At 41.6% G+C, this 72089-nt stretch overlaps 2 protein-coding genes across 4 annotated transcripts; one reads left to right on the top strand and one right to left on the bottom strand.

Annotated features, from left to right (window-relative positions):
• Nucleotides 1-12687: 12687 nt before the first annotated feature.
• Nucleotides 12688-46995, top strand: axin1 (axin 1). Of its 3 annotated transcripts, none has more exons than XM_083779677.1 (11): nt 12688-12826; nt 16036-17013; nt 25854-25994; nt 26942-27038; nt 30960-31097; nt 34022-34674; nt 35182-35352; nt 35658-35909; nt 36605-36712; nt 40050-40199; nt 40908-46995. In XM_083779677.1, exons 2-11 carry the CDS (start codon nt 16115-16117, stop codon nt 41032-41034), a joined length of 2736 nt encoding a protein of 911 aa, XP_083635803.1. In that variant the 5' UTR covers nt 12688-12826; nt 16036-16114; the 3' UTR covers nt 41035-46995. The 3 variants fall into 3 exon arrangements, with proteins under 3 accessions (XP_083635803.1, XP_083635802.1, XP_083635804.1); XM_083779676.1 differs by having other exon boundaries at nt 35179-35352; XM_083779678.1 differs by lacking the exon at nt 36605-36712 and having other exon boundaries at nt 35179-35352.
• Nucleotides 46996-62499: 15504 nt separating this feature from the next.
• Nucleotides 62500-65510, bottom strand: galr2b (galanin receptor 2b; the record flags this gene model as incomplete). The annotated part of the gene is made up of 2 exons (XM_083779001.1): nt 62500-63265; nt 65131-65510. 2 exons carry the CDS (start codon nt 65508-65510, stop codon nt 62500-62502), a joined length of 1146 nt encoding a protein of 381 aa, XP_083635127.1.
• Nucleotides 65511-72089: the final 6579 nt, after the last annotated feature.

The raw sequence follows: 72089 nt of genomic DNA, 5'->3' as shown, positions 1-72089 counted from the left end.
CTTATTCAGACTTTTCCAGTAGCTATAGCTGAACCAATTTCTTTGACAGCCAGGTTAACACCCACGAACCATCGTGTGCAGACAACAAACACAGTCCTGTGAAGACAGCTATCCCCGCTTTCATTCGCTTGGGATGAAAGCCAGTTTTTGGAAAACCATCTGTCCTGCAGTGTTTGAAGTTTTGAAAACTAGAGCCAATCAAATTGCAGGGCATCATCTCTAGTTTTCGGAAGGCGATTCCTCCATTGGGTACCTGCTGAAACGCAGGTTGACATTTATTGACACACCTTGTAGTATAGCAGCTTGTGGAAGTGCAACATTTGTTAACCACTTTCAACCGTGGAGTCTCTATTTTTAGCATGTCATTATTATAGGCAAACAGTTTTCCTGATAATGTCACAATTAAAATTACCTTTGGTTGGCACTTAGTTGTGCACACCAATCTAGTTAGTACGTCAGATCGGGGTTGAGTAGGTTACCAAGGTTATGTTACCCGACTGACATCAGCCAAAGTGGCGAATTAAAGTTCAGGTGAAATTGCATTTTGAGACCATGTTGTGACGTATTCCCTAGTGACAGGGTGTGTCAGCCAATCACAGCGATAATGGCGGTGGGGGCATCTCCACTTCATCACTTCATCACCTGAAGTGAGAAATAGGATCTCTCACTTCAGATGTTTTCACTTTTCAGATACATATTAGTGTATAAAGTTGAGAACAAGGTTTGATTGAACCGTCTTTGTTATTCAACAGTCTAGCACAAATGAATCAGCTCCATATGTGGTAGACAGACATTGAGCTATGGGATTGACAGGTGCCAGGTCGTATGATTGGTTGAAATTGGTTCGGAACTGTCAATATAAGGGCTGAGAGAACATATATGACCCCAATATTTCTTTAATTACAGCTGGCATTTAAAGAAGATCTAAAACAGCCATTCCCTATAGTGGAGGACCATGATGTTGACTTGTATCTTGTCCCCACCTTTTCAGGTGTGATTGTTACATTGGATCTATGCCATAACAAACTAGTTTCAAGAAGCAACGATTGCTATGAGGGGAAAAAACCAACAGAGCTGTTCGAGAGACGGATACGGCAGACTGCATTTTTGCTCGTTACGGTGATGCAGACAGGTACCCACACTCCCACAACATTTGCCAGCTTTCTGACATGATAACTAACTGGTTAAAACTATGTTCTCCACCTAAGGTTCCTATAGCTATCACACCATACCTAGACATGGAATACTGACTGTACTGATTGTTAATAATCAATAGCTTGGCATTCAGACATGACACGACTATAGGCCATGTCAATGTAAAGCCAGATTATTAAAACAATTTTCACTGGCCTAAAAAAAGATGTTCAGTGTCACACTCAGTCACTCACAACACAAGACTATGTGCCTGGCAGTAGTGCATTGTGAATGACATCTGTAGTGACAGCTCACCTGAATAGCCAGGCGCACAGTCAACAGCACCAATCATTGTTGGCTGACTGCAGTAGCATGTGTTTGATGCAACTTATATTTGCAACTTAAGGACGGGTAGGATCAACATATGGAAAGTCAGAACAGGTAAGCTCCATGGAGATCTAAGGGTTTGAGGTCAGATGCAGAGATGCTGGCCGGCTCCATATATGCAGATCTAGGTGATGATCTAGGTGATCTTCTCCATGTGTGGCTATTGTTATGGCTGATAAAATACCCAATATATCATTCAGCCGGAAGGCTAGCTAAGCCTGGGAGACAAATAAACTGTAATGACGTGCAAACTATAAAGATTCATAGCCAAACAAGAAGCTCAAGTTTAAAATGGCTTTACTTATAGATCAGTGCACCAAATAGCAAAGAATCTAATTTAAACAGTAGCAAAAATACCAAATATGAACAAATCAAAATAAAGTGCAAATGTGGTCAACAAATTGTATCACTCCCGGCTCACCCTGCTTCCAAGTTCAAACAACCTTAAGGTGAGCTGGTAAGGACCTACATTTGTAAGTCATGGTGGCCACCCACAGAGGCGCTACCACCAATGATGAAGCGCCAATGCGGTGTCTACACCCATCACAAACAAAGTGATCTTCATATATGGAGATGGCCATATATCGTGTCACAACGCACTGACTGACTGACTGACTGACGGCCGCAATTAAACACAATAAAATAAAACAAAGAACATATTGTTGCACATGACGGTGTGTCCATCATTTTCTTAATGTAACATTCTTTTCAGTTGTCAGTCCTCAATTTATGAATGGATCTGAATTAAACTTTGTGAAAAATGGCTTTTTGTTACAGTATTTTGCATTGAACAACTGATTGTTGCATCAATTGGCAAAATAGGGCGTGTCCTATCACAAAAGGGTGCATAATGGCAAGGTTTGTCATTAGGCAAGGAGGAAGATAATGGATTGGTGGTGACTCAATTCTGAGGGCCACACCACTTCTGTTTTTTGGAATTTCTCTGAAGGGGATCTTGTTGTGGCTGATACGGCAAGTGAGAGAGTTTAAGATGTTCTGTAAGAAATATGGGGCATTACAAATATTACAAGAGAAAGTCCTTTGCACCAGAAGCCTAGGCAGTGGTGAAACATGATGATTGAGAAATGGCTTGTTTCAAGTCTATAAAAGGAGTATTGCATAAAAGGATTATTGTCTGAGTTTAGCACCATTAATGTTTTTCTTTTTTTCATTAACGTTCTGGGCATTAAAAGGGGGCCATTAAGAGAAAAGATAAATGGGACGTAGATTTTCTCTCAGACACACACACGCACACGCACACGCACACGCACACGCACACGCACACACACACACACACACACACACACACACACACACACACACACACACACACACACACACACACACACACACACACAATAATGGATGTATTTGAGCACAACTGTTAAAGTATTTTTAAACAATCTAATGAAATTGTTTCAGAATGTTAGCATCAAGGGAAATGAAAGTGGCAGCCAACACCATGGGTCCTTGCTGGAGAAATGAGGAGAAAAGATTCTCATTGTGAGAAGGGTATGGTGGATCTGACCCTGGCTACAACAAGACAAGCCAGTGTGAAATCAGTTTGAAAGGTAAGCAGCTGATAAAGCTACACAACAAAAGCAATATCATCTCTCCCTCTCTCCCTCCCCAAATTTTCTTTTCACCCCTCTATCTCCTCTCATTAGCCAGAGTGGGTTTCCCACAACGTTGTATGCTAAATATGTTGGAATTGAAAGGGAAAAAAGCAGATTGATTCAGGTCCAGTAGAGCAGATCATTGAAAAAATACTTTTTATCTTAAGGATGCAATTTCAGTTAAGTTAATTTTCATTTAGGAATAGTAGCCTAATTGTTTTGATTTTGTATTTTCTTTTCTTTTTTTCTCCCCATATGATACCTTTAAGTCTCAATGCCCTGTGATCAAGTAATTATCTAGACTCAGCCTATAATGTTTACCCAGCAATTATGAGCATATCACTCATGCCTGTTGGGTCTGTTACCATAGTTACAATACGATTCTGCGGACAATCATCTGGTCCTTAGTTCCTCCAATAGGCTTGCAGGGCTGAAGCTGCAATATAAAGTAAAGATGCTCATCTTTCAGCAACACACTAGTAAGAAACAGAAACAGGTTCATGAGTATGAGAAAGTATTGCATATTGGCAAGAAGGGGACGGCGCCCAGTCATGGCGGAACACAGAAATGAGATCCGACGACCCACACAGCAGGAGAGGCAGGTGAGAGCATCTACCATTTTGAAACTCAACTCCTCTTATTGTTCATTGAAAGTGTTTGGCGGAACAAAACCGTGACAGTAAACAAGATACGCCTTAGCATTGAGTCTCTGAATATAAAAGGGACCAAGATTAACAAAAAGATATCAGTTTAGATAAAATGCATTTGTTGGTTGAAAGCGAACTGAAAGCTTGCGCTCATTATACTTAAAACAAAAAGACCTGCAGAGCCTACTCTGGTTAAAAGGGGTTTCGATTGGTGTAATGAAAGAATTTCAGTTGAACTCTTGTTGTTGTTCCTTTATAATACACTACAACGTGAGAAATAACACACTACATCAGTCCAAGTTTCGCAGAAGCTAATAGCATTGTATTTATTGCAGCTATTCCTCATACCAAATTGGCCTTAATCGAGCGGAGTCCTCCAAATCTTATTACACGGAACATCTGAGGGGAAGATATATTCAGCCGCCATCATAGATGAGCTTTGAGGCCAGCCTCATTCAGATCAAAGGCTTGGGGGTTAAAATGGACTTTTTGTTTGCTATCCATATGATTTTGAGTAAAGTAAATGTGGGCTGTAAATCTGTGGCTTAGAAAAGGACAACAGCCAATGCAGCATGTTCGCGCTGCCCCCCTGCTGGGCGGCCCATGAGCTTGTCGATATGGCGGTTTGATGTTGGTTGGAAAATAAGAACCCCCCCTCTCATAACCAACACAGAGAGGGCTGGAACAGAGAGACAGGAACAGAGAAAAGAGGGTAGAAAGGGAAGAACCATCGACAGATGGACTCCGTTGTGATTAAAGATGGCGGCAGTTCATACTGCAGACTGCGAAGGACTATACTCGGTGGGAGTTGTCTGCAATTCAGCGCAACAAAACCAAGAACCACACAGCAAGGTAAATCCAAATGGCCTTATTAGGTACCGTATGATGTCTACTTGATGGAATCATTGAGGATGGAGACTGCCGTTGCCACAAACTTTGAATCATGTTGTTTATAATTTGATTATTTATGTGATGAGGTGTTTTTCGTTTTTCATTTTGACGACATACTGCCTCGGTTATGACCTCCCTCTTATCAAAAGTGAAGCACGTCAATTTATTTGACTGCTTGATGTGCAGCCCTTGACATTAATGGAGATCACAATAGGTCTCCATGCTTAATTTTGAGTGAATTTCTTAGTCATCCTTTCTTGTAAGATGAGGTACTTTCGCCATTCGGTGCATGGCTACAGTAACATGTCATTGCCGTTATGTGTCATCACAGTAAACAATGCTTTGCCTTTAGAATAAGGTTTCCCATGTTACTATATAAACCAGAAGATCCAGAAATATAAACTTAAGTCTGCAAATTGTTAAATCCTCTGTGCCTAATCCATTCCTAGGCTTGTTCGTCATGATATATTCAGCCAGGACAAAGGATATCAGCAGGACTCCAGAATACATTTTCTGACAATCTTTTGATATTGCTCTTTGAAATCTTTTGAGAATGGAGGTTAAAAAGCATATAACCTGAACATGTGAAATACAATATCTCTTTTCTTTTTTAAATCGTCCGTTTTGGCTGTTTCTTTGTTTTGTTTTAAAGTATTTCATTGATAGGTCTAACTGTGATTTTTCTGTTGTATTATTCCCTTGTTATGGAAGATAATTTGTTCTGGGGGGATTTTTTTATTTTGCAATTTCTTTCACTTTATTTTTGTTTTAGCAAAACCATTTTGCAGAACAGAACTCTCTATTGTGTGCAGTCAGAAAAGGAGCATTCATTTAAATGTCCTAATGGGCTTTTGTTCATTGTAGAGTCCTCAACAAAGATAAGCCTAGTTCAACCAAGGCCTACAAGGGGGTGTAAATCCACACTGACAGGTGTAACAAAGGAGAAGTGTGAAATATAATATCACATATAGTGTTGTTGTTCTTTCAATCAATAGCATTTGTTAAATACAAGCCAAACTTTTAAAATGTTTCTTTTGAAATAATACATTATCTGACTGTGGATTATGCTTCTTTCATTGATAACCAAGAATAACATAACTAAAACACTAGACTACATTATAATTATTTCACTATTTCGACAATCTTCTTATTAGGTGATAATACTGTTTTTCTTTACAGTACCATACCAGGCTAACTTGGGAGCTGTAATGCACAACCATGGCAAATGTGTGACTGTGTGGCTGACACATTCATACGACAACATACCGGTAGCCTATAAATTAGGCTTTTACTGTCCTACAGTTTCCAGGCAGCTGCATGAATGAGTGAATTGCTCAAGGGCATCACAGTGGTAGTTGTGCACTTCAGGAGGGAGAGGAGAGCTCATTAGCCATTCTCACTCCACTAAGGTCTTCCCAGTTTGTCTTGGGGCCTTTCGGTCACAAACCCATTTCTCAAGCCTTTAGGCTACTGCCAGTCCACATTATAGCAACTTTCTTCCCAAGACATTCCTGATATCTACTTTTACGAACGAACGCACGCACGCATGCAAATGTTAGCCTATTAGTGAGGGGAGAAGTTTGGGACTTATGTATATGTGTTTTTTTTATGTGTGTGTGTGTGTGTGTGTGTGTGTGTGTGTGTGTGTGTGTGTGTGTGTGTGTGTGTGTGTGTGTGTGTGTGTGTGTGTGTGTGTGTGTGTGTGTGTGTGTGTGTGTGTGTGTTTCATAAAAGAATAAACATAAATTAAAGCTCTGCCCATGACATGCACTTCTCATTAGTGGATGCAGGAAATAAAAAGTGAAAGTGATGCACAACATGAATTATTTACAGTATTTGGGACAACAGCAGAGAGAGAGAGAGAAAAGAAAGCGGTAGCCGGTGGTGAAGAGATTGAAGTCGCACACGCACAGTAGTTCATGTACATGTTACCATGTAAAAATAATATACAAAAAATCTACCAGTGCAGTGCATTTAGCTGCAGGCTAAAAGAGCATAGTTGAAATGTTATGCTTATTGGTGTGGGTTGAGCTTCCTTCCAGAGCATGAAATACTGTTTTGGGGGCATATTCTTTTTTTCTTCATATTAATTAGAGATTGATTAATACAAATGTTTTATCTGGAACTTGGTGGGATACAATATGGCTAAGCACATTGTTCAATAATAATAAAAATATCAAATGTTTCATCTCATGGAGGAGTGCTTCTCACGGAGATGGTGCAAATCAATGCCCAACGATGCTCACATTTCCTTATAAACAGTCCACGTCGGCCTTTGCAAGTTGCTTAAAACGTACAGTTTCTGAGTTCTGTCTGTTTGGATGCTGCTGCTGGCTACTAGTATGCTGTGAGTGACAACCTGCTTGTGAACTCTTCACCTTCTGACTTGTCACTTGGGTTTCAGCCACAGAGGCTGCATGCAGTCAGGATGACTCAACTCCCTGTATTGCAGCGTTTGTCTTGCATGGGTGACCATGACCTTCTCATTCAAACTGCTAATAGGATGCTGCAGCGTGATCTTGTGTCACTAGTAATGCGGCTCATTGTTTGCTGTAGCCTAGTAGCTGATCTTCTAATCTTAACCCATTCTGACCTGAGATCAGATTCTAAAAATGTCTTCTACATCCTGACAGTTTTCTGAAAAAGCTATGTTTCTATGTCAGTCGTTCTTCGATGTTTCAAAAATAGCAGACCTACAAGTTCGTAGCGCGCCACTCGGTGGCGCGCTATGAGCTTGTAGATCTGCTATTTTTCAATAGCTAAAGCATTACATGATGCTAACACCAAAAGGGGTTCCCGCCCAAAATGGGTTTTAAAGTCCTCTGAAAATAGACAATGAAAATATATATTCTGTTGACAGGCCTATAGTTTTTAGTTTTCGGGAAAAACAATGGTATATTTTACAGTTACTGTACAGTTGCTACACACATCACTGGTCACGAATGAGATCACATGAATGCAGGAATTCGCATGAATTGCAATGTGATGTGTTGTGATCTTGTAGACTTGTAGATTTGACAAGATGTGGTGTAGATTCTACACCAAATTTCTTTGCTGAAAACAGCAAAGACAATTGTGCAGCAAACTGCACAATTTCCACCGAATGTTCGCCCAGAACAAGAATGCTAGGGTTCATGTGGTTAAATCACACCACAGGGTTCCAATCATACAGATTGACATTGTTTCGCGGCGTGTAGTTCCATGGTTCCCCAGGGGGGCAGGTCTAATAATAATGCACTGAAATATGACGCTTGACACTAAACCAATATTTCTCGTGCTTCCTTCTTAAGGACCAAATGGATGGAAAAGACACATTTTCATGGCAGCATTCTCCGTTGGCATGGACCTCCCATTTCAGAGAGCTGAAAGGAATATTATCATCATTGCAGTCTGACTTTTTACGCGACCCTGCAATGGAAACCTCAATACATGGAAGGACTGGAGGATGCATGAGGCAGAAGGTCATAATCAAGGTAAATTCTGGCATGCATTATCTACAATAATAATAATAATAATAAATTGGCCATCATTTGCTACGACATTAGACTAATAGAGCGTCGATGTCCCGCCCCCTTTCATGACGACGACAGGCCTGGAAGAGAATTACCCATAAACTTTTCCCCATTGACGTTTCAAAAAGTATTCTGGTTGTGACAAATCATGACAATAAACAACGTTTTGGGCCGATCAAAAAAATAGAAAGAAGAAAAAAAGGCCAGGGTACAACACTTCCTACTTTTTCCTAATTATTTGGCCCAAAACATTGTGTTTATTGTCATGATTTGTCACAACAAGAGTTGGCTTTGTCCGAGGCATGGGAAAAAAATAATGGGGAATTCTCTTCCGGGCCTGTCGTTGTCATGAAAGGGGGCGGGACTGCGACACTATATGCAGGGCCTCTGGAGTGAGTGCATGTGCAAATCGTCAAAGTTGCCCACCCCTGCTCTAGATGGAGGTCAGGGGTTGACACCATGGTTGACACTAAGGTCTCAGAGGCACTTGCCAAAAAGTTAATCGTCCATTATAAAACAATATGTACATTTTGGTACAATGTTTACTTTCATGGAGCTGTGCGATAAAAAATAATGTATACCTCAAATTTTAAGCTAAATAACTTACCATACATAGAGCTATGACTATATGGGTTCACACAATATGTGTAGCAACAGTTAAAACGGCACATTATAGGTAAACAGTGCTCTTACATTCCACAGACAGAAGACATTATAGGGCTGTATTTTGCGTGTCTTAAGTACCAGGTCTTATTCCCTAACTTGAGTAAACTAAAGACCTGGAGGCGTGATCAATGCCATTTGGCTATTCTGAGTGGCCAAAGAGCATTGATCACGCCTCCAGGTCTTTAGTTTACTCAAGTTAGGGAATAAGCCCTAATGTGTTTAGACTATAGACTGGTGCTCGGCTGTAGAGCACAGAGTCGGTAACGTTGGAAGTTGAAGACCCATGCCCCACCCGGCTATGCAATACCTGTTGTACCTGTGTCAGAGTACTTATTCCACCCATCCGTCTGTGTCCCTTTTCTGCCTATATATGGAGATTTCTGTATCTGTCTCTCTGTGTCCCTTATATGGAGTTCTGTGTCAGGCATGTCCAGTTATGGAGTGTTGTGATGTCAGAACAGGCCAGCTCCATATATGGAGCATGGGCAGGGGCCCTGTCCAGAGCCCGGGCAGAGGCCTTTTGTGGCAGTTCTGGACAACAGTGGGTCCGACCGACTCGACACTGGGCATTGCACTCCCTGTGGGGGGGTTGAATGCGTGTGTCAGATTTTAACGTCGGTGGGGCTAATGGTTATTGAGTTACGTGCATTATAGCCGTATTGTACAGACAGACGTACAGAGACATGGTAAATATAGATATAGCTTGTGTTGTGTTTATAACGGTTGTGTCCACTCTCAAACAAGCACTTGCCTGTCCGGGCAACCTGAAAGCAGACTCCACCTGCCGAAAGTTTTATTTACCTCATTTATCAATCGAGTGTAAAATCTGCCTCCAATTCGAGCCTAGGTTTTGGAGTACACTCACGTCGCTCTCATACACACACAAACGCACGCACACGCAACTTGCAAGCCCAACTGGTGTGTTGTATCTTAAATAAATAAAGAACGAACACCTGCATGAATTAAATAATAGCTGTAGGCCTACCCTACACATGTTTCCCTCTCGCCTCGCTTGTCTGGCTGTCATGTCCACACACGCACGCACCAAGGCTACATGACACAGTCATCACAGTTGCATATCGCCATGAATGGAATACATTTTTAGGCTACTATATAATTTTTACCCATTCGTGTGCAGTGCGTTAAAGCAGTCATGTGTAGCCTAGGTATAGGCGAAGGCGATCAGTGAAACTGCTCAGTGCTGTGAGTGCATGCTGTGGGTGGGTGATTGTCGTGATGCCTGCAGCCCTGCACCGCACGTTAATGAGAGATAACCTCGCTGGCAAGGCAGTCATAAATAATCAACGTTTATGTGGAGTGATTGATGAATGAATCATGAACATATGGATGAAGGCTGCTGTGTGCTGGTATGTGCTGGTGTCGCTGTTTAAACAGCGCCCGCCGTGGCCCTGCCCCGTCTCGCTCATCGTGACCCAGATGACCATATCTGCCGTTTATCTGAATGACTGTTAAAGCACTTATTTAAATGTGTGAATGATTAAGCCCCTTACACTTATAGCCTACAATTGCAAATAGGCAAGCTAGGCCTACGCTTGTCATTGTCACTTGGAAATAAAGGCGTGTAGTTTATTTGTGCCTAAATATATATTTTTTATATCACAGTTATATTATAGGGCCTATAATATCCCTGTGATATAAAAAAATATATATAAAGTAATAATAATAATATAGGCATCTGATGTCACGCTGCGCTCCCGAATCATCTCACAAGTGCACTCGCACATATATGTTTAACAAGGCCAGTAAAGCACTGTTTGATTAAGCAAACTTGTACATTGTAAACATATTGTTTTTAATTGCTTGTATGTAAAGTTGGAAATCTCTCTTTTTCTTTTTAATACAGTTTTATGTTAACATTTTAGGAGTGAATACATATGTTTAGATGCCTGTGACAGCCTGTCAGCTGATCAAACAATGCTGCTCCGCTTTTCTACGACAGAAAAACAAACAAACAAGGACAAAGCCTACGACACCTGACGTATTTTTTGTCCTGGCACACATTCAAGTTCAGTGTTTTTCGGAAATGATAAATGCCGACAATTGCGGTAATTCCGGCGTGCGCCCATATTTTGTCAAGGCCTGCATGGAGTTTATTTGTTTTCACTCCTCTGCATGGTTATTGGATATAATATCATATTATGGTAAGAAAAGCACTAGTACGGAATTCTCCTTTAAACACCAAAGAGGAAATAATCAATCCATGACAGAGACTCTTGTTTGTTCCGTTTGTTAGCATAGTATAAAGCTGTACTGGTTACTGTAGGCTATATATATGGTATCCATATCTGAATTGCCATCGGGTCCCCCCAACAAAGATGTCTGTGAACACGGAAGTAGGGCACTTATATGAATATGTGTACTTTCATATTTATATAGCCTAGAATAGATCATGTGTCAAACTGATGAGGCTTGTGTTTAACAGGGTCTGTGTGTGTGTGTGTGTGTGTGTGTGTGTGTGTGTGTGTGTGTGTGTGTGTGTGTGTGTGTGTGTGTGTGTGTGTGTGTGTGTGTGTGTGTGTGTGTGTGTGTGTGTGTGTGTGTGTGTGTGTGTGTGTATTGTATGTTTCCAGTCTGAAGTACAGTATGTGGGAAATGGGCATTAAAAAGAGAGCCCAGGGGAAATTCTTGACTGGGCTTTTTGTATATAAAAGTTCCTTCTCTTCTCATGTTGTTAGTGATGCGTTAGATCTCAAGCCCTTACTCTATGACTAAAGTGGACCATTTACTGGCTTGGTACTCATTTTTCATTCATTCATCTAACTAATTTTGATAAGTCAATGAAAGGAATATATCATATGATAAAATGTTAGTATAGACACTAGAATACCAGATTAAAAGGAGGCATTTCAGTTGTTGATATAGGCTTATTGCATATTTGCACACACACACACACACACACACACACACACGCGCATGTGCGTGTGTGTGGCCCTTACATTACTACCATGCTACTACACCGTTGAGTATAAGCCTATATCCATTAATGCAATGTGATGCATGCAGGTATATGCTGCTTAGGCTTGAAGAAATTGTTAGGCTATCTTTTTTAATAATTTTAATATAATAAAACATAATTGGGTCCAAGAACTCGGTACCGTTATCTTGGTTTAGCCATATGATTTCCCTGATTTTATTAAACCGCCAAAAATTACCTTATTTGTAATTATTTCGATTTTTTTTTAAGTGAATGTTACAGTCAGTCGATATGATAGTCTATTATTTTCCAAGGGCTCCAATCTCTAAGCCTGATCTAATCAAAATCATTCATATGTTTGTTTTATTAAAACCACAAAAGCCAATATAGATCCACAAATTATATACATAATTTCTAATTTACCACATGATCGACCGTTATAATGAACAGGCACAGCAACCGTACCATAGTCATTACATTGGGATATCGTCTTAGACTATAGTATAACACAATGTGTAGCCCATTGTGTTCCTGACAACAGCATGCAATGCATTGCTGGCTGTATGATTCAATGTCACGCCGTTTGCTCACAAACTGGCCCGAGAGGACGCGTGAAACTATTTTCCACTGTAATTACACAATGAGGACACGGGGCTAAATTGGGTAACAGCGTCGCCAGAGCCCTATATGCACGTATACACGTTCATTTGGCGGACCACTGTGCCGTCACCTGTGTGTGCGTTTCTCGACCCCATAAATCAGAAAAATAAAAGTACAAGGATATATATTTTCCTTCCCTTTCCTTCTTTCAAAGACCAGGCAATGTGTGCTGTGAACACGCGAGGCGCTGTGCATCATCTGCTCCACAGCCCTCTGCTAGTACACAGACAGTGAGAGCAGCCATGGAAAGGTGGAGAACGGACTGTTTTCTTTGTTATTTTTAAACTCTTTGCAAATCGCACCTATGACACTATTCATAGTGACCCGTGTCGGTTCGTATTCCCGATGCACCCGAAAGCGGCAAGAAGATTTTCACAGGTGAAGTATAGATCACTTTTTTTTCCTCCTTCCCCAGCTCAGGGATTGGGATTGCGGTAGTCGGGAGATATGTGCCATCGTTTTTTTTTTTTTTTTTGCTGTAAGTCAAATCCGAAATCGTAGTGTGATCTTTCTCTCTCCCTGCGCCTCGTAACGGAGGGCAAAATGTGCGTTAAAAGTGCTAGTTGTTCATTGAGTTACACCACGGCCATACGCGCGGATAATAGGAGGGAACGATTAGGTAAATAGTGTTTCAAAGTTGTGCACTTGTCGGTCGGCTGCTGAAGGGCCTGGCTGTGGCTGGGCTGGCTGACTGTGTGTGTGTGTGTGTGTGTGTGTGTGTGTGTGTGTGTGTGTGTGTACGGAGTTTGTTTCTGGCTCCCCTCCCCCACCCGTATACCGCCGCCAGTCCGCTGCTCTGCTCTGCTCATTCTGGAGAGGCCAAGACATGAATGTGATGTGAGAGAGGCTCACTTCAAAGGAGACACGGCTGTAGTGTACTTACAGCCTGCTAGTGCTCTCTCTCTCACACACACACACACACAGGTCGCCTGCGAAACACAACCACTGTCTGATCATGCACAATAAACAATAGACACACACAGCTGTAGATATACAGTCCGAGGAGGCATGCTGGCATGGATCGCTGTTGTTGTCCCCGGGCAGTTTCTATCTAGTGTCATTTTCAGTTATACTTCAAGGCTGGTAGTGAGTCGGCCAGGGCTTCCCATGTTATTCGCGTGGTCTGGTCAGTACAGTACAGTAGCCTACTACATTTTATTTTAGCCGTGCAAAGAATGTTGAATCGGAAATCCATGCAGTGTAAGCTAGTGCTATCTCAACCGGAGGGATTATCCCATAGCATTTTGACTGCAACGGGGGGCGTGGGGGTGGATCTGGAAATGGGAAGGGAGGGGGATCAAAACGGTCCAATTCAAGGGCAAACTGATTCTCAGAACTCTCTCAACTGGGCAATGCAGTGGCACGTGTGCATGTGTCCGTCCGTGCGTTATATTGTTGGGAAAAGGTAACGGTATTAGTAGGTTTAATTAATTAGGAAATAAATGTATGTACCTGTATTGGACAATGGCGTAAGTGGGCGTGGCCTAAATTAGAAGTGACTTTAAACTTGAAATTATTTCTACATTGGGGCCGCACAGTTAATTTCAAAATGTAAAGAAAAAATAATTATTAAGTGATTGATGTAGTAGTGTAAAAATATACAGCATTTGCCCCATATCAGTCCCTATGCTCATTCTGTAACTCCGCCTCCGAGATGAGGTCACAGTTACCATTCCACTGCATTTCAGAACCAGCGCATGGTTTCCACTAGGAACGTTGCTTACCCTTTTCTGCATATCGTATCCAAAAAGTGGTTGCACACCGGCCGCGTTTTTCGGAAAACCGATGGAGAAACGCAGCTTAAAAATCCGAATTTGCGCTCGGTGTGTGGAGACCTTTAAGGTTCGATAATGAGCTAAACAAATTTTACTTTATTAGCGGACAAGAAAATCCAAGTTACGGGTTGAAACGAGCCACTTCCATGTTCTTTAAGGTAGTTGTGCGCATTAGCGCCTCCCCTGGTCGAATGTGGAATTAGATAGATTTTCCAACTGACTTCAGTCTGTCGACATTCGACCAGGGGAGGCGCTAATGCTTGGATGTTCTTGTCCACAAATAAAGTAAAATTAGTTCAGCTCATTATCGAACCTTTTTTTGGATACACTGTGCAGAAAAGGGTAAGCAACGTTCCTAGTGGAAACCATGCGCCTGTTCTGAAACGCAGTGGAATGCATTGGTAACTGTGTGTGACTTCCTCTCAGAGCTACAGAATGAGCGTAGGGACTGAGTGCACATGTGGGGCTAGTCACAGCATCAATGATCACACTATTCCTAGTTCAGTGTTGTTGGGTTGAGGACCGAAGCTTTATTGTATTTGAAGGTCACCACTCCATTGATTTCCTGTCACTTTCCACTGTCTCGTTATAATAAAGCAAAAAAAAAGCCAATTCTATAAGAATAGGTTGTTCTTCAAAACTTGCGATAAACCGGAATTTATTTATGTAGTATTTTGTATTATTTATTTTCAAATGTCTGATAGGGATCTCATCCTTATGAGCCCGTAGACTGCCCCACTGGCTGTGACATTACATACATTTCACGTATTCTATATAGACAGCCATAGATCACTATACCCTCCTCTGTCGGTGAGTTATCGCGGCGGTATTAAACGTTACAGCGCTGCGTGCGTGTGTAGTGCACTCGCCCAATAGCCTAATCAATTGCTGCTATTGTCACCCAGTTTAGTTAAAAATCTCTCCACTTTTCTATGAGCTTCAACTGGACAACATTCTCCTACCCGAACTGAACATATGAAAACTTCCTTGCACCTGTCAATTGTGTGCCCCATATAGGTAGGACTATGTGGTGCTCACTGTTGTGATTTGGGTAAGGTCTCTAGAAGTCTCCATCTAAACCAAGGGGTGGTGGGTGAGGATCCATCGAGTCGCAGGCGCGGACTAGAACATATGCCAACACAACGGACAACGGAGTATTACACATATCTTCTGGAGTTTATTACACACACAGAGAAATATATACAGTAAGAACAGTGGATCTATGACGTCCCTAGCAGATTATGGAAACAAAGACAACAAAATGAGCCGATACGGTAGTGAACAATCATTGTGTCATGGTTATCAATATGCTTATGCAGATAAATGTTTTGTCACTGAGTCAGGCAGCTGAGGTCATAAATCATAACACTCACCGGTTGTATGTGTTAATTGGCGCAGCTGGCGTCATAAGGTTCAACCTAATTATTACACGTTATATTACATATCAGATTTATTGTGATGCAGACTGAGAGTGAGGTGAATGTTGCTCCTGGGGTGTATTTTCCAGCAGCTTGTTGCTTGTTAGTTCTCCAGAATTGTGTAGCTTACTTTACAAGGTCTCATGTGTTGATGCTGTCTGGTACCTCATATTAATAATACATACATTTCAGTGTTTTACTAAGATCTTGCAGTAATCAGTTAATTCACACTATCGGGTAGTATTACTCTACTTTTAACATGGTTTATGACAGTATTATTGTAACCCTGTATTGTTACGCACTACGGTACATTGAAAACAAGCTAAGAGTTGGGCTGCATTTGGATGACTTAATGAAGCTGCATCTCATTGTGTATTTCCCCCCCCCTTTGCAGGAGACATTTTTTCGCAGTGGCATAAGTAGAGGTCTGGATCTAATTGTTGTGCGGTGTGGGCTCCACGGGGACGTGGCGTATGGACGCTGTGACTATGAGCGTAAGCGACAAGGGGGGCTACCTAGTGGACCACCTGGGAGGCAGCTTTACTGAGGATGCCCCCAGACCCCCAGTCCCCGGGGAGGAAGGTGTGTTGGTGTGCAGCGATGGACGCCAGTACGGCAACGGTGTCTATTCCTCAAAGAACGAGATCCTCAAATGTGAGGCCTCTGTTGCTACGCCCAGGCGGCCTGACTTGGACCTGGGCTATGAGCCAGAGGGCAGTGCTTCCCCTACGCCACCCTACTTGAAGTGGGCAGAATCTCTGCACTCACTTCTGGACGATCAGGATGGCATCCATCTGTTTAGGACGTTCCTCAAGCAAGAGGAGTGTGCAGACATGTTAGATTTCTGGTTTGCATGCAGCGGATTCCGCAAACTCGAGGCCAATGAGGGCAACGAGGAGAAGAAGTTGAAACTGGCAAAAGCAATTTATAAGAAATATATCTTGGACAACAATGGAATTGTCTCCAGACAGATCAAGCCACCCACAAAGTGCTTCATTAAAGACTGTGTGATGAAGCTACACATTGATCCGGCCATGTTTGACCAGGCTCAGACTGAGATTCAGACTATGATAGAGGAGAACACCTACCCTTTATTTCTCAAGTCTGACATATATTTGGAATACACCAGGACTGGCGGAGAGAGCCCTAAGTTGTACAGTGATCAGAGCTCTGTTTCTGGGAATGGAAAAATTCTGTCGGGGTATCTACCGACATTAAATGAAGATGAGGAGTGGAAGTGCGACCAAGAGCTGGAGGAACTGCCCGAGTGCGATCCGACGCCTAGCAACAGGCTCACACAGAAGTTACTAATGGAGACGACGCCACAGCGCATTGCCAACACGAAGAGATTCCCGGACACTCCAGAGTACAGGTAAATCCTCCCAGCCATCTAAAAGCATTCACTTCAGCCTCTAACTACCCAGCTACTCTTCAAGCGCTGAATTAGATATGAGCACACACACACACACGCACGCACACACGCACGCACACACGCACACACACGCTCGCACCTACAGCCCTTTCCTACCTCTCAGTATGAGTGCTGCCTGAAGTTTGAGATGAAAAGAGCCTGGATGTAGCACAACGGACAGCTTAAGCAACACAGGAGGAAATTCTTAAGTATCTGTGCTGGCTGTGTATCTGTGAGAAAGTGTCAGAGGTTACAGGAACCTCCTTTGCTTGCTTTTATGTGTATGTGTAGCCTACTGTAGTATGCAATATGCATACTTGCATAGGTGCATACTATACACATATCTTTCTGTAGGTGACCATGGTTTTTGAAGGTGATTTTCTTTATAAATCAGAAAAGGAAGGAAAGGTGGAAGACAATCTTGCCTTGATTTAATGGTGCTATGCACTGCCTATAAATGCAGATCATACATTGTAGTAAACCTTTAAACATATAAGAGATATAAACTATATAACATGAATGATCTCCCTTGAAATGTTATGAACAATTGGCATGAAGCACAACAAAATATTTTCAAATCTATAGCAATTCATTCATCCATTTCTGGAAACGCCTTTCTTATTCAATACCACTGGTAGTCTTCTGTTGGATCATTGGATGGCATTGGCTAGTGTGCATCAGTGTATGGGTTGTGTGTTATGCTTGATATCAGAGAGTGAAGAGTATGCTGTTCAAAGTGTCAAGAGTTTTTATTGATTAGAACAAAGCGGAGATCCGGGCACACTTAATGTTTCTAGCCCTGATGAAGACCGTATAGGTCGAAACATGTTGGTTGAATAAAGTTTTCCTCCTTTTTAACATTAAGTGTGCCCGGATCTCTGCGTTGTTCTATATCCCGATTGATCCCAGGAGTACCTTTTTACTATTTTTACATTTCTTATACCTGCACACCTCCTGAGCACCTGGTTGCTTCCTTGCCTCAGTTTTTATTGATTGTGCATCTATTACTGAGATATCTACCTCAGCTGTGAGTGTGAGCAACGCATTGGTGCAAAATATTGTATGTATTATTTGTATTGAACCATTCACTAGACTAGCAAACCGTAACTCGTCTACTAGGACACTCCAAATCCGAGACTCAACATGCTGGCATCGGCCGGGCTCTATAATAGATTACTCACGAGGCAACATCGAAAGAAAGCAATCCAGGCAGCCAGGTAGTATAGCAGGGAAAGCCAGAGGCAGAAATGCTCTAGTTGACCTATAGGTTATGAGTGTGATGGTCAATAAGTCATGAATGAAACTGTCGTTTCAACAAAGATACCCACTACACACACACACACACACACACACAAATGTTATGTGACATTGACTTCATCACCAACACATCCCCCCCTCCCCCCTCCAGTGTGTCATTCAGACGATTCAGTACAAGTAGGTGAAAAAAAGTGGGCAGGAATATGAAATGAAGGGTATGAAAGGGACTCGGCTGCCCTCAGGGCTACCTCATTCTGCTGATTCAGCTAGGGCCAAGGAGACCACTGCACTGCTGCAGCGATGGGGATGCTGTGTTTATTGCCACAGATATCACACTGTTGACTTAAGTGAAGTGTGCATTGGTTTTAGGGGCTTCTCAAAAGAGCCCTAAAAATAATTGAAAACATGCAACGTCTCAATTATGATTTTGTCTTCCAGCGATCTAACAGAGATAAAATGTTTATTGTGTGGCGTTCCGTTTCACAGCGACGCTTTCGTTGTGTCTTTCTTGTGCGATCAATCCAGAACAACACACCTTTCCTTCACAACGGTGCACTTTGTTGCCCCTCCCCATCCATCCATCTTCAACCGCTTATCCGTAGTCGGTTCGCGGGGGCAACTCATTTAGTCTGCTTGTATTCGCGACCTTATTCTTTCGGTCATGACCCACACTTCATGACCATAGGTGAGAGTAGGAACGAAGATTGCTCGGTAGACAGAGAGCTTTGTCTTCTGGCTCAACTCTCTTTTCATCACAAAACAGTGCGATACAGCGACTGCAATACCGCCCCTGCCGCTCTGATTGTCCGGCTGATTCCTGTTGCCCCTCCCCGATAGCCCAAACTCTCTTTCAGTTAGTGGCATGTCTAGTTCAACTCGAGCCAAGATGACGGAAAGAGAGCCTTTGGTCAACAAGAAAGGTAAAACCAATTCAACGGTTTGGAAACTCTCGAGTGTTGAGTCCGCCAAGGAACAAAAGGAAACATTGTGTAAGATTTATTAAACTGTAGTTTCTGTATCACAAGGCACTACGATCAATTTGTTGAATCATCACAATTTTTTAATACAAAGGAGTCTATAACCTGTTTGGTTATAAAGGAGTAAACAACTGAGGAAAGTTCAAGAAAATCCACTGTTGATGAATAAGCATGTTTCCAGAGTCATGGGTAATCATGTTAAGTAATTGAATATAATAATCTATAAACAGAATGTATAAATATAAATGTACTAGAAATGGAAAAGCATTTAGTTTTTCCTTGCCATGTCAATAACACATGACAGCACCAAATTGTACTGAGCTGTGATTTATGTGAACATACACCCATAATCTCTTGGAAAGATGCTGCTCTGACTTATGTTGGCTGTAAATTGGGCTATTCTCTGACAATAGACAGTAGGAGTAGGCTGATTTATCAATCCAACAATGACTCTTTATTGGGCCCTTATCTTCCCTGCCAATTTCCCAAAAAGGACTATTGGTACAGAATACGTTTTTCTTTTTCTTAATTGAATTTCCAATGATTTTGGAGTGTATTTGAAAACCGTTTCAAATTGTATTCGTCTAGACCGGCGGATGGTTTGTTGTCAGCCTATGTTTGAATGGTGGTGGTGTCCTACAGCAGTGTTTCCCAAATCTTTTAGCCCATGACCCAAAAGAGAAATTAGACGAAAATAGGCGATCTACAAGCTCACAACGCGTCACTTCGTGCCGCGCTGTGAGCTTGTAGATCGGCTACTTTCACTACTTCTAAATAATTCATGGAATGTCAGATTTTTGTGTAATGCGGTCAGTCGGTGGACCACTGCGGCCCTTGGAGGCCGCCCTCAATATGACTCAGACATAACCATGTATAGAGTTCACTATGACTCAGACAAAAATAAAGTACTCGTATGGGTACTTGGTATCGGCGAGTACAAAAAATTAAGTACTCTGTCTGAAAAAAATGGTATCGGGACAACTCTAATATAGAGTTCCCACTGCAGCTACGTAAATACATGCTGACTTTGAGGCCCGAGCCTCTCTACTTTGACGAAGTTTGCGATCATTCATATAGTGCAGGGGTACTCAACTGGCGGACCGCGGTCCGCGACCGGACCGCGGACCACCTCTTTGTGGACCACCCAAAAAAAAAAAAGTTTTTATTTTTTTATTTTTTTTATTAATAATATAAATAACATCAGATGGTACATTTCTCATGTGAAATTGCTGCAAAGGCCCCCAAAATGTCCCCCACGGGCCCCCAAAATTCTGGCGCGCGCTGTGCGCGCACGCAGTGTGGCCTGCCAGGGCGTATTACTCCCGGCCTGATTTGGAGTTCCACTCCGGGCCTGCACTCTGCACCCCATTATTGGTTGGGTGGAAGGCGATCTGATTTGTATAAGCTTGGCTTGACCATACTAAACGGGCATAGAGCCCCGTTCTCCGATGGACGCCGCGCATGGGACCGGACCTCGGTCTTATTCAAAAAAATATTTGTGGACCTTCAACATTTCTAGTTGAGGACCCCTGATATAGTGTGTTTCATTCACTTGCCAACTCCACCTGGCATTCCAATGCATTCCATCAAAGCTCCAGTTTGCCTATCAGTACCTAATGTTCTCTCTCTTTCTTTACCTATAGCCTTTTTACAGGTCACTACCAGAATAAAACCGGTGCCGTCTGTTCCTCTGTGAATTTATAGTTTATATACTTGTAAACAGTCCTGTAGGCCTATTAATGAGCACCGTTTTGTCTACCTTGATGGAATCAAGATGTAAACAATGGGCTTTAATGGCGCAAGGAAATGACATCACGCAAAAACTGTGCAACATACTATGACGTGGGCAGCCGAAGACTAACTTTTTATTTTTTAACAATCTTTGCTGTGGACGGAGTTTACCAGGGGGAGAAAAATGCGTGAACGAAACTCCCAAACTCACAAAAAAACACACACACACACACACACACACACACACACACACACACACACACACACACACCCTCACACACACACACACACACACACACACACACACACACACACACACCAGTGTACGTATGGAAAGGGCCACAGATCTGTTCAAAGACAATACGCTTCTTACTTAGCCATGCCATGGTTAATATACCGTAACCACACAGGTGTTATATTCAATAGTCAGATTGTGTGATTTGATAACCAAAATAAACTAAAAGTAAATACTCCAACTGCTATAAATCATTCCTGACAACTGTTGTGACATGATACTGTCATACTGCTGTCATTTGCTGCCTGTGCAAAAAATAATCCCTCTCTCAAAGTGCATGCACAGATTCTTTAGTTCACCAAATAAATTTCAGCTGTGATGGAATGGAACTGGAAGATGTTAAATTATTTTGATTTAACTTTGGCATAGAGGTGGGTAAAGATTTTGCATTTAAAATAGCTCAAGTATTTTAGTGCTTTTCTCTTAATTAATATTATTATTTTTTTACGCACAGACACTGTTCACCAAGACCATTGCCATGGTGCAGTGGAGTTATTCTATCCCAAGAAGTTGACCTACTTTTTGCACAACAGTCAGAAAAACCTTGACTTTAAGATGCAGCAATTCTTTTCCTTCCCTCCCAGAAAAGCAGGTATCAGGGACAACTTAGCTTTCAAGTTTTTGCTTTGCTAATTTCCAGACTATTTAATAATAGGGACTTTCAACGGCTTTCATGTTACTTAATTCAGCCCTCTCATGATGAGTTTGCCTCTTGCCATTTTGAGCGTTATATGTGACAGCATTTAAGACACGGATTTCTCTCTGGCTGCCAAAATCTATATAACTGCACCTCACTTATCAATGTACTACTCCCTTAATGGCCCTGGACATGATGAAATGTAATTAGTAAACGCAGCACACTTGAGGCTATTTTTAAATGATTATTTCATCAATCAAGCATCGGGTTGGAATTGCAGAAAGTCACACTTAATTTTTTTATTGCCTTTCAGGCGTTACTCTTTGGGCTTTTATTAAACTAAATTCGACATTAGTCGTATCTGAGACAGACAACTGCGGACATTATATAGTCTTTCAGATCACTTTTAAAAGATTAGATGAGGTAATAGCATATGGCCTGTTGTTTGGGGGGGGGGGGGTAGACATTTCCCCTGCCTTAGGGCTCAAATGTGCGTGGTTTGGTTGACTCGACAATTAGTTAGCATTATTAGTGGCTTACTGGGTTGAGCAATCTGGCTACATCATACAGTCTTTGCTTATTCACAGATGAGTGCAGACACTTTTAAGTGTTCATCCCATTCATGGCCTAAATGAACTCCCACAAAGTTCACTGAGGGAGACGGGGGGGCTCTCGATATTTGCCCACATACCCCCTTGTACTTTACGTCTAATCTATATAGAGCATTAACCAATTCTTCCGCTAGAGGGCAGCGGCAACACTTTGTGTAGCCTGTCTGTACAACCAAGCGAGTAGCACATTTGTCATTGCTATCATCGATCAACGCTGCCATCATTTTTTAGAAACAGTGCCATCCTTCTGCTTTCCTTTCCTTATTCTCATCGGGTTCACCACACAGCGGATCATCCGTTTCCATCTGGTTCTGTTTTTTGTGTCTTCCTCTGCGACTCCTGCCACCATGCAGGTGTCCTCTCTCGGGAGAGTCTTTTTTGCAGAGCCTGGGTGTCGATGGTCGCTGAGGGGGCGCTCGTTTTACAGGTTAGTTTTAGCTTTAGGCATAGTTTTACTGAGGTTAGGGTTAGATTTAAGGCTTATGCTGTAAAACAAGCGTCCCATCAGCCATCAGTGCCCGTTGAAATCCAGGCTCTGCAAAAAAGGTAGTCCCGTCCTCTCTCACCCAGTGCCCGCCAAGTGGTCTTCTAAATACCTAATTAGCGCCCACGCTGGGCAAGACAGACCCGTTATAAGATTTTTTTTTTTGCGGCTTACGCCTTTTTTTATTGATTTTTTTTTTTTAAGGGACAGACAGTAGGCTGACAGGAAACGGGAGAGAGATGGGGGGATGACATGCAGTAAAGGCCGTGTCGGGCTCGGGAGTCGAACCCGCGGCACACTGCGACTGGATTACCAGTCAGGTGCCCAGACCGTTACGCCACGGCCTGGGCAAGACAGACCCGTTGAGTGTCTTGTGGTAGTATTGTAATTTGTCGGAAGTACCGCCCAAGGCTTTACAGATTTACATTCCCCATGCATGAAACCGGTGTTGTGATTGGTCCGGTCTGGTGCCAAAGGGTGCATTGGTTATTTCACGCAACGCCAGTATTTTTACACATGCACGCATGAGTACGGTACAGCACGGATGTGCACGTGCATCCACACGTGCACACTTGAACGTGTCCCCCTCGATTCATGAGCCAATTACCCAAATGGTTATACTTTGAATAACAGGTTTACAAGTGAGTGTGAAAATGCATCCTCACTCCTCACATACACGGTAAGCAACACAGCATTTTGGCTTCAGTACCCACTACTGGCAGTATCCTATCTACTACACACAACAATGCCTCGGCCATCTGTCGAAGAAGAGAAAGATACTTGTTCAAAGCAAACTTGTAGTTTCAGCTCCTATAATTCAAGGCATTCCTTGAGCAGATTTACAAAGACTGTCTGAAACTAAGCTAGAAACTGTCTGGCTAATGAAAAGCAGTCAGAAATTCAGAAGCAAAGGTTTTGTTTTGAACTCAGTACCTCCTGCATTAACCACTTGAACCCTCTAGCATCCATATTCTGGGGGGAATATTAGACAAAAATAGATCTACAAGCAAACAATACACCCCAAACTGTTCCCCCCCCCCCCCCAAAAGGGCACATTGCTGTCCAGAGGGCAAGGGCAGGTGGTGCTCTAGCACCCCCTAGTGTCTATCTGTGCACGCCTCTGGGTGTAGTCCGAAGAAAGTGGTCATTGCGAACGCAGTGAGCCACTTACTATGACAGCAAGGGCTGAATGTCTGTCTGTCTGTGTGTCTGTCCCGCTGTTACACCACCCGCCCGCCACCAGAGGGCGCAGCTGTAGCACACACACACACACACAGGGCGCAGCTGTAGCACACACACACACACACACACACACACACAACCACACACACACGAGCTGCGTTCGCTTCACGCGTTTGCGCGTCTTACTTGTAGTACAGAGCCAACCGTTGTCCGGATTACTAAGTCTAGAGAGTTTTAGTGGTTAAACATGTGAACTCTAGCTTCAATATTCTGGGCATATCATAATAGGTAAATGTAGGCAAACATTTGGCGAAAATCTCCAAGCTCTTACAGAGCTTGTAGGTCGGCTATTTCCGCTATTGACGTGCAACAAAGTATATAAGGTGCGTATATTCAGTACATGGTTAATGTTACTATGCCGTGAAAGAGCAACATGTTGTGAAGAGACTAGAGGTGAGGTGAAGAAGACACCTCCCATGATCTATAATTCATGTACAGGGAGAAGCTTAAAGAAATGCAACTATGGATCCTATAGAGTCTACCACTGTCCCTAGAGTGCAATGTTTTGTATATTACTCCTACAGATTTTGTTTAAACACGGCGCAAATTGGTACACATTATCTCTATAGTCATGTGTTCAGGACGCATCTGTCCGATTTTTGAGGGGCGATATAGCCCCTCCCTATGTCCAGCTTTTGGTGTATGCTAACACAAACTTTGTGCTACACAATCATTATATCCCTTTGACAATGAATGGACAATTTTTTGTGTTCGTGTAAACAAACATTGCGTAACATAAACATTGAAGACGAAGGTGAGGAGGGCAAATTCTGATTGGCCGGAATGAGATGATTATGTACGATGATAAAATCGCCCCTCACTTCACACGGGTGTGATTCTTGTTCATATTCCATCTTGATTGGCTAAGATTGTAACATTTGCAGTAGTGTTCCGTTTTGAACAAAATGCCTCATGAACGCAGGGTCTGATTGCCGTGAAACTTTGCACGCACATTGGTGCTATAACAGCTGTGCTCTGATCCTGTTTTTTACCTATAACTGGAGCAATCAGTGTGAAAGTTTGCACGCACACTCCCTAGAGGCCAAGGCAAAACCTCTTCCCTGCAATTTACACATCTGCCTGCCTTTTATCTTAAGTTTGCAGGAGTGGCTCGTTTTTACCAAAATGCCTCAAATCATGAATGGAGCGTCCAATTACAATGAAGTGTTGCAAGCACATTCCCACTAGGAAGAGGAAAACATGTCACCCTTTTCACATTGGCCTATTATAGTGCCACCAGCAGGCTGATTTGTGCAACATTTCTTTATTACTCCTACAGATTCTGTCCAAACATCACGCAAATCGGTGAAACATTATTTCTATAGTCATGTCATCAAGACCTGTGCTCCAAGGAGAACATTTGTAGAGTTTTTTCATTAATTCAATTTATTTATCATCATATCACCTAATTCGCCTTGGCCATAGTAGTGTGTTGCTATGTTGTTAACGCTCTTCTTCACTCGGAGTCAAATGAACACTGGATTTTACCGTGCTTGTTGGTCCTCAATGGGTTTCTGTGTGTGTGTGCGTGTGTGTGTGTGTGCGTGCGTGCGTGTTTGTTTTGCAGGCATGCACCATGGAGGGAGCCCGTCAACCCATACTATGTCAACAGCGGCTTCGCTATAGCGCCGGCCACCAGTGCCAACGACAGTGAGCAGCAGAGCATGTCCAGTGATGCAGACACACTCTCCCTTACCGACAGCAGTGTGTACGTATATCGACCGATGTGTTTCCTTTTCCACACACACACTGCACAAAACATCGGTACTATCTTCAATAGTATAACGCCAGATTCATAATATTTTTTAATCGTTATCCTCATTCATCATATAGTGGAAGAATGGCCTCCTCTCACAACATAAAGAGATATACAGTATATGGTCGTCATTCAGAAAGCAGAAGCCGCTTTGTATTGATGTCTCAGTCGAGCTTACAATGTTTAACATTCCTTTCAGGTTTTTCTTTTGTCTCGGTTCTTCATTAGGAACAAAGAAAGCAGAGCTTCTTTGTCTCTTCTTGTACATAAATGTGTAGCCCCCCCCCCCCCCCCCCCCCCCCCCCGTTTGATATGAAAAGCAAAAGAAAAAAAAATCATCAGGATTTACTTAGCTGGCAGAACTTCAATTTCAGTTGAGAGCGAGCAGACCAAAAATGTTCTGGCAGAGGGAAGATAACAAATCTGTTTTCCAAGTTCAGGGATGGCATTGGGGAATCGTACCGAACGGAACATCAAAGCCTTGCACAACTGCACAAAAACCGCCACACGAAAAAAAAGAAAAGGAAAAACGTGTTTGAAGTGGAATGGATTAGAGGCCATTATCAGCTAATTGCTCCAGAGCTTCTAGCACAGGAGAATCACACCCAGCATGACCACTGCCATTTGACTGTGTTGTCATCACGGCATCCACAATCTGCCAGACCACTGATGTTGCAGGGGGACAAGAATAATAACGTTGTTTATTCGTGAGTTATGTTTTATGAAAATGTCTGTTCCAGAGATGGGGTACCACCCTACAGATACTTATGTTTTATAAAAATGTCTGTTCCAGAGATGGGGTACCACCCTACAGATACTTATGTTTTATAAAAATGTCTGTTCCAGAGATGGGGTACCACCCTACAGATACTTATGTTTTATGAAAATGTCTGTTCCAGAGATGGGGTACCACCCTACAGATACCGCAAACAGCATCGCCGGGAGATGCACGAAAGTGCCAAAGCTAATGGGCGAGTCTCTCTACCTCATATACCGGTAAGTTATTTTGGGTTATTTCCCTCTTCTCTCTCGCTCTCTCTGTCTCTCTCTCTCTCTGTCTCGCTCTCTCTGTCTCTCTCTGTCTCTCTCTCTCTGTCTCTCTCTGTCTCTCTGTCTCTCTCTCTCTCTCTCTCTCTCTCTCTCTCTCTCTCTCTCTCTCGTTATTTCCCTCTTCTTTCAGTATTTCTTCTTCTACATCTCGCTCTCTCACCCTATATCTCTCTCTCTGCCCTTCTCCTTTCCCTTATTTTTTCCACACTTTCCACCATTGCAGAAGTGTGTGTTTAAGCCCTTCGTGTCTCAGGGCCTGTGATGGAGTGTAAGAATAGCTGATGGTGAAAGAGAGGGCTGTCTAAACGCCGCTTGATGCTTTTCTAAGCTGTGTGTGCTGAAGCCTAGCAGAAGAAATGAGTGTTCCTCCATGACAGGCCGTCCCCCCCCCTCCAATGCCTTCCGCTGCAGCTTGCTGTCTGTCTTGCAGGGAGAGCTCCCAACCCTAATTGGGGCCTTGGAGTCAGGAGTCAAATTAAAATGACACACTTTGCATATCATTAGGATGCATGGATTGAATGTCTGTTACAGTAAAATCTCTGAAGCGTCACCCTGCCCCTTTCTTGCCCCAGCAAATGAACCATGACTTAAGCTCAGTCACTTGCAACAATATAAATGGTATAAAATCTGTACTTGACTTGACATCGTTGCTGTGTTTTGGCAGGCTGTTAATTTTCCCTCTTGTGACTTGTGACTTGTGACTGGTATGAAATGAGCAACAAATACTCAAAGGGTGAAATACAGTTTGTCAGAAGGTTTTTAAAAGGACCATACTGGCCAAAATTCCATTCATTTCAGTACAGAATGAAAATAAATTTGAGCCTTCAAACTTGCTACTTGCTAGGTAGTGAAGAATATGGGATTACATAATTATACAATGTTCTTGTGTTCTCCTGCCTTTTGCAATTTGCATAGCCTACTACAGTAGACCTATTTTTGGTGATTAGCACCTACGAGGGTGTCGGCCTGCAGGGTGATATATCCTGGAGCCGAATTCCGGTGGCTAGCCTATGTATAAAATAAATAAAAAATGGTAAATGGTGCATTTATATAGCGCCTTTATCCAAAGCGCTTTACATAGATTGTGCATTACATTCACCCATTCATACACCGATTGCGGCGGAAGCCATGCAAGGTACCAACCAGCACATCGGGAGCAATTTGGGGTTCAGTGTCTTGCCCAAGGACACTTCGACATGTAGACAGGAGGAGCCGGGATTCGAACCGCCGACCCATGGATCATTGGACGACCTGCTCTACCTCCTGAGCCACAGTCGCCCACCAACAAAGGAGTTTGTTGACCTGAAGGAACAGACTGGTTGATCAAACACTTGCCACTAATAATATGCAAACAAATGTCGACACCCCACGCCAATGTAGAGTGCTTAAAGTAGTGACTCAGAATACAATCATTTGTCAGTCGGGGCGCAAGCCTACATGGAGAGACGTCAGCCACTTTACTGGCTGGCGTGAGCTTATGCTGTGCTTTACTGCTGTGCTGTACTTCGTTGAAATAAACATCATGGAACTTCATCTCGTCTCATGTCTGCCGTGCACATTTCTCCTCTGTATGGTATGAAATATACTTCAGATGGTGCCTGAAACCGGTCATGGTGGTGTGTTTTTTCACGTCAGATGAAACAGAACCAGTGGCTTTTTTTCCGTCTAATTCGGTGGAGGGGAGTTTTTGTGGACGGCGACGAAGAAGTTCCAGCGGACCCGACCGTGATCTCGTCTACGCTGCGGGGATGATGACGACGACCACCGCGAGGAGTGTTGCGCAACGGGGACCGATACCAGCCGCCGGACGGTGGTGGGCTGCGGAGCGGTCGATGGGGCGGCGACAGCCACACGGAGGCCTTGATCATCACGTCGGCGCGGGGACGGCAATCACGGGCGGCGAGCTGTGAGATGCAGCACGGCGCAGCAGTGGCCGATTGACCGACCTAAGCTGAGGGCCTTCACAGAAAGGGGTCTGTGATGACGATGTTTGCTTTTCTTTTCGTCCCATCTCTGTTGTAAACAGAGTTGGGAGGGGGGAGAGAAGAGATGATGACGAGGACAGCGAAAACAGCATTGAACTTTTTCTCACCTTGATCCGTGCAGCAGAACGAACATTTCGAGGTAGGCTAGAAAGAGCAGCATACAGAAGAAGTTTCCTTTGTTCGTACAGAGAAAAGATGGACTTTCCTTCTCTCTGTTTAACAAATTGTGCGTCGCGTTTGTTTTTCAACATGAAATAATATAGGCCTCATGTTGGTGTGTTTGTCATATAATTAGATAAGTTGAGTCATATAGCCTAATTATGAGTCAATGAGGTATTTTCCTATAGAGATATGAAGAGATATGTGTTATTATGGTCAAACTCTGGCGCGTCAATGCTTTCTTTTTGGGTATCACCACGGGTGATTTGGTCAGGGTAAGTCCGGAGTGACTTGGCTGATATTGTGTATTTACTGTGTATTGGCATTGGAATAGCAGAGTTTATAGTAAAACATGTAGTTATTGCATATCAAAAAAGTGCTCTTATGTAACAATAGGAGCTGAAAGCGGCAAGTCTTGTTTAAATGTCAGTTAACTGTGCTAGTCATTTTCCATTATTCATATATGTATGGATGTCTGTGTTTGAAAAACCATGTTGGGGAATTCTGTACTGTAATGCTGTTATTTTTGGTTTCTTGAATGTATTGTCAAGCTGGGGGTCAAGGGGGGTCTAAGATAATTATGGTTCCATATTTTTATGTGACCATCTGTGATGGTCAAGGGGGGATATGAAGAATATGGGATTACATAATTATACAATGTTCTTGTGTTCTCCTGCCTTTTGCAATTTGCATAGCCTACTACAGTAGACCTATTTTTGGTGATTAGCACCTACGAGGGTGTCGGCCTGCAGGGTGATATATCCTGGAGCCGAATTCCGGTGGCTAGCCTATGTATAACAAAGGAGTTTGTTGACCTGAAGGAACAGACTGGTTGATCAAACACTTGCCACTAATAATATGCAAACAAATGTCGACACCCCACGCCAATGTAGAGTGCTTAAAGTAGTGACTCAGAATACAATCATTTGTCAGTCGGGGCGCAAGCCTACATGGGGAGACGTCAGCCACTTTACTGGCTGGCGTGAGCTTATGCTGTGCTTTACTGCTGTGCTGTACTTCGTTGAAATAAACATCATGGAACTTCATCTCGTCTCATGTCTGCCGTGCACATTTCTCCTCTGTATGGTATGAAATATACTTCAGTAGTAAATAGGTAATTCAACCTAATGCATTGATGTGTCCCGTCAGTACGTAGTTATGTTATTGCAAAGTTTTAACCCATTTTGGGCGGGAACCCCTTTTGGTGTTTTAAAGCATTATGGTATACTTTAGCTATTGAAAAATAGCAGATCTACAAGCCTGTAGGTCTGCTATTTTTGAAAAATGTGCCTCAAATCTTTGAATATATATTATTACAGAGTGAACATTTTAACTAAAATCTTTGCTTCCGGGGAGTCCCTGGAACAACATATTTTCAGATGGGGGTCGGTGGCTAATTACATATATTCTTTGTCCGACATTCAAAGATACAACATTTCGGCCACAACTGGCCTTCATCATTGTCACCTGATGAAGGCCAGTTATGGCCGAAACATTGTGTCTTTGAATGTCGGTATTTTAAATAAATAAAATACTGTGGAGCTGAGTTTCTCCCTCTTCTACACTGTATGTCCGGCACCGGCGAGGGACTGGATGTGCGCAACCCACTTGTTTTAATTTACTGCCTCTGTGCTCAGAAGATGGCGACGGTAACACAATCAGTGACCATGCCTTGGGAGCACATGATGATGTGGGACTTAACAGTATGTCTCTCCCCACGCAGCGCACAAACCGGATACCAAAGGATGTACACGTGGAGCCGGAGAAGTTTGCAGCAGATCTCATCAGCAGGCTGGAAGGAGTGCTGCGGGAGAGGGAGGCGCAGGAGAAACTAGAGGAGCGGCTGAAGAGAGTACGACTGGTATGCAACTATATATGAACTAATCTCTGAACCATCTTTTGATGATCTCAAAGCCCTTCGGGGGCTACGTTTATATCTTATGCACAGGAATGGGAAGTGTTTTTGGGTGATCCTTTAAATGCTACCCTGTTCGCACCGGGGAAAAAAATGCTGAAGCTATATTTTCATATTATTGAATAATGAACTAGAACTTTTTTAAATCCCCCCCCCCCCAGAAATGCTGAAGCAATATTTTCACATTATTGAATAATTGTGAATGAATTGAATAATTTATGTAGGTTATTATTCCATGTATGGGAGTGACAGCTTTGACACTCATGAAGTAGATAATTTGTGACGTAAAATTAAAACCTCACTTAAAACATACACACACATTTCGTAACAGAAAATAATGTATTGCAATATGGTTTGCTTTATGTGCTCTTCAAATGTTAAATATTTATATTAAAACTACAATGGGATAAAAACAGATTCATGATTCTCTGACCATGAATAACTTTAACTTTAATTCATCAGACCTATAATTAAATTAAATTAACTAGGTCAGCAGTAAAAGTGGCACATGGCTTTATGCATCCTTTGGAGAATTCCATACTTGGTCTTTTGTTGACGTCGCTTTTTCCCCCAGTATCATTCTGAACACCTGCACACTGGAGCCACTTGTGAGGCCGAAGCAGTGAAATGCCTTTTTGATGTCAGTTGGACAGTGATGAAACTGCTTGCCTGCATCGTTTAATGAAATCTCCGTCAGTGCAGCTAGCCAAGTATTAAGTCTCAAGGGGGATAATTTATGTGTTTTGGGCCCTGCAGGCAGAGAAGTTGCCATCACAGACAGAACTTGAGGTGTCTTCTGTTGAGAGTTGGGAGCGAGTGAGAAATGGCGTTGTCTTCGTCGACCCTATGTTGCCGTCTTGGCTCAGACTATTCACCCTGCTTTCGTATAGTTAACATTTGTATTTCTTATTGGGTGAAGAGTAGAAGGGGCAAATGAGAGCACACCAACTTGGTGCAAACACAACAAGGTAATGGCATGCAAATCTCTGCTAGATCCCCCCGTCAGAAAGTCCCGAGTACCAAACCACCCAGGAATCTGCTACCTGTAGAGCATCAAAGCCTTGCTCATAAATTGTCCAACGTGGTGTGCCAAGGGTTTCCATGTTGAAATGCCATCAAAAGCATTTGGAAAAGAGGCAGCAGAGAAGCCAAGCAGGGCTGAAATGTGCCTTTAGAGATGAAGTTGTAATAGCTCCATGAGTGCGTTCATGCTAACACAGATGTCCACACCCGGGACAGCGATATGCACACACATAGGAGTCACTGTCACTGGAAATGTGCGTCAATTGAGAAGCTGCAGATTATGTCTATACACAAAATGATCATTTAACTGTGAGAGTGGATAAAAAGCAAGGCTTTTGCACACCTACATGGCGACAGGTTCGTAGGAGAAGGACAACCAAGTGCCCGACGTACTGAAAAAGCAACGTTTCGGTCTATTTGACCTTCATCAGGCTATCTTTGGTGTGGTGCGTCGTGGTTGCGCATCCTCCTTCCAAAACACGGAAGACAGTTGACTGGCCTCAAGTAGCCTACCCCCTGCTATATTATTATTATATCACAAGTTCACAACCTAATGTTATATAATTATTAATTTATGATTAAATACAAGGTTAGGATTATGCCTTTTTCATGAAAAGATTTTGGACGAATCCTTCTTTTTACTGCTGTTTGGAAAATCCTGGTGTGACGCATGGGTTATAGATTCACAGTCGGGGATTCCCTTAAGTTCTCGCGTACCGGTGGTATATGTCCCACGGACCGGACCGGCACCGGTCCACGTACCGGTGGTTGGGAACCTCTGTTCTAAAGCATGATTTATAGGAAAATCCACTTCATGGTTTCTCAGTTGGAAATCTGTTGCTGAGCAACACAGTTGACACAAAGAATTGTCACCCAACCCAACCCCACCACCCACCCACCCACCCCCCCCCACACACACACACACACACACACACACACACACACACACACACACACATACACATACACATACACATACACACACACACACACACACACACACACACACACACACACACACACACACACACACACACACACACACAATAACAATGAAACCACAACTGTACCCCCCCCTGTACACACACTCTCTCTACTAAGGGAAAACGAAAAGATGTCCTCACTCAGTTCAAAATGGATATAGTGACTATTATTTCTAGCTGAAACATCACAAAGGTACGTATGTCATGCTGCATACATTACATACAGTACATGGCAGCAACTGCACATTTGACTGACCACCCTATGCATGTTCTACCTCATCATCTCGGCAGTAATATTAAAGAATCCCATAGCAACTCATTAGCATGTTGGTTCAAATCTGCCATCTGCAGGTTGGAATGACTATAACACATTACACGGTTATGTGTCCTTATTTTAAACAAAACGAGTAAAAAAAAATAAAAATACCGTAAGCTTATCCCCAAAACCTTTCGGGTGACTGTTGTGTACCGTATATAATTCTGATGTTAAAAAAGGATCCCTTGTATGCCTTAATTAATAATACCTTATAATTGCCCTCTAAATTAAATAAATAAATAATAAATATTTAGTTGATCTTTCACTCAATAGGGACAGCAATGTGTGGTCCAGCCCTATGGAACGTACAGAATGCTGACTAAAAAACAACAACAACTTCCTATACGGTTCATACAAAACAAGAATGACACGCGTATCATTACCAGCCAGGTGAAACAAGCGCTCTCCGTTGTGCATCTGTCCTCCCTTTTCTTAATGATTTTGTATTGTATTCCTTTGCGCTCGGTGAGCAAATCCGTGCAAGTGGATAGGAGGGGAATTCTGGTGCCGTCTCTATTATTCATAACTCTATGTCTATCCCTCGACAGGAGGAGGAAAGCGACGATCTCGACGTCTCCGCGGCCACTTCGTCGTCGTCCAATCACAGGCTTCCGCCCGGCGCGGCCTATCCGCAGCATTACAGCTCGCGCTACGCCGACGTAGGCTACAACAACGGCCTGCCGCAGAGAGACGTCGGCTACAACAACGGCCCGCCGCAGAGAGACGTCGGCTACAACAACGGCCCGCCGCAGAGAGACGCTCACGAGGAGAACCCCGAGAGCATCCTGGACGACCACGTCCAGCGCGTCATGAAGACGCCCGGTTGCCAGTCGCCAGGCACGGGCCGCCATTCCCCCAAGTCCCGCTCCCCGGATGGCTTCCCGACCGGAGGCAAAGCGCCGACCGGAAACGGAGTGCCTCTGTCGTCTTCCTCGTCGGGCCAGGGCAAACATCCCGGCGCGGCCAGGCACGGGCCGAAGGGAGACACCGGCAGCCACCTCTACCACCACAAGCACGTGCACCACATCCATCACACGGGGGGAGGAGGGGGGAAGCCCAAAGAGCAGGTGGAGGCAGAGGCGGCCATGCGTGTGCACGGCGCCTTCCCCTGGGGCGCGGAGCACGGCCATTATGGCTCGCAGTCTCGGAATTATGCGGACGGCCTAATGCGCGCCAACCCGGCGGACCCCGCCGGTCACAGGTATGGACCCGACACGGACACTGTGTACTGTTTTTCTTTTTTCCAAATCATCTCCAATCCTAGCGTCCCTGTCCCATTTTGGGGCGGGAACCCCTTTTGGTGTTTTAAACATTATGTTATAATTTAGCTATTGAAAAATAGCAGATCTACAAGCTCATAGCGCGCCACTCGGTGGCGCGCTATGAGCTTGTAGGTCTGCTATTTTTGAAAAATCTTTGAAATGTGCCTCAAATCTTTCAGAAAATTGTCATGATTTAGAAAACCTTTTTTTTAATGTCGACGTCAGGCCTGAATGGGCTATTCTGAGCAAAAATAATATTCTTTTGGTTAAAAAAATAGATGAACATTCAGCGGAAATAGCAGATTTACAAGCACAGCACAACCTGTTGTGCACTTGTATATGGTCTACTTTCACTTGTATATGGTCTACTTTCACTTGTATATGGTCTACTTTCTACTTGTATATAGTCTACTTTCGGGAACTTATTTTCATTGTCCATCTAGCAGCAAAGGTGGCACGGCATGTAAGAGAACGTTCAAGAAAGGCGAGGAGTCGACTGCGCGGCCTGGCGAAACGCCGCTGCCTCCGGAGGAGATGGAGAGGAACCAGAAGATCCTTCTGTGGATGATGGAGGGAGAGAAAGAGAGCGGGCGCCTGCATAAGAAGAGTCCATACGGGTAAGTGAACCGTAAAACTGCCCCGCTTGAGACCTGAGGTCGATTCTACAAAATGTGAAAGAGCTCGTCTACAAAATGTCGAAGTCTCGTTTATCGTGGGATGTGGATGGAGCTTGCGATAGACGAGAGCTCACGCTTTACGGCTGAAACACAGCCACGGGGTTACTATCGACACGGGGTTACTACTGTTGGCATTATGAAGAGATGATTTATTCCAGGTCTTAAGGTCTTAATGGGGTTTTGTAATACTGCTGCGTCGTTTGAAAAAAAAAAAAAAAAAAACGTTTTTATCGTTTGTCTTCAAGGAGCACCACGGGGTCCAAGAAGACCGCGGGGGGCCATGACACGTCTCGGCTCAGCTCGGTGGAGAGGCCGGGAGGAGTGCACCCGTGGGTCAGCGCCCAGCTACGGAACAACGTGCAGCCGTCGCATCCCTTCATCCAGGACCCCACCATGCCCCCCAACCCAGCCCCCAACCCCCTCACCCAGCTGGAGGAGGCGCGGCGACGGCTTGAAGAGGAGAAGAAGAAGTCTGGAACCTTGCAACCCAAGCAAAGGTGAGTTTTTTTTTTTCCCCGGGCCAAGACGCCGACATATTCCATAAACTAAAAGCGTCAAGGTTCACGCGCAACGTGTTTCCTTCCAGCCGGCTATCGGCCGGCCGCCGATGTTTTTCCAGCACGAGTTGTTTTACTTTAACAAGGGATGATTCCGAATCAGCTTTATTGTCACCTCACAGTTTTACAAGTTAAAAAAGAAGTGGGTGAAATTCGTTTATGTGCATAGTTCCCATCATGCAATTTTTCCAAGAAAAACAAATAAAGGGAGGAGGAGAGACTGGGAGGGGGGGGGGGTGGGGTAGGGAGATCAAGGCAGGAAAGAAGAGAGTTTGACCGTGTGTAAGAGAAGTCTACAAACACAAAGGGGTGGGAAGTTTGACACCGTCTAATTGGCATCGAATGTCCTTCATTTCCATTTTCTCTTTGGTCGATAAGCTGGATATAATCGCAGGACTTTAATATCAGAGTGCATGTAAGCCAGGCGTTAACTTACACTGTATGATGTGTATGTTAGATCTAGCCTGCGGAACTAACGTCCCCTCCACGCACGCACGCGCGCACGCGCACGCGCACGCGCACGCGCACGCGCACGCACACGCACACGCACACGCACACGCACACACACACACACACACACACACACACACACAGCAGTCCATGTGTCTAACTGCTGGGATTGTCCGGTCCCTCAGGTATGTGATGGAGGTGATCCAGAGGGGTCGCACTGCCCTAAGGCCTGCACTATTCCCTCCGCTCAGCGTGGTGCCCGCCGTCTCTGACAGTGAGCTCTCCGAGTCTGAGTACGTCCTACCAGCCCCCCCTCCTCCCCCCTCCTCCCCTCCTCCCTCCCACTAGTCCCATCCCATAGACATGTCAAAGGTCACCCCCATCTTACCTCCCATGCCCATCGCTGGCAGTGTAGAATGCGAGCCCCGATCTCACCCCAACCACAGTGAACATAATTATAACACGGATTGGCAATTCCGTACATACCGCTGTCTGCTAGAAAAACCCCAAATCTGTACATATTAAGGCCTATTCATAGTCTGGATTTTCGGTGGTGAGGTGACCACCGCTCCAGTGGTGAGCTGACCACCGGAGCTGAAATAACATTGAGCGGTGGTGAGTAAAAACAGAGAGAAGGGCTGGAGCGGTGGCGGTGGTTTGCTCTTCACCGCGGCTCGTGACGTCATGTTGTAGTTCGGTGGTCACCTAACCACCGAAAATCCAGACTATGTATGCGCCTTTACACTACTATACTGTTTTGGCCGCGACGGAGGCGTGGCTTTCATTCACCCCATTATCTCAGTCAGGGCAAATGCGCTCCCCACAACATTATTGTACGATTCTGTGATACTGGGTTGCAACTCGGTCAAGTTTGCCCCTCCGTCGTTGTCAATGGGGAGGATTTCAGTTTAATGTGTACGGATTTGGGGGTTTTCCTAGTAGTGTATGTACAAAATTCAATCTGTGTTATTTCACCGTGTTTGGGTGAGATCGGGATGAGAATGCTGTGTGTGCGTGTTTGTGTGTATGGGCTAACGGACACTGCTGTGTGCATTTATGTATTTGTAGACCCACCAGGTTATTTAGTGAATTTAATGTGCTTTGTTACTTGGAAGTAGCCTGCATTCCCCTTGTAGAGTCCTAGGCAGTATCCCTGTTTTTTTGTTTTTTTTAATAATGCAATTAATTGTTGTGTTTGTTATGTCTGAATGTGTGGGGGGGGATTAGATTCAATGCTTGATGTCTTTAACACCTCAACCCCGTGGCTCGTCCATTACATGTTGAATCATTACCCATTGCAAAGGAAAGGATTTTTTTTTTTTTTAGCCATTCTGTAATCAATGTCAAAGAAATGAATTTATTTATTTATTTCATCTCGCTTAGAGTGATTATTATGATTTTTATTATTGTTGTTGTTGTTTTCAGTAGATGGTACCAGAGTGTACTGTACTGGCTGATGGAGACATGGTGCAGTCTAGGGACAGGGCTAGTTTTTTGATGCCGTCTTTCAGAGCACGGTGTCTCTTTGATGTTCCCATGCCTCTTCTCTTCATAAGGGTAGTCCAGGGGATGCAGGGGAACAAGGGAGCTGTATTGAGAGGAGCAGATGAAAGGCAGATAGCCTTGCATTGCCCGTGGATATATCGGCCCATTAGACCCAGGGGGACTGGGATTGAGTACTTTGTATGCCTCTTGAACACTGCAATCGGCCCCGTGTTGGCTTCGGTTAATGTAGCCCTCGAGGAACACCACGGTTGCTTTTGAAAAACGGGAGGCACCATTAACTCAATAACCTGAACTCTGTGGAGTTGTGAAAATATCATACAAAAACTTGTGGGTTTGTGAATAGTTGATTCTTACAAAAATTTTGGTGCCTTGTTGTTTGTTGTCGAGGTACGGCTGTGTACCGTAGGTGAAAGTAATAGGTGTTAGGGCAGGGCGATATGACTTCAAACCAATTGAGCACGATTATTTCATACTTTTGTCTCAATAACGATCAATGAACCTTTAAAAAAAAAAGGAAAAGGCAAAAGTAGCAAATCTACAAACTCACAACACGTTGCAGATTGCACGTTGCCGATATTTTCACTTCGTTGTACACCACCATTGTACATCAAATAATTATAAAGGGTCAAGTGGTTAATCAGACTAATCAATTTAGTTGATTATAAAAACAATCAGATTGTTCACTGTTCAGCAATATAATTATTTTGTGTTGATTCCACAGATTTATAGCAAAATATATAAACTCTTGATTATTTGGTTATAAGTTGGTTATTAGTTCTGTATCGGTTTCAATATATTTCCGGTTAATTGCCCAACCTTAGTAGGTGTTCATAATAATAGGACATATCCCCCTCTCAGTGGTCTCGAACAAACGAGTGGAAGGTTTCATTTCAAACATATTTTCAGATGGGGAAAGAATGTGTGACAAAAGAGTGCAATTTTAAAACAAGCTACGGGTACGAAACAACACAAGCCAGGGAGCTAGAAAATAACGGCATCGGACATGCAGTCAGTATCTGCTGTAGGAAACTGTTATTGCTTTTTCCACTGAGTTGATGAGGTGTAATGGTAACTGAGAGCAGGTGTTGGTGCCGGCGCTATAGATGCCTGGAGGAACATCTTGAATAACGATTTGTTCTCGTGATATTATTTTCTATCCCAACATTGCTCATAGAAACTAGCTACTCTGTTTCCTGAACTGTCTGCGACTCCGCGCTTTACTGGGGAGCAAGCAAAGTGCTCTTTTAAGTTTTAACCACTTAAACCATATACTTTTTTTGACCGATGTCTCCAAGGGGTGTATACTTGGTCCCATCCTTTTTCCCTCTCTACACCAATTCTCTTTGCCAAAAATAGCCGATCTACAATCTGACAACGCATTGTGAGCAGCTATTTTCATCCGATTGTTCACTTAGTATGATGACATGCCCAGAAAAGGGACGCCATGATTTACGTAGTTGATAAACCTTTAAAGCCTTTCGCTTTTTACAAGCATAATTTTGGCAGGCATATACATTTCTATATTTTATTCATTTCTTGACATCATGATCTTGCAAGTCTTATTATTTCATGGAAATGCATCTTTTGTGTGTAATGTGTGTATCTCTTCACATTATATAAAAGGCCACAGCTACGTTGACTTTGATGGAAATGTAATCTTTGCCAGGTGGAAGTAATACCTAAAAAAGGCTGCGTTTCCTCTAACATTCTACTCGACTTGGACGAGAGAGAGAAAACAATATTTAGATTTTTTTTTTAGATTGCTTTGTTCTTTCTATAGATGTAACATCAATATTTACCCTGCAGTCGAATGCGGAAATGATGATCTTGAGTGATGAACTGACAAATTGTTATTGAAATACTACAGATGTTATATTGTCTCTGCAGTCCTCCCAGGTCTAGGGGTAAATTCAGACTGTGATTTGTCTTTGCAACATTATCATACATTTAATATAATTTGCCATAACACATATAAAGCAGGCTTAAAGTCTTTGGTTTGAGCTAGTCTGAGAAGGGCTCCTACTGAGATGTTGATGGCAGCTAAGAAAATGTCTCATTCTAACGTTATGGACATGAAATATGAAAAGGTGTATTTATTATTATTTTTGTCTTTTTGTTTGGCAGACATAAAGCAACTAAAAAGTCCCCTTGTGAGAACATTACAGTGGCCTACTACTTCTGTGGAGAACCTATACCATACAGGACATCTGTCAAAGGGAGGATTGTCACGCTGGGCCAGTTCAAGGAGTTGCTAACTAAGAAAGGGAGTTACAGGTGAGTGTAATGTTTAACACCACATTCAATGTGTTCATGCTATCTGTATTATTGTTTAGAGTAGTGCAGACAAATAGATTTGTTTTAGATATACTTAGTCCAAAATAATCCAGTGTTAATCCAATAATAATAATAATAATAATAACATTTATAAAATATGTAATTACTAGAATAAGATTATATTTTCATAAAACAGACTTCCTGCAAGATAAAACCTAGTAAACCACAGGACATACTGTACGGGTTAGACAACCAGACCAGAACAACCAGAAAAAAATGAACACAATGTTTTGGGCCGATCAAATAATTTATAAGAAGAAAAACAAAACAAATAGTGTTGTCTCCTGCCTTTATTTTCTTCTTTCTAATGATTTGATCGGCCCAAAATATTGTGTTCATTGTCATGATTTGTCACGATCCGAGTTGGCTTTGTCCGCGGCGTAACCGTCTTCAAATAAATACTTAAAGAAAATCCTATAGGAGAAATGCATTGCATTTCATTTCCTGGGCCACTCGTCGTTCTGATAGGGGGAGGGACTGCGACGCTCTATTGACTAAGCTGATTAAGTGGACAGGAAAAGAGATAAAGTACAATTACCTTGGTAAATGGCAAATAAATACATGTATACATACAAAAGGGTTTTTAGTTGGTAGATATTAATGTAGAGTGGATTTTAACTTTTCTTTTCTTCTCGTAAATGATTGTAGGTATTATTTCAAGAAGGTAAGCGACGAGTTTGACTGTGGAGTGGTGTTCGAAGAGGTACGTGAAGATGATGCTATCTTGCCCATCTTTGAGGAGAAGATTATCGGGAAAGTTGAAAAAATAGATTGAGATGTTGATTGAAGAGGAAGGTGTCTAAAGAAGTCTGTCTTTGGTGGAATCGATAAGCGGTTGGATGGAAAACGAGGAAGTGTTCAGAATGGATAACCGGCAGTGGCATGGGGAAAGGAAGTGGCAAAGTAAGGAGGGGGATCTGGAGAGGGAATGCAGCGCGGTAAGAAAGGGCCTGACAGTGGCCGCCGCGGTCGGTGACTTTGTGACTTTTAAGACATACGTATGTAGTCTTTTTCTAAACATGCTCAGTGCCCTCCTTGCATTATACTGAGTACCACAAGACATTGGACTAGAAGAAAATACCTCATTCTCTTCTTTGTCTGGAGTGTAATGTAGCAATGTAAAGTTTGATTAGATAAAAAATGGACTACGAAAGTGCTACTAAAGCTGCATTATTTTTGATATGACTTATCAGAAGGTATCCTTTCTAATGTAACCACGCTTGTAATTTTTATATGTATTGGTACCAGATATTGTACAGTTTGTCTGTTTAAAAAAATAACAAAGTTTTATATCTATTTAAGTATTTAAAAGAGCTGTCAGTTTCAATCTTATATAAAAGCACTGTCGCAGTTCCAATTCAACATGATCACGACCTTGGATAGGGATGGTTTTTCGTATAATTTGTGACGGCCTTCAGGAACTATTATTGTCCATGCTATACCAAGTGCATTTAACACTCAACGTCAGTACTCTGTTAAGTGGCATCCCGCCATATTATGTGGCACTTTCACTGTATTATAGGCTACAACCCTGACTATGTTTACATGTAATCTGCAATTGGATTATCTGCCTTTCCCCCGTGGAAATTTCATTGGAAATTTGTATTGGAAAAAAAACCCAATGTTTATATGCTTGAAGGAAAGAAAAACATTGCAATCACTCGGTATGAGGTTGTTTCAGATGGATTAGGACTTGTGGTCATGACAGGTTGTATGCAAATGTATCCATTGAACACCATTACATCCCATCATGCTATTCTCTGTACCCAATCCACATGAAGCAGAAAGAAAATTATCATAACCACTTAAACCCTTTATATATTTTGTCCCCCAGGGGTCTGTACTTAATCGCCTACTTTTTCCCCCCTCACCCAATCTCTTTGCCATGCATTGTGAGCTTGTAGATCTACTATTTTGCCTAATGTTCACTCATTAAGATACACCCATGAGGATGCTAGGGTTCATGTGGTTACATTGTATGTTAATGAGTACAACAAAATCATATTGACTGACATAATGTAAGCACATTTGTGCCCAAAATCTGGGCATGCACTTTCCATTATACTTTTGACTTATATTAATTTTATATACCGTATGTCTTTTTTTCCCTTTTTTTTAAGCATAACATGACTTGGTTTTATATCATCTGTGCATCAACTGAACAAATGTGCATGGCGTTTTAGAAATGTCACCGTTTCTCCTGATCAAAATGACATAATTGTGCCTATAAGGTGTGTTGAGGTATAAAAAAAACATCAAAACATTTCATATTGAAACATTGCTACTTCTGCAACAAAATAAGAAAGGAAAAAAACGAATGCAAGTGTGTAGTATACTAATACAGTCTTGACTTTATGGGTGCTCATAGCATGTTTGCATTCTTTTGAGGCAGTGGTTTTCAACCCTTTTCATCAAGGTCCATTATTTATTCAGCATTTGAGCCACGGACCACCATTTGATGAGGTTTAGCCTCACGGACCCAAAACTAAAGAATATTTTGTTATCGCAAACGCAAATAACAAACGTTGATCAAAATAACAATTATTCTACATTCTCTAATATTGTATAGACTTCTTGTAAATTAAGTAATGCAGATGTTTAACAATAATGTAACTCTTGAGCATTTTACACTCTCAAGAGTCTATAAGCAACTCTCCATCATTCAGCTGGGGACCACCTGGAACCCGCTCAAGGACCACTGGTTGAAAACCACTGTTTTGAGGCATTCATTCAGAAAGCACTGAAGTCCACATTGAAACTGTAATCGGCTGCATTTAAGCATAGTCAGCGTTGATGGACGTTAGTGGTTTTCAACCCTTTACATTTCAAGGCCCATTTCTTTTGATTCTGCATTTGAGTCACGGACGACCATTTGATGAGATGAGAAAGAATATTTTGTTGATCAAAATAACAATTATTCTACATTCTCTAATTGTGTAGACTTCTTGTAAATTAAGTAATGCAGATATTTAACAATAATTTAACTCTTGAGAGCGTAAAATGAATCCAAATGGACCCGTACGGGTCCAGAGTTAAAGACCTACAAGGGTCCATTTGGTTTAACAACTCTCCATCATTTAGCTGGGGACCACCTGGGGACCCCCCTCAAGGACCACTGGTGGTCCCCGGACCACTGGTTGAAAACCACTGAGCTATGATAAATGATTTCTCCAGGATGCCCACACTGATCATGCCTGTGTAGTGCTTTGTATTTACTTTTTTATGTTTTTTTATTTTTCTTTATCTAGTCATGGCGACGACGACACACGTTGAGGTTCAGAATGTGGACTGGAAGTACTGTATTCAGAATTACCCCAAGCTCAGTATTGTATCATGTACCAGTATCAGTGGTGGACAAAGTAAATATAAGTATTCAAAAGTACAAATTACAAAGTGCATTGCTGAATTGAAAAGTAGAACATTTCCCAAATGTAAAAAAAAAAAAAAGTAAATATCTGAAATAAAAAATACTAAATAGTGAAAATAGCAGATCTTGTAGATCGGCTATTTCATTCATAATGTACTTAGTTACTATCCACCAATGAACGGTGTGTTTTTTATATAGACAGTTCATGCTGTGTGCCAGCAAGTATCATCCTAAAGCTATTTAGAAGTGAAATGCTTGTGCGATGTAAGCATTTGAAGTGTAAGCAAGTGTTATACACTGACAGTCAAACAGTTAATTCCTTCTCTAATTGCGTCTACCAGACACTGAAACGCAGCAATCGTGTTTATGCCTGTTTTTGTATAGGGCTGATCCCAGCTCGAGAAAGATTGTCATCCAATTAGCCAACGCCTTTCTTTCATTGGCTTTTCCCACGTTACTGTCCTTGTAAATTAATGCTTATATGCACAACGATTCACAATGAATAGCTCCTGGGTTAATCAAATCTCAACATGTGTATTACTTTAATGGTGCAAGAGGGAGAAGGGAGTTATAGAATGGAAAACAAATTGATGAGCCAACAAAAACAATAATAATCTAATGAGATTGGATTCATTGATGGATCAATTGAGAGTGTGTAGCCCTAAATTCATAATGCAAAATAATTTGTGACTTGTAGCCGTTAACCATTTGGCTTAACATAGCTACATTTGGTGCCTGGCAGGATTTTATTATTAGTGTAAAATAATAATACTTTTTGTTTTAATAGGTCACATCACACCAAAGAGAAAACAGTAGTAACAGCTAGATGTTGTTAATAAGCTTGTCTCCTTACGTTACTCCTTACTCTTTATTTACCCTGTCACCTGGGTAGACTCTTCATTTTGTGATAAAAAAATGTCTTGATCTCTTTGATTATCCAAATCCTTGTGTCAAAGTCGAAGCTCTTGCACAGAATGACAGAATGTTTTAAAGAATGGTTCAGGTGCATAAGATGACAGCCTCCCGTTTGGATGTCGTTAACCTGTTCTACACTGCAAATTGGCTTCAATGAACCCATTTAGACCTGAGGACGCATCTGTGTCACCTTATAGCTTTTAACCACTTTAACCATTATTTTAAACTTTAGCTGTTGAAAAATAGCAGATCTCAAACCCTAACGTAACCATAACCGCAAGCACGGGAGCAGCGCATGCCCGACCGTTGATTCCGCATGTCCGACCTTTGGTGTGTCAGATCTGCGTGTACATCCCACGACTACAAGCTCATAGCGGTGCCGCACTACGACCTTGTAGATCTGGTATTTTTGAATAATCGTGAAAATGTGCAAATCTTTGACTATTCTTTCACATTGAACGTTTTTAGCTCAAATATTTGCTTCTGGCCAAATACTGAGGGATCATTCTGGGGATCCTTGTCAGGAAAATGTTTGAGAACCACTGACATAGTCAGGATTTAGAAGATATTTGTAGAATCTGGTCCTCAGGTCTAAATTGTTTAATGTCTGATTTACTTCATTTTTTTCCAGATATATTTTCAGAAACCTCACGAAACACTGGGTTAGGGATCAATAGAATGGCTTCTGAATGTTGTTCAATCACATGTGCATACATCATGTGTGGTGTATTGAATGGTTAGCGTTTTATAACATTGCATCCCGGGTGCACATTCAACACAAGGATAGGCCGAGAAGACCAAGCAATGTCAATCCTTTAGGCTGCCATTTTGTGCACCTTTACCCATTGTGCTGGAGTCCGCAATGAGGAATGTGGTAGTTAATTGTCTTTGTAATTAGAGTGGAAAAATAGGTATTATGAGCAGAGTGGACCTTCAAATCAGAGTGCTGTAATTGTTGGGTGTTGTGTTGCATAGATACCCAATGTAAGGAATATCTCCTTTTCTGATGCTGTTTTTGTATTTATTTAGAAGCACATTTCTTTATCTGTATAATTTTTAAGTAACATACAGTCCAGTGCATTATCCTCCACTTTTCCTTACAAGAACACCTTGTTTGTTTGATTGTGAGAGGTTTACTCCATGACCTTAAAGGAACACTTCACCTCTTTTCACTAATGCTCGCTATTATCACGGTACAATTTCTCGCTCTATATCGACTCCGAGACATGCTGTAGTAGATCTGATCAGTGGTTCCCAAACTGCGGGTGGGGAGAAAATGGCCCTATTTTTATTTTATTTCCAAAATGTTTTTTTATTTAATTATTTAAATTTATTATATACATTTTATAAATTAAAATATAATTCAAACATAATTCCATACATAAAAATAAGAAATTGTTTAAGAAGTAATGAAAATAGTATGGTCTTAAGCTAAAAGATTTGGGAATCACTGCAGTGTAGATGGCTTACAAATGTACCTGACTTCAGTTCGTTTAATTCAAGCTATTGGAAACACTGGGTTTTCCTGGAATGTTAGCACACTACTAAAATAGTAGCCAGTTATTAGCAACTTTTTTGAAATTTCAAGTGCACACAAATATTATATCAATGATGTCCGATGATTGAAGTGTTCCTTTAAAAATGTGGATACACAACCATCACATTGTCTGTGTCGGGGGGAAAACTTGTTTGTCCAAAACTGTTACTTTTCAAGAAATGCAGAAAAATAACCTCAAAACACGTACAGAGACTTGACCACTTTCAACCTGGCATCCCTATTCTGGGCATGTCATCATAGGCAAAATGTTTTCCTAATATTTAAAAGATTTCTCGCAAATAGCCAATCTTCAAGCTCAACGCATTGAGATTGCAGATGAGCTATTTTCTCTTAACTTTTACGCGACACTCATATGAGTATGAATATGAAGAAGAAAAAAAAACATTTAAAAAGGATGACATATGGAGATACAAGTTTTCTATCCACCAGCAATAATCTGTTTTGTTTGATCTTTTTTGTTCAGTGTTTCTTTCCAAGCGGAGGGTATCAAATCATTAAACGATTACTGTGAAATCCCCTAAAGGTGATCTTACCTTATTTAAGATCATTGAAATGTACATAATAAACATAAGAGTGCCTTTATTACAATCTTAATGATGTCTGCTAAGTGATTGTCAGTCAGATCAATTTACCAGGGACTAGCTTTATACAGTACTTATTTTAATTTTGTACATTCTGTTTTAAGTGTTTGTCTGGAGTCGGTCTCGTCTTTGTAAATATGTATTATTGTGTGATCAACCAGCAGCCCAACTAGCACATGTGGTACCCTGGGACCTGTTTCTTTTTGCCAACTAGTGTCGTTATCATTTTAAGGTACTTGGACATTAAATACATGCAATAAACCACAGCTTGACTACTGACTATGCTTGGGTATATATTAAATGGTGGAAAAAGTACTCAAATGTTTCACTTGAGTAAAAGTATCAATACTGCAATATAGAAATACTCTGTTACAAGTAAAAGTCTGTAATTGTCTCCACCAGGCCAAAGGCATGGGGGAGAGTATGTTTTGCACTCCGTCCGTCCGTCCGTCCGTCCGTCCGTGTGTGTGTCCGTCCGTGTGACCGTGAGCAGCTAATCTCGGCCACCGTTAACCCGGTCGATGCCAAATTTTGCACACACACTCCCTGGATGCCAACGATGAACCTCTGCCCCAAACTTTCCAGAACGGCCTGTTATAGCGCCACCAGGAGGCCGCTTTGTGCAAAACAAGTTTTTTCACAGTACACCTACAGATTTTGTCCAAACATCACGCAAATTGGTACACAGTCTCTCTAGAGCCATTCAACGAAACCGGTCTTTCAGATTTCTCACACTCCATCCTGATTGGTTAAGATTGGCTTCCAAAGTTCACAGGAGTGCTCAGTTTCAAACAAAATGCTGCAAATCATGAACACATCGCGTGATTTCCGTGAAATTGTGCACCCACATTCCCACTAGGCCGAGGACGAAATGCCACATGAACAATTTCAAGTCAGCCTCAAGGTGGCGCTATAACTGGCCGAAAAGTGTTTTTACCTCTAACTGCACGGATCTGTGGATAACTTTGTATGCCAACTTAGAGGCCAAGGAAAAACCTTTGTCTGGAATTTTTCACATGTGCTCTTTATAGCGCCACCAGGAGGCCGACATATGTAAAACACAATTTGTTTGATTTCTCATATTCCATCCTGATTGGCTACGATTGGCTCCTACAGTTTTCAGGAGTAGCCCGCTTTGTACAAATCGCCACAACTCCTCAACGCAGCGTCCGATTGCGATGAAACTGTGCACGCATATTCCCACTAGGCTGAGGAAGAATCCTGGTGGAGACCTGTGCCCAGAAGGGCAATTTTTCTAGTTCAAAATGTACTTAAGTATCAATGGTAAAATTACTTGGGCAGAATGTCTCATTTCAAGTTTTCAAATGTATATAAATATTTTGAAAAGCAGATCTACAAGCTTACAATGTGAGCAATGTGATCGGCTATTTTCAAATGTAGTGGTGACTGTATGTTTTGTAATAATAATCAACATCTAAAGTAACTAGTAACTAAGGTTTTTAAGTTATTGCAGTAGAGTAAAAGTACAAATAATTGCCTCTGATATGTAGTGGAGTTCAAGTAATTATTGGAAATTGGAAATATTCAATTACAAATACCTCAAAATTGTATTTAAGTACAGTATTTAACTAATTTAAGTAGTTACTTTCCACCAATTGATTGTATGTTGTGTTTCTCTGTGTCTTAAAAATCAACCAAACTGATATTTCTCTAAAAGAACCAAATTCTAAAACATAACCAAATGTATTTTTCTTTGGCTAGATTTAGTAGTGAATTTGGCCTTCACCTGAGGGCTTCTGCAGTGCTGTGGTACGGACTGAAGAGGGCACTGTTGGTCCTCAAGTAATATTTTCAACTTGAAGTTTACTGCTCCACTTACAGTATTGTCCACTCATTCAGCCTGTGTGTGTGTGTGTGTGTGTGTGTGTGTGTGTGTGTGTGTGTGTGTGTGTGTGTGTGTGTGTGTGTGTGTGTGTGTGTGTGTGTGTGTGTGTGTGTGTGTGTGTGTGTGTGTGTGTGTGTGTGTGTGTGTGTGTGTGCTTCTTTCTTTCTGTCTGCAGCAGCTACATTTGCAAACTACTGTGCCGATCAGCATCATATTTCTTGTGTACACGCTGTAGGCCATGTAACTCAATTCAAATCAGTCAATGACCATGAATTATGTAATTCAAACTGCTCACCCCATCATTCAATAGCACAGAAACGGTTGGCAAGTGCTCAATATCAGCTTGAAAGTTTTTACCCCAAGTCCCCAACCGTTAACCATCATGAAGCCAATATACAGAGTCATCATCATCATCGGCGGTCACTTGTATCCGAGTATGACTGTCCTCCTCCTTGGTCTTTGTGGGTCCTCAGAGTCAGATGTGAATGGACTGGAGGCTGATTCTGGACCCGATTACTCTGGTGCAGTGTGGAGAGGGGAATCCCGGGAATGTGGTGGTGGGTTTGGGTTGGACCTGTTTATTGGATGCTCTCTCTTTTCTGAGTCTGCGGCTGTGCTTGTCCTGTGCACCATGACGGAGGTCATCATCGTATTTTGCTGCACCCTCACGGACAAGGTTTCTCCAGGTCATCCTGTCTGTTGCCTTAATTGTCTTCCCAAGCTTTTAGGACATGTGGCACTTCTTTAGGTGTGTTTTAGTGTTGTCCTTATATATCTTCTTTTGACCTCCCGGGGCCCGTTTCCCTTTAACAAGCTGGGAGTACAGGACTTGTTTTGGGAGGCGAGAGACGAGAGTCAGGCATGCGGACAACATGGCCGGTCCATCTGAGCTGAAACTAAGACTAAATATACTGACAATTTCGTCAACAAATAAAAACTAGACTAAAATGAAGGGACTAGTGGACAAGAGATCCACTATAAGTCATTTTACAATTAGTTGCATGCTGAAAATAGCCGATCTACAAGCCCACAACGCGTCCATCAAGGGCCACCAAAATACATTTTGTTCGACTAAATCAACTGTAGATTTAGTCGACTAAAATCTTATGATATTTTGTCGACTAAAACTAGACTAAACACTAAGACATTCCAGATGACTAAAATGTGACTAAAACTAAATAAAAACTAGAACTGCACTCTGTCGAGTGCATACTTGCTTGTTGCACACTAGTAGGCCATAAATGGCCAACTAGTGCGCAAGCAGAGCGCGCAAGTACTTTCGACCGCTGTAAACTGTGAAATCTCAGTAACTCTGTGAAGGAACGTTTGAAATGTCTAATTATTAGGTGTAACTATTTGCTACCTACCTACTTTATGCATGTAAACACCTAGTATTATTACTATTATTATTATAGTATTATATAGTATGGTTCAAGTTTCTATCTATATAAGAAATACAGTTTTATCAATTTAGAAATATTCTGGATCCCTTTTTAGTTTTTCAAAGAAAAATAAATCATTGATATGTGATGAAAAACAAGGTATATAAACTGAATTAAAATATGTTATCACATATACAGTACAATTATTTTATTATTTATTGTAAATTGTCAATTGTTTTAAATGTATTTCATCTTGGACTATAGTGATATTAATACTAAATCATGATCAGAGTAACATGTGTCTCTAACTTCAATTTCTGTAATAATACATTTTTTGTTAAATGATCTAAAATACATTACGTCATACATTACGTCACCATCGAAAAACCAATTACACTCTGGCATTGGGTCCTTTAATCCACATATTTCTTACGTCATCATTGAGAGCTAGTTATACATATACTATATATATATATATATATATGTGTAATTTGTAAGTTGATTAGCGGTATACTGTGGTTACTTTGCGCCAAAAACCGTCCCAGCCAACCCGCCACTTTTGATGCGTATGCAAATAAAACAGCAAATTGTGCCTGATTTGCTGGGACCAGATTACATACATGACCATATTTCTTACGTCATCATTGAGAGCTAGTCATACATATACTATATATATGTAATTTGTAAGTTGATTAGCGGTATACTGTGGTTACTTTGCGCCAAAAACCGTCCCAGCCAACCCGCCACTTTTGATGCGTATGAAAATAAAACAGCAAATTGTACCTGATTTGCTGCGACCAGGTTACATACATGTATGTATACACAGGAGCATTACCTTTAATCCTCCCAACACTAAAACATATCGTCATTACGTCACAATCGAAGACCAATTACACTCTGGCATTGGGTCCTTTAATCCACATATTTCTTACGTCATCATTGAGAGCTAGTTACACACCATGTACTCTGGTCCCACCAAATCATGCACAATTTGCTATTTTATTTTACAAATTACATATATATAGTATATGTATGACTAGCTCTCAATGATGACGTAAGAAATATGGTTATGTATGTAATCTGGTCCCAGCAAATCAGGCACAATTTGCTGTTTTATATGCATACGCATCAAAAGTGGCGGGTTGGCTGGAACGATTAAGAATTAAGATGTCTTTCGTGGTCAGATAGGTAAGTATCAAGGGGGACCCATAGAGTTATGGGGAACCCCATCACCAGAGTATACTTTGATCATCCACAAGTTCCACAACACAAACAAACAAACGTACAACCCAGATTCTGCTCAAACAAGGGATTAAATTAATTTCGCTCCTATGCCACTAAAATGTGGAACGCTCTACCAACAGCCATTAAGACATGTGAATCCCTTGACTGCTCTGAAAGAGCACCTACGGACAGCTGCAATTCCAAACTGGCCCCCATAATAATCTGAGTTCCTCCCACCCATCCTTTTTTCCCCCATACTGTACATGTTTCACTTCATAGAAGTGTATATTTGTAAACTTTTAATTGTCATGAATTGAAAATGGTGGGCCCTGATGTAAACAAGTAATCAAAAAAGTAATCCAAAGAACAATATTCCTATACAGGATCTCTCACTGGTCAACAAAAACACCTTAAAGACCCTAACAGGAGCCCTCGTACAAGGTTTCTTCGACTATGCATGCACCTCTTGGTACCACAGCAGTTCAAAGGCCCTTAAAAGAAGGCTCCAGACTTCCCAAAACAAACTGGTCAGGCTACTACTTGGCCTCACTCCCCGAACCCACCTCACACATGCCCATTTTGACAGGCTGGAATGGCTTAGGGGAGTACTCAATAGGCCTACAGCATCTTGCAATGTGTCTGGTCAACAATATGCGCTACACCACCAAGATACCCATGTACCTGTCTAAATACTTTAATTAATACTTAATACTTTAAATACTTTTGTTGACATTTAATGTCAACATTTAAGAAATTAAATACATTTAGTGCAGATATTCCAGATACTTGTATATCAGATGTGGTAAAGACAAAGGTACACTTTTCCATTGTCTGTGGGCATGTCCAAGAGTGAAAGAATTCTGGGAAGAAGTGAGGAGGGAGATTCAGAAGATATTGTCGATAGATATTATTGAGCTTGACCCAAAACTGTTTCTATTAGGTCTTTACCCACCTGGCCATAAGATTCAGAGTAGCGAACAAAGATTCCTGGATTTATGTTTACTACAAGCCAAAAGGGCTATAGCCTTATCGTGGAAAAAGATAGGCAAACCCAGTATTGCTCAGTGGTTTAGGGAGTTATCATTGTGTCTTCCTATGGAAAGAATTACTTATACTTTGAAGAATAAACAGAAGATGTTTGATAAAATATGGGGAAGGTTTATCCAATATATTACGGTTAATGATTTATCTTATTTAATGGTGGAAATTGTCTAATTTTATTCTCTGCAGTTGTTTGGTCTTGTGGCCACAAGGACTCTGTTGTTGTTGTTACCATTTTAAGTGCCATTATTTTATTATACTGTACTTATATATGTATGTTATTGTTTTGTTTTGTTTGTTTTTCATTTTAAGTAATTGTATTGTATTGTCTGTATTATGTATTGTTTTGTTGTATTGTCTGTTTGTCAAAAAAAAGAAAATTTAATAAATATATTGTTAAAAAAAAAAAATCCCTTGGCTTGACTCCTTCAAAACCTCTCAAAGAGCACTATGGACAGCTGCAATTCGAAACTGTCTCCCGTAAAATCTGAATTTTCCCACCCCTTTTTCCCCCTCACTGTAGGCCTATTTTTTTCCCCTTTTTACCTCCAGGTGATTTCCTGTTTTTCTTTTAATATAGAAGTGTATATTTGTACATCTCTAAATTGAAAATTGTAAACAAGTGTAATGCTTTATATGGTGTTTGTTGTCCACAGTAACAGTTTTTGTATTGAGTTTAGGGTTGCCACCTTTGAGATCTTGAAATAAGGGACACTCTTTACGCCTGCCGCGGCCTTGCGGCGCAGGCGTGTGCGGCAAGGCCGGCAGTAAGTTGAAGCAATAAGTTGAAGCAATACGTTGAAGCAATACGTTGAAGCAATACGTTGAAGCAATACGTTGAAGCAATAAATTGAAGCAATACGTTGAAGCAATACGTTGAAGCAATAAGTTGAAGCAATACGTTGAAGCAATACGTTGAAGCAATAAATTGAAGCAATAAGTTGAAGCAATACGTTGAAGCAATACGTTGAAGCAATAAATTGAAGCAATACGTTGAAGCAATATGTTGAAGCAATAAGTTGAAGCAATACGTTGAAGCAATACGTTGAAGCAATAAGTTGAAGCAATACGATGAAGCAATACGTTGAAGCAATAAATTGAAGCAATACGTTGAAGCAATACGTTGAAGCAATAAGTTGAAGCAATACGTTGAAGCAATAAGTTGAAGCAATAAGTCGAAGCAATAAGTTGAAGTTTCCCTTCAACTTATTGTTTATGGTATGCTATCCACAACTTTTGAAGTAGAATTTTGTTTTCCAAATGAGCATAACAACATCAGCAGCCCATTATAAAATATATGCCAGCGACCCCCATAAGAGAAGATTTTTACACAGTGATTCTCAACCCATTTAATTTCAAGTACCAGTTTGACATGCATTAGCAGACCCCCATTTAATGGCATTTCTATCTCTGGGACCCCCAATTCATATTGTAAAATCAATGTTAATTTAACTCTGATGGTCCATTTGGTTCCATTTGTACACTCTCAGAGTTACAGACCCATAAGGGTCCATTTGGTTCCAAACTATAATTTAGCTGGGGACCCCCTGGAACTCCCTCAAGGACCCCTGGGGGTCCCCGGACCTCACTTTGGGAACCACTGGTTTAGGCTACTTTAGGTAGCGTGTGCCTCCCGCTAGACTTTAATATTTCCTGTGTTTTGTTTTGTTCATTATTGTTAAATTCAGTGTTGACGTGTAGGGGCTATTTAGGAAAATAAGGAACAAACTGCGTTCCTTATTGGTTCAATAAGGGACGCATCATTTAATTCTCAAATAAGGGACGATTCTGTATTTTAAGGGACGGGTGGCAGTTGTGCTTTCGGTTTTTTTCGCTTTCGAAATGTAGGCTACTGTACTCTGCATACTGTTAATACAATTTTCAATCAATCAATTGTGGTTTTCATTGTTTCCGTCCACAAAGTAGCAGTTTTTGTATCAGACTTGTGCTTTCGTTTGAAATTGTCCATAATGTGAAAAATGTCGACCAATCAATCAATCAATATCAATCAATCAATCAAACAAACCACTGTTTTGTCCGACGACGCGCTTTCCCGAGGTGTTTTGCAAGTGGCCGGCTGCTGGCCGCCATGCAGTCAATTCAATTCAAAGGGCTTTATTGGCATGAGAAAACATACGTTTACATTGCCAAAGCAGAAAGAACAATACAACAGATGCAGTCACATCTTGGTGTGAATCAATGATCATCACCCCCGCCACGACCCCGGCCGGCCCACGTCCGTTCCGTCACCATGGAGATGGTCCAAGCTACACACGAACTCTCCCCCTCCCCCTCCCCACATTATAATTAAAAGAGAGGATAGCCGGCATACATGTGACTGTCCTGCTGACTGCTAGTGCTATAGCTTTGTTTTGGAAATAGTTCTGTTCTCTTCCGGGACCGTTAGGCCAAAAAACTTGGCTAACATGTGGAAAATAACATTGGATATATTTATGTTCATCGGGATAATTGCGTTTGCAGGTAAAGTCTTCATTCGTTTTAGCAAAATGTTGCTATAGATAGTTCCAATTGAGCAGATTGCCATTTTAATGTTTAATGATGTTGTCTTCAGTCAACAAAATCATTTTGGGGGGTGAATGTTTATAGTTGGCTGTTGGCTATGCCAATGATTGAGTGTTCAGCAGGTCCATCTCTTTGATAAATATAGCATACGTTTTCAGGTTTTCAATCTCATCTACAGTATATTCTCCTGATTAGACTAATCAGACAGTAGCCTATATCAGCTTCAAATTCATAATGTGTAATTGGCTATGAGGTCAACTGTATTATTCTATGTAGGCTTAATCTGTACCAAGTAGACCGCTAGAGACCTGTAAACAGAGCTGCTACCTTTAAACACAAATCTGAGTTTGTTTGAGACAAAATGCTGCCATTTGTCCCAAAGTGACTGCAAAAAAAGCTATTTGTTTAAAAGATATATGTAAAAAAAACTGTATAGGCCTATATAATTTCCCCATTTTTAACTGTTATATTTTACATGCCAATAAAGCTCCTTTGAATTGAATTGTATATGTAGGCCTAACTGCCTTCCACCAGGCTGAGGCTTTTTGCAGTAGGCTAGCCTACCTGTACAAACATTGTAACTTAAAATTCCATTTAAACTATGTTAGATTCATTAACGCCCATCCTTGGTTCTAGTGACTTTAATGCGTGAGGTGGCAGTGTTTTTTCTTTAACTTTTTTTCGTGTATTTTTTATATATTCTTCTAAATCTTATTTCATTTGAAAGTGAAATAACATTTAAAAAATAACTATAATGGTAAAAACAATTATATGAATAAAATTCTGATCAATTGTCAGATTCCCCCCTACCCCAACTATACACATGCAGCTACGAAAAAGTTCAAGTTTAAAAACACACAAGACATTAATTAATAAGTTCATCCCCTTTGAAAAGCGCCAATGGACTGTGGTGCTCTCATATGGTCAGGGAGGGGGGGGGGGGGGGGGGCATTTCATTCCACCGCCGAGGAGCAGCTGGACAGAAGGCCCGGTCAGCCTCCCATGGAGCTTCGTCATGGGGGTTTTCGGTGTGTTTGAATTTCCAGAGCGGAGGGAGCGGGTGGTGGGTGGGTGGTGGGTGGAGGTCGGTCGGGGGTTCAAGGAGTTACTTTAGGAGGGAGCATTGCTGTTGATGCACTGTCTACTGTATCCGGTTTGCACACACATAGGCTGTATGCAAACAGACAAACAGTTTCCATGGCTTACTGATGGTTCAATAACATGGAAATTGGTATACCGGTAGTCTAGTATAGAAGTCACTGTTGCAGATTTTTTTTTAAATAACTTTTAACAGGACCCATTTCGTGTGGATTTTTCTGTTTTAAATAGCATTAATATATTCATTCATTTTTTTGTTTGTACATTTTATAACTTTTGTCATGTCATTTGTATAACTGCACAACCTGTAGATGTGCCTGTGAATGCATCCGCCTGCCCTCTTGAGATGAACCCTCCCAGTGTTGTGGCAAGATACGGAGACGCCGTCTTGGTCAACTGCAGCACCACGTCATCCACAGACCACGGCGGAATGGGCTGGGAGGCAGAGATTGGAGCCACGCACTTTGAAGAAAACGTGACGTTTGTCACTTGGAAAGTAGAGACGTTAAACGTCTGGGAAATCGAGCCCGAATGCTACATCAAGTTCCCCAATGTGTCTCAGTGTCGACAAACACTATCAGTCACTGTCTATAGTGAGTATATCACATATGGTTATGAGAATTTAACACTGCAGGTTCAATCTACATAATTTCACGCAGATACGAGTGTCAACACTACAGATTTTACATAGACTTGAGTCTCAAAAATTAACCAAATAAAACCAGGACATTTTAGATTTTAGGGATGGCTTTAAAAAATAACAGCTTGAATCTGCTATTTTACAAGTGATTGAAAAATGTATGTAGACCATACATTATATTACATTTAACTCCTCATGGCCTTTTCCACCATTATGTGTATTACAGAAGAGCCAGACAGCGTATCCATCTCTCAGACGAATCATATGGGACCAATGGTGGAGGGCACGGCGTACCAGCTGCAGTGTGACGTTATCAGTGTGGCCCCGGTCAGGAATCTCACTGTGAGCTGGTACAAAGCACATAAACCCATCCACAAGCAGTCATATGACAATCTGACTGTAATGACACCGGTGAATGAGTCGTCTATCCTCACTATCACCCCACACAGAGATGACAATGGAGCTCTGATCTACTGTGAGACACGAATGAACCTTGGACCGTTGGGTCCAAACTATTTTCCAGTGATGAGATCAAAGTCACATGTTCTGACTGTATACTGTGAGTTTCCGTTTCTAAGCCATTTGCATATTAGGATCTTTGAAGATGTCACTTTTTATTTGCTTTTTCTTGCCCTCTAATATTGTATCATTTACTCTTCAGATCCACCAACTTTCCTCAATTCCCAAACAGAGACACCTGATCCGGTGCTCGAGCTTCCAGCTGATGAAATAACTTCGGGAGATCAATTGGTTATTACTGCCTGTTTGTTTCCAGGGATTTGCAATGGCACAGCCTCCAATAATGTGGGCATTGAGACCAAGAAATTCATTGTCAATGAGGCAGCAGGTAAGACTGTGTTATTACTAGCATATATTATTAATTTATTCTTTATCATATGAAGGGGTCACCCGCCTAAAATAACACAATTTGAAAAGAGAAAAATGCAACCAACTTCCATTTTGATATCTCTAATTCCTCACTGCTACTGTTCTCCATTAGGTAGTCATGACCCTGGGGCTGCTGGGACCACTGCACGGATTGTTGTGCTTTTCCTGGCTCTTAATTGTCTCTGTCTTGTCTGTGTAGTGTATCACAAACACAAAACACCAAACACTCCACAAGGATCTGGACACTTAAAACTAATATCCTTCAGTTGAAGCGAATACTTGTACATTCAAATGATATCTGTGTTTATGTCTGCTGCAATTTGATAGTAAAGTAAGAGAAATAGAATTTATGATACATCCATTTTTATCTCTACATTTTGTACAATGTGTAAAATTCAGCGGATAAATGGCCGTGCTGCTGACTTGGGCATTGGGAGAGGCACTGAGGTCAGCTGATGGAAGAGAGCTCATCGCCTCATCTGCTGGCCTCTGACCTGTGCCTCGTATCAGCATATATGAGAGAGAGAATGATTGCAGGGCCTCTGTGGGGGCCTGTATCCTTCTTTACCAGAACTGCCTATATCGTAGCTGTATAGGACAGAAACCTCGTATGTACAAAACGTGTTGTATGGCGGCATGTTGCGAGTTTCTAGATCAGCATTTTTCACAACTTTTGCAAGGCTATTCACCTCACCTCTACTACTCCAATCCTATCAACCCATAATCACCAGTAGGTTACTCATCAAGACGATGCAATGGAGCAGGTGCGCTCTACTGGAGCCTACTGGCTGCGATTAGGAAACATGGAAGTGAAATTACTGCTGCCAAAGCGATTGTGACACTTCGCTATACAACTACAACTTTGCTTTATGTTTACTTTTATGTGGCCGGTTAAGACTGAGGTTAGGGTTAGATTTAGGGTTAGTCGGACAACGCTACCAACACCACGTCGGACAATGGCAGACAACGTCTCCACAGTAGAGCCTACTGACCTCATTAAATGGGCTTGATAAGTAACCTACTGGTTGATAACTCGAATCCGCCAACTACTCTCTGCCACCAAAATGTGGAATGCCCTGGCTGACACGATCCCTAAAAAATGTTGATCATCAGGGCAGGGGTGCCCACTGGCCAAGAGGTCCAGGCGCATACCATCACATATGGGCTCTGATGCAGCCTAACAGAAACAGCATGTTGTGGGTTTGAGTCCTGATCGCGATGGCCTCTAGCCGTGTATGGATTCTACTTTGTGCATAGCGTTTTATTTTTGTTGATATTGTATTGGTGTTACTGATCGGTGTTAAACTCTCCAACATGTGACTTTGTTGTGTCTATTATTTCAAACTGTTCAAATAAAGCATAACACAAATAATGGAATAAACATTATACAACATAAATAATAAATAAGGCATAAAAGAAATGCAAACACACCTCGTTGGAATGAGTTCAAGTGCCCACGAAGTGGAATAAACAGCAACAGCGACAAACTGCAAATAAAATCAATACAATTAACCAACGTTCAAAGCATTAAAGGTTGCCCTACGGCACAAGGCTCCAAAAAGATCAGGTCCACAAACAGTGTTCGCGTATTTTATTTACCTCCAAAAGCTTTAACAGTGCAAGCCGGCGACAAAATACAAAAATAAATAAGAATGGCCAAAAGCAAAGTTCCAAAAATAGGAAATAAGGAATAAACACTTGATGAAGATGATGAACAAAAACAACAAACCAAGAGTTTAAAAAAATACTGAGACTCAGACAATGCCCTTTCTATCTAAGAAGCTGCCAGCTCTCCCCTGGTGTTGCCACCTTCTAGCCCTAAGCCAAAATGAACTCTCCTCACCTGTAGCATATTCTTGCCTTTTAAACAGGTGGGACATACCAAGCACAATGGCAGTAATTGGTATCAATTAACTCAAACAAAGGCAAGCCAAGGCCCATGAGTTGATCTACAATTACATAATGTTTTTCCAACTTATTTTCAATACCTACAATTCAATAAATATTTCAGCCATCCAAACAAATGCAAATAAATAACAGGAACAAACCCCCCTCCTCTATAGTGCTTGACACCTTCCCAATCAACAGGATTGCCAGCACTGCTTTAAAATCACAAATGCGATTTCAAATGGGGAGACTCAAGCAGCCGGCTTGATGGCATCAGGTCTTTTCTATTAGAAGCAGCTGGGTTGTGTGTGTGTGTGTGTGTGTGTGTGTGTGTGTGTGTGTGTGTGTGTGTGTGTGTGTGTGTGTGTGTGTGTGTGTGTGTGTGTGTGTGTGTGCGTGCGTGCGTGCGTGCGTGCGTGCGTGCGTGCGTGCGTGCGTGCGTGCGTGCGTGCGTGCGTGCATGCAAAATGGGCTGCCCAGAGACGATATTGATCGACTCGGATGCATGAACAAACAAACAAACACAAATTGCTTCATCTCGCTCCACGCTCTCAAACCACTTAATTTGTAACCACTTATGTGTCCCATGGGCATGATGGGCACCACACCATTTATGGAGTTCTGGACAATACGCTTCCTGTAGAAACGTTCCCAATAATGATGAAACAAAAATAGCCATGAAATGTACACTTCCTTTGCCTAGGAGGAGCTGAGAGATTGGCATTAGAAAGGTGGGACAAAGAAACAACATGTTTGTCATTCATGTGCACATATTTGTTAGTTAGTAGCATCATGACTCGGTGAAACATTAATGCAGCACATATTTTCAGTCTGTGTGACTATCAAAAATATTTCACAATGTCAACCACATCAGCATCACCGTGGTGGGACAGCTTTGACACATTTGCCTGAATTGTATTCTAAATTAAAATCTAAGCAATGCTGTTTATTATTTATACTTGCAGGATCATGGTCACAGAAGAGGGTTTATTGCCAAAATGATGTGCAAATGAAAATGGGGCAACAATGTTTAATCCAAGCAAATGAACATCGTGTTAAAACCTCAGAGGCTCTGATAAATAGGCTATACATTACTCACTCTTATATGCAAACTAGACTTAATAGTCATGCAGATGTGTGTCTGGCTCAGGTTATAGAACCACAAACCATAATTGGTAAATAATAGCACACTGCTTAGTCAACATCTGAAAACAAATTAGGAATTACATGTTTTAATATTTATACTGTTGTTAACCTTCCACACTTACAGAGGGCCTTGAGGACTCCGACTCCGTTTTCGCTTAATACTATCTTTGCCGAAGATAGCCAATCTACAAGCTTGAGTGGACACAGGGTGATGATATCAATGAATCCCTACGCCTACACTAGATCTGTTATTTCCGACCAAATGTTTCCCCCCCAGAATAGTTTTGCTAGGGTTCTTGTGGTTAAAGCAGGTAAGGCAGGTTGTGTGTACACAACGTTTTATTTTCGTCTCTCAAAACCGTAGTGGTACTTCATTTCCCTTCACTTTTGCTACTGTTTACAGCCATAATTATTATTATAATTATTGTAGCTCTGTGTTGTTACCTGACTGGAGGCCTCCGGGCCGGGCGGCATACATCTCATTAGTGAGACAGCAGGGTGCACACAAAGCGAATGTGCACGTGTTCTAGTTACTAATGCTAATGAATGCATACACAGCACATAATAGATTGTGATTGTCATAAAACAGTGTCGTGCACTGAAATAGCAAAGATCAACTTGTAGATCAGTCACGATGGAGCATGACTCAGGCTTAAGGGACATTTCACCGTTAGAAGAAACTGCAGTCACTCTGACTCACTCCATTTGTAGTAGATAACAGTAGCACAATTTGAAATTTGCACCCTATGGCCAGAAGAAATGAAGTCTGTGTGTTTGACTATGGTTTGACTGGATCGCTGAATTCCTACAATGCCCATAATGCTTTAGGGCACTTCCCCTCCTTGTGAAGAGGGGGAGGCTGCATGGAGGTGTGACTTTGTAGTCCAGGAAGGAAGTGAGACCAATATACCAGTACAATATCTAAAAACCCATATTACACACAAAAACTAAAAGGGGTGAACAGAACAGTTAACATTCTATATGCAGTTATTGTATAAAATAATAATTGCTATTCTCTTGTGATAGACGAGTTTTATCAATAACCCCTCAATACACTTGAAAACCTAGTTAATGTAACAATAGCTCAGAGTCGAATACTGATAGCCTATACCTCAGGTCTAGAATAGCCAATTTAAAAAAACAAAACAAATTGGCTGCACTCTAGAATATATTTTGTACACAACTTCTATTACTATGTTTTCCAGCAGAAAATATTTTATTTATTCATTTCAATGTGCAATACATAGTGTTCCAAAACATTGTTGGTGTATAATATATAATTCCATACGGCTTCACAGTATCTTGAAATATACATGCTATTACATTTAAATAGTCATCTTGAAGAACAGAACAAGTTAATAATACACTAAAATAGAGACTCCAAAACAGATAAAAGGCAGAGGGTCAATCACAGAAAGCAGTACAGAAGAAAATGGCTCAGTATTGTGGAAATAGGTTCCTTTTAAAAAAGTAGCAGTTTGGTCAACAAGAGGAAAATTGCATCTCATCTCATCTCAATGTCTCTCTCTCAAGAACAGATTTTCGGCAGGCAACACTATCACAGTATAGATGAAGCTTCAGAATCTCTAGACTAGAACAGTGGTACTAACCTTTTCTGGACCAAAACAAATCTCCAAAGTGTTCGCCGCCCCAACCACCTGATGACCACATTAAACGGCATGGCGTGTTAAGAGGCCAGATGGGTGTGTTCTGGCTTGGGTTCCTATTTGTCATTATTACAATGATTTTTTTTTTAGAGAGGAGGGACATAACAGGACAAAGACACAAGGCTGCTGTCACAGCAGTGAGGTAGGAAACAAGCCATACCAAGGTTTGACTTTCATTTTGAAAAAGAAAGTCATTTAGGTATAAGTATTTTTGCAGCATTTAAATGACAATACACAACTTTCAACAAGTTATTTGTACCAATAAACGACATTTACCCATTATATAAGAGAAACATGCAAAGTAGAGCAACAAAATATGTCCATTAATCATATTCTATCATTTGTCTTCTGTCTGCCACTGAAACATATGAGAAACTGTATCATGATGTGCTGCAAACAATGTGCCATGTTACTTGGGACTGTCTTTTTCATAAGGCAACTTGCACCGACCTCTTAAATATAGTTAATTTGTCATTGTCAAGGTGGCCTGGTCTGGAAAGGCAGATTTAATGTCATTGTGGATTCTCTAGGCTCAACACTAGGCCTGCTAATCATTTCACATGCATTCTGTCGGACGTTCTCCTCGTTCATTTGCGACACCTCGGTGGAAGCTGCTTCAAATCCAGGCACAGTGTTGGCCACATGAACCACATGCACCTTGTTTCTCCCCTTCTTACTGAGGATACAGCTGAACACCTTCTTAAAGCCTTTTCGAAAGTGCTTGGACACCAGAGCATACACAATAGGGTTGAGACAGGAGTTGGCATAGGCCATGCAATGAGAGAGGATCCTGAAGGCGTATGTGGTTTCATTGAAAGGGAAGTCTCCATATAAGTAGCACAATATCACAAGATGGTATGGCAGCCAGCATATGCAGAAAAGCACGGTGACAATTATGATCATTTTTGTGACTTTGCGTTTCGCCCTTTTGGATTCTGACATGCCATCCAAGGGGTCCACTGCTGTCCATAGGTACTTGATGGTTCTAGTGTAGGACAGACTCACAATCAGTACAGGAATGACATAGCCAAACATAAAAGTGCACGTGTCCAACACTTTACGATTCTGCTCCTTCCATCCAGGTATGCACACAGTGCTGTTGTCATAATCTATAAGATCATAGTAGCTGAGATAAGGACCTGCGAAGACCAGTGACAGACCCCAAATGACCACCATGGCAACCACTGCATTACAAGGAGTTCTTAGTTCTCTGGATCGTAGTGGGTAACGAATAGCCAGGTACCTATACCAACAAGAAAAACATCAGTGAACAAACATAATCCAGTATACTGTATAGTACTAACATGAAGGCTGCACTGCAGGAATGAGAAAAGAAAGCACTCATGTTTAATGTTCATTTCAGTTAGGCCTTATTGTTCATCAGAATCGTAGTCGATTGAAACAGCAATATTTATTTACATTACAAACCATACTATTAAAGGGATATTTCACTTTCAAACATGTTTGGGGTAATTTTAACGACTACTTAGAGAGTTTTTAAGTTGCTTGATTCAGTATTTAGATTTTGATATTCATTTTATCAGACAAACCCATTGCAACTTTGAACTCACGTTCACTGACTGTATGAGATAATGTTGAAACGGATTGTGTGTGTGACTGTCGAGGTGAGACGTGTGGTGAGCTTGTAGATTGATTGGCTATTTTGTTAAAATAATGTAGAAAATGTTTGGGTTAATGGTATTTAGTACCGCATATTCAAAGATTTACACTTTTCTCAAATGTCCCTCTAAAATGTTTCAATATTTAAATGTGTGTGTAAAGCAGCTGTGAATGGGTTTCATGGAATAAGATGGAATTCTACAGTGTAAAGGATTATAGCACATTAAAGACAGTAATAGGATGTGCAGTACCTCGGTGTGTAGCACGCACACACTCTTGGCAGCAAATGAGTTCCATGAATTTATGCAAAAGTGTTACTCATTCCACCACGCTACAGCTGGAAGAGATCTAGGTCTCAAGTGTACTGTGTAGACTGCATGGGCGGAAATAAATCTATTAACCTCTAAATCGCTAGATGATCTTTTGAGAACATTTTCATTCAATTGCTTCCTTAGGAAAGGACCTTATACAGGATAGGATCAGCTGGCCTGTAAGATGACAAAGCTATTGAATTAGCACCACCTTCTCGAAGGTAAACATCACCAACGTGTAATAATGAGACGGTCTGTTCCCTGTGGAGATGAGAAGACACTGTCTAGTCTACATTGATTGAGAAAATTGTGTTGCCCAGCAACTATAATGAAAGTTCCCACAGCATGCACTAGATAAGAGAATGTTTAGATAGGAGTAATATACGGTTATCTAGCAGTATATAATTATTTATTACATTTCAGTCTGTGGTTAAATGCCTCATTATATTATACCTCTGGGTTGTAATTAATCAAGCCCTCAGAGCTTTTACAAATACAGTATACATTATTATTATTATACATTTATATATTTCATACCCTACCAAAAAGCTAGATCTGAAAAAGGCAATGGCATTGTAGACTGAGCAAGTCTGTGTTGCTATGCTGACTATACTTTCGTGTCCATTCTGGTGCAAAGATTTGAAGAACTGAACCCAATGCAGAGCAGTTTAATGAGGCAAGTATTGTCGACCTGAAAGTTGGAGAAAAAAAAAGGCTTGTCCTCTGTAATTGCTCACCAACTTTTATATCTGGTTTCTCAGTTGATATTTCCTCTGCCAAGGAGGCTGTTTAATGACATCTGTCTGACCAAATCACCACAAAGTCATGGCTAGATAGATAGCCATGAAATGTGCAGAGGAACCTATGGATTTTGGTGACCTCATTAACTTTCCTCTGACACCACCACCAGGCCTAACTTTCGAATGTGCAAATTGGGGAGATTGTTAGGTCTTGGCTGAGGTCTGCCACTTCTCTACTGAATGCATTCTTCTGGATAAGATACAGTATATATAGCTTTATTATATGCACTTGGTTAAAAAGAAAAGTGTTGTATTTTTTAAATCTATTGAACTCAATAACCAATGAATAATATACAGCTATAGCTTTGCACAGGAACAGCTAGGATACAATGATACTGTGTTTAGCACTGCGCTGTCAGCCTGTCAACAACACATACCTGTCAACCGACACAGCAGCCAGGGTGAAGCTGCTGGCGTACATGGTGAGGTTGATGAAGAAATGGACAACCTTGCACATGAAGGAGCCAAACACCCAGCCCTCCAGGGAGTAGATGGTGGCTTGGAAAGGCACGCAGAAGATGATGAAGAAGAAGTCTGCCACGCTGAGGTTGAGGATGAAGAGGTTGGTGGTGTTGTATCCGACCTGGCCGCTGCGCAGCAGCACCGCCAGCACCAGGCTGTTGCCCACCGTGCCCAGGAGGAAGATGAGCGAGAACACCACGGACACGATCACACTGGTGGGGTTCAGCTGGTAGCTGTCGGCAGACACGTTCGACTGCCCTGCAGCCGTTCTATTGAAGTCCTCTGAATCGGACATGTTGAACTGAAGATCTAAAAAGAGACATAGAAAACAAAAGAGGCATACTAAACCACTCAGGGTGCTCTAAACATATATGGTAGATTACCCATGCACCAGACTGGCTACCATGTAACAAGCAACATATTACAGACAACAGTGAAGGAATCTCCATATTAGTGGTTCAGTAAGTCAGTGGCTATGTTGTTGTAGTCCCCCCCCCCACCCAGTTACCACCTCTTCCAGAGGGTGGTGACCCTTTGCCCCTTATTCAAAACTGGTATCCTTACCAGCATTAAACCCAACTCTGCCCCTTAACCCATTAAGACCTGAGGACGATTCTAAAAATGCCTAAATCTAAATCCTTACAGTTTTCTGAAAAACCTATGTTGCTATCAGTGGTTCTTCAAACTTTTTCATGTCAAGGTTCCCCAAAATTGATATGCATTTGGCTGCAGACCCCCATCCCAAAACCCCCGGAGGCAAAGGTTTGAGTTAAAAATGTATATTTTCAAAGATTCAAAATAAATAAATAGCAGATGTACAAGCTTGAATATCTGCTATTTTTGAATAGCCAATACTAAAATATAAAATGACAGTTTTAATGGGTTAATCCATATATACCCCAAATCAAGGTTCTCATTTCACCCACATACCTCACCTCCCATCCATACATGCATGCACCTTTTTACTGTGAAATGTAACCCTTAGTGTTGTAGTCGAGTCCACCTAAAGCAAGTCCATGTCAAAACCAAGTCCAAGGGGGGGCGAGTCCGAGTCAAGGCCGAGTGTGAGAGGGTGTCGAGTCCAAGGCGAGAAGGAGATTTTTTCCCCCTAATTTCTACCCAGCTAAGACTGTGTAGAAACCACGGCAGCCATTGTAATCATCGGCACATTGTGTAACACAATGCATGCACATTGCAAAGCTTGACAAATGGAAGCATTGCAATTGGTTTTCTTTCACCATTCCCCACAACATTTTGTATGTTGACCTGGCTTTTGGGAAATAGAATCTCCTGTAGAGGATCAATAAAGCCAAATAATTCAGCATTGACGTCAGGATAGATGTAATCTCTCCCCTGAAGTGAGTTATCTCTCAAGATAGATCAGGAAAAAATACATTGGTTTCCAAATCAAAGTGAAGTCACAGCATTTTGAATGAAGAAGAGAAATGACCTGGACTTGTCCTCAAGTAGGATACACCATTTATCACATAGCTCCTCAATAATATGAATCACTCCCTACCACACAATACTTCCCTGCTGTCACTAACAAAAATGAAATGAAGGCATGAATCATTTGACGCACATGGGAGGCAAGTTGGAAAAAATGCAAGTGATTTATTGATTAACTGTGGGCGACACCATAAAGCATTACACTTGTTTACAATAGGGCCCACCATGTTCAATTCATCATAACAATAGAGACAAATATACTCTATATAGGCAAAAAAACAGGAAATCATCATAGAGAGGTCAAAAAGAAACAAACAGTGAGGGGGAAAAGGGGTGGGTGGGGTCTTCAGGTGTTATGGGGGCCAGTTTCGAATTGCGGCCGTCCATAGGTGCCCTTTGAGAGTGGTTTTGAAGGAGTCACCCTAGGGATTTGCATGTCTTAATGACTCAATGAAGTCAATGAGTCTCCGCTGGACCATTATGAACAAATAATATTCTCAGATGAACGATTGCCACCTTTGTCATATAATCATCTCAGGATTATGAAAGACAACAGCACCGTGGTCTTCTAGCTTGGCAGTAGGCTATCGCAATATGTGGTTGTCAGGCTTGCAATGATTAGCGGTCTCACGATATCTCACAACCAATCTGGGAACCCATCTGCAAAACAATCCACCGCCCGCGTCTGCATGTAGACCTGGATGTCGGCCCATTAACTCTCCTTCAGACCTCTTCTTCGGGTGGTGCGTCTTTGTTTTCATTCCTACCATCAACAACTCTGTTGTAATGGGAGTTGCCGGCAGATTCAGCTGTGGAGCTCTGAATCTGTCTCGAGTGATTAAATGCGATAACAGCCCATTACTGCACATTCAGAAACTTACATAATTATATGTATACTGGAAATAAATTGTCTCTAAGGTTGTTTAACTTTTAGTTAAAAACAAAATAAACATGGATATTCTGTCTCTCCCTCTTATGAGTCCATGATGTCTTCCTGAATTGGAATTGTGCATGCTGTTCAAGAACAAGCCTTGTCTGTATTGATTTGGATGGCTATTCAGGGCTGCCAACCGTCCTTGATTATGCAGGCGTTTCCTTGATAGTACAGCGGCTAACAGCCATATTGTGAGAGAACCTTTCACTTGGTGATACAAGCGTGACATTTGGCATGAACATGCCTCTGGGTCACCTCTTTAACTTTTTTAACCGAGCCAGCGAAAAATCCAATATGGCGGTCATTTTTCAAGATGGCCGCCAAATAAAAAAGGCCTTTTGTGGCGGTTCTGGACAACCATGGGTGCGGCCGACTCGAGACCGGGCACTGCACTCCCTGTGGGTGTGTGGAACGTGTGTGTCGAATTTGAAGTCGGTGGGGCGAACAGTTCTCGGGTTACGTGGATTACACACGCACACAAAATTCATGCAATATAGCAGATCATTGGAACGGTTGTTCGCTTGGTGATACAAGCGTGAAATTTGGCATGAACATGCCTCTGGGTCACCTCTTTAACTTTTTTAACCGAGCCATCCAAGAATCCAATATGGCGGTGCTATTTCAAGATGGCCGCCACATCTAAATGTTAGCCTATGTCTACATTTCTTACAAATTTTAGGAAAAATTTCACCATTATAGATAGATAGATGCTGTTAATGATAACATGCTAGCACTAACATGCTAACATGCTGATGTTGATGCATGTTAGCATTAGCATGTTAGCATTAGCAGCATGTCAGTACTAGCATGTTAGCATGTTGCATGTTAGCATTAGCAAGTTGGCATTATCATGTTAGCATGTTAACACTAGCATGTTAGCACTAGCATGTTAGCATTAGCATGTTAGCATTATCATGTTAGCATGCTATGTTAGCATGCTAGCATATTACCATGTTAGCATTATTATGTTAGCATTAGCATGCTACCATGTTAGCATTAAGTTAGCATTAGCATAATTAAAAAAATTATTAAAAAATAATTTCCTAAAATTTGTAAGAAATGTAGACATAGGCTAACATTTAGATGTGGCGGCCATCTTGAAATAGCACCGCCATATTGGATTCTTGGATGGCTCGGTTAAAAAAGTTAAAGAGTTGACCCAAAGGAAGGTTCATGACAAATGTCACGCTTGTATCATCAAGCGAACAACCGTTCCAATGATCTGCTATATTGCACGAATTTTGTGTGTGTGTGTACATCTGTAATCCACATAACTCGAGAACCGTTCGCCCCACCGACTTCAAATCGACACACACGTTCCACACACCCACAGGGAGTGCAGTGCCCGGTCTCGAGTCGGCCGCACCCATGGTTGTCCAGAACCGCCACAAAAGGCCTTTTTTATTTGGCGGCCATCTTGAAAAATGACCGCCATATTGGATTTTTCGTTGGCTCAGTTAAAAAGTTAAAGAGGTGACCCAGAGGCATGTTCATGCCAAATTTCACGCTTGTATCACCAAGTGAAAGTTCCTATTATCTGCTGTACTATGATTTCAACCACATCTCCATGACTTTGAGGACACCTTGGTTGTCATTTTTGAGGGGGCGCTAGCTCCTCCAACGTCTGGATTTCAGAAATGATGTCATGTGGCAGCCATGTCTATGGACTTTTTATATTTGTCTTTAAGCATGTCCCCCCAAAACAGAACCCCACTCGTGACGTTATGAGACAGCCAAGTCTATGCACTTTTAATGTTTGTCTCTAAGCATGCCCCCCCAACTCGTGAGTGATGTCATGTGGCAGCCAAGTCTTTGGACTTTTAATTTTTCACTTCATATGGTTTTCCTTGATTGGTCAGTGCATGCAATCATACATGGATATTCACTTTTAAGTTTTAAGCAGAGCACCCGAGTAACCACATTATACCACTAACCAACTCAGAAATTACATAATAGTCCTTACCCGTTGTGAGATATTTGCCACCCCTTGTGGCCGTGAAGGGTACTGCACCTGGGTGCGTTTGTAATTGACTAATAAATTAATTAATAATCATGTGTCAAATCGAAAAAAGGGCTTCGTTACGCCCTCCAGATATTCATATGGTCAATGCCTGTGTGAAAAGTGGGAGTGATTGGTGCAGGCAGTAAGGAGTTACGGCAATGTTTCTGACAGACACACACACACGGACAGACATTCGGTTAATTATAGTATGATGATAGACATATGAGCATATGACGTGATGAATATGTACCAATGCCAGGGTATAATTGGTTATCGATGGTGACGTAACGATGACATGTTTCAGTGTCGGGTGGACTAAGGTAATGCCCCTATGTATGTATAATCTGACACCACTGCCATAACAGGCATAAGTAATCATTACCATAGTTCAAAATACTACTTTTTTTCCTCCAAAAGCAAGGTATGTAGCAAATAGCTAAACCTAATAATTCAATATTGCAAACGTTCTTTCACAGAGAGGCTGAGATTTGAAAGTTTGTAGCGGTCTACAGTACTTGCACGCTCCACTTGCGCACTAGTAGGCCATTTACGGCCTACTAGTTCCCCACACTTGAAAGACGCAGTCATTGTGTCGTACACCACTGAGAAACATTGTCCGCTACACTTGACCCACACAGAGCATTCTAATCTGAAGAGTTATGGATATTACAATATTTGATGAAAGGTCTCCATGCCTTAGAAAAGCCTTCAGTGGTTCCTCCGAGAGAGAATTGTATTTTGTCTAAGCTTAACCAAGTAGTACATCACATCAAAAAGCCAGATTGAGTGAGAGAGCAGTTTTGGAGATTTCCAAGAAAATATTTTTCTTCTAGCTAAGAGTGTTGCAAAGGCAATAATCTTCTGACTCATAAATTGTAAAGGGTTTGATGGTGTGCCAAATAAAGCTACTGTAGCAATGGACAGGGTTGTAGTGCGGTTTCTAGAACCAAAACTGGTGACCAAAACTGTGGGGACACAATACATGTGTAAGGTGTGCTTGTGTCTGGGCACAGTGATAACACTTTGAGTCGGCTTCAGGATACATTTCAGCCACCTTGGCTTTAATAAGTGGGGGGTCCGCAGCGAAATATATTGGCATACAATTCATTTGGGGGTACGTTGAAATGAAAATGTTTGAGAACCACTGATATAGCAACTTACATTCTTCAGAGAATTGTTAGGATTTAGAAGACATTTGTAGACTCGGCCTCAGGTCTTAATGGGTTAAGACCTGCATTTACAGTCTTCTGTGAACCACATGTTTACCAAGGAATCAAGTCTGACCTGATGACACCTATTATCATTCATTTCTGAGCAGTTATTTTATTCCAGTCATAGGTTTCCAGGTGATCGTGGCTTGAAATATGAATTAGGCCTACATAATTTACCACATCACATCACTGCATGCATTCTGTTTAAACTGTATTTTTGTTCAGTTTAGACTAAAACTAAAACTAAACTACAGTTTTACTATACATAGTAAAATGCTACGAATGTGTTAGTGAAATGGGGTATATTTAATTAATTCAATGTCATTTTTAGCTCCACCAATACTGTTTTACATTCAACATCCTCTACTACGATTTTATTTCAGCCTGGGGCATTCCGAGGCTTCTTTTTGTTTGCCATATTATAATCATTACAAACAGAAAATGTTCTTCTATGCATGATATGTTGCGAAATATGAATAATAAATGTTTAATGTTTCAACATAATAAGTGACTAATAAGCTAGTAATTAGGGGTATGGATTGTAAAGTCCCCCTTCACATATCACCAAGAATGGAGAATGATACGGTACACCAAGGAATATTTTCAGTCTCCTTGGTCAGCTAAAATAATAATGCAATCAAATAGAAAAGAAAAGTGACAATGTGTAGCAGTCCAGCTGTGCATGAAGCCCAGTGGACACAATCTTCCCTGCCAGGGGGATTCCCCTTTGGATGAGCGGTGGATGTGTGGTTTCACATGTCAGTTCCAGATTTGAATCCAAGTGGTTATGCAATAATATAGTCGATGATTGAATCAACAAGAAATTGCTTTCCTTAACAACGAATAATGACAAGCACCGAAATAGGTAATGAAAATGGATTTACCCTCATTTTGAGCAAATTACCAGTGTGAGAAGGCACCTTTACGAAATGAGTTGTTTGATGGAATAATGATGTTCCTAAAAAATAAAAAATAAAAAAAATAATAATCAGAAACTGTCATATAACCAACTAGACACTATGAGTGTCCCTGTCCCAGAGTTTATCTGCGAGATCAAACCAATTACAGCTTAATTTCATTACAGTTAGATGTCAAGAGCCAGCAGAGAACATTCACTGCCTGTGGTCTGAAATAACAGCAGCCACATTGATCCGAGGCTTTGACATAGCTGTGGAATCTGGTGTGGTTGTCCTTAGAGTGATGGATTTTGTTGGGGCATCATAGCCAAAGCAGACTGCAAGCAATGAGGGATTAAATCAATAGTGTCAACATGGGAAG

The sequence above is a fragment of the Protomyctophum parallelum genome, assembly GCF_964188405.1.
Source record: "Protomyctophum parallelum genome assembly, chromosome: 13".
NCBI classification, from domain to species: Eukaryota; Metazoa; Chordata; class Actinopteri; order Myctophiformes; family Myctophidae; genus Protomyctophum; species Protomyctophum parallelum.
This window is presented reverse-complemented; position numbering and strand designations above follow the sequence as displayed.

Bases quoted from the DNA above. Each gene is read 5' to 3' on its own strand.
- axin1 (XM_083779676.1), top strand. From the start codon at position 16,115: ATGGACGCTGTGACTATGAGCGTAAGCGACAAGGGGGGCTACCTAGTG. The intron at 27,039-30,959 runs GTAAGTTATTTT...CTCCCCACGCAG, and splicing joins TCTCTCTACCTCATATACCG to CGCACAAACCGGATACCAAA. The intron at 40,200-40,907 runs GTGAGTGTAATG...AAATGATTGTAG, and splicing joins ACTAAGAAAGGGAGTTACAG to GTATTATTTCAAGAAGGTAA.